Raw genomic sequence first — 72089 nt, 5'->3', positions numbered from 1 at the left:
AACATTTTGCAAAATCATCTGTCAAATGATTTCATGATAGAAGAAGAAATTATATCTGCATATATTTACAAAAAACTTTAGGGCAAGAGATTAGAACATTTGTTGTGTGATCCAACAAAAGTGATCAAGATTTATTTCAATCCTGCTTCTAACTTTAGCAAAATGGGGTTTAGTATTAATATCAGATTGTAACACTTTGCACTGAATGTTTTTATCCAGCACTTTTTTTTTTTCTCTAAAACTACCTTTTCTTTTCTTTCTTATCGCCTTGATTTTTAGTATTTACTTATCTTTTCCATTTAAATGCAAGCACTTGTGTATATACTGCCTTTAGGCACTAAACAAAAAAACTTCAAGACAATCTTGCTGATTTTTGGCAGAAAAAAATCTCAAATTATATGAAACTGACATATAAGTTTCATGGAACAAATCACAGTAAGACTGCTGTGATGCAGTCAGATTTGGTCCACATTTGTTAATACCCAGTTTTCAGGAGAAAATTTGTAATGATTTTTTTAATATGATGATGCTGTAGTTTGACACTGGCCCAACACCAGGTATCCACGAGAGTCGCTCGCTCACCTTCTCTTGCCACAGCTGGGCAGAGGAGAGAAAAAGAAGTTAACGAAGGGTTTATGAGTTGAGATAAGGACTGGGAGAAACACTTCAAGGGTGAAACAGGCTTAACTTAAAGTTACAAAGTGAATTTATTACTAACAGAATCAGAGGAAGATAATGAGAAGTAAAAGAAGCCCTTAGAACACCTTCCACCCCCAGCCCCTCCCTCCTTCCCACTGACAGCACAGGGAGACAGGGCATGGGGGTTTGATCAGCCCATCACCAAGATTTCCTTCTGCTGCTCCAGGAGAGGAGTCTTCCCCTGTGAGACCGTGGGGTCCCTCCCATGGAAGACAGTTCTCCGTGAACTTCCCCAGTGTGGGTCCACTCTCAGGAGCAGCAGCCACACCACACCTGCTGCAGCGTGAGCCCCTCCCATGGGCACACAGTCCTCCCAAAACTGCTGTGCCATGGGTCTCTTTCCACGGGGTGCAGCCCTCCAAGGACAGGCTGCTCCAGACTGGAAGCAAGACCCTCTGTCTCCACCAGGTTCCGCTGGAACACAGCCTCCTCCAGGCACCCACCCACTCCAGCATGAGCACCTCCCCCATGGGCTGTGAGTGGATCTCTGCATCCCCCATGGACCCATGGGCTGCAGGGGGAGAACCTGCTGCACCATGGTCTTCACCACGGCCTGCAAAGGAACCTCAGCTCTGGTGGCTGGAGCACCTCCTGCCCCTCCTTCTTCACTGACCTTGGTGTCACCACGTTGTTTTCCCTCACACATTCTCACCTCCTGCTCTTCTCTGACTGGAATCCAAAATCTTGTGACTTTGTTTTGATTTTCTTCTTAAATATGTCATCACAGAGACTTTACCAGCCTCTCTCATTGGCCCAGTTTTGGCCAGCAGCATGTCCATCTTCAGAGCCATCAGAGGTTGGCTCTGCTGGACATGGTGGGAAGCTTCCAGTAGCTTTTCCCAGGAGCCACCTCAGTGGCCGGAGATGCTTACAGTTTTTTACTGGCTAGGCTTGTAGTTCAATGCCTTAGAAAGCCTCAGGCAGCCTAGAGAGGTAGCATGGGCAATCCAGCACTTCAGTAGCTCTAAAAGCGGCCAATATTAGCTGCAAAACTGATAGCACCAGCAGAAGCAAAGAGGGAGAAATAGCCTTTGGTTGCCAATTCCTGCAATTAGAAGCTTTCAAATAGAGACAGAGACAAGATGTTCACAGAAGGGATGCAAGCCAAAGAGGGCAGGCCCCCCCTTGGTCCCTTCTTTTATTCGGAGAAGGGGGAAGGGGAGGACTGGGGGCGGCCAATCAGACCCTGCTAAAGAGTTTGAGTTACATTTGGTTTTGCCCGCGCTTGGAACAAAGGGGTTCAGAGCACATGGCAGGGACAAGTGTCTTGGGAACAGGGAGGGGAAGCTTGGAACAGGAAGCAACAGCCCCCCACTACCAAAATCCAGGCTGCGCAAAACCAATACAGATGACTGTATTTATATATATTATGTTGGTACACATAAACTACATTGGATGTCAAAATACTTGAATATTTCAACATGTTTAGAGAGGTTATAGGCTTTCTCTATTTTTAAATTACTCTCTTTAAATTTACAAATGATTAATCTATTGTATCAATTACTATGTCTCCCTTGGTTTGTCTCCATTTAAATTAAAAATACATGAAAATACATATATTTAGACAATGCTTAATACTTTTTTAACATCTGTACATATGAATTTAAATTATATTCATATTAATTAAAACTCATATCTATACATATACATACATATGGTCATACATGTAAACAACAAAGAAACACACACAGACAGTGAACTACATTTACTATAAAGTCAAAAACTTCCTAGGCTGGAAAAGGTCCACTATTTAGAGACAGGTTCTTCATAGAAGAAAATTATGTGAATTTTCTTGTCTGGCATGATGATGGCCTTCACATGTTTGTAGATAAGCTGCACTTAATGTGGGCAGAACGATCTGACTCTCCAAACTGTGCCTAAAATGCTGATAGCTCTGCCCCCTGAATGCAAGAAAATGGCACAAATATTTCCAAACAGTGTCAAGAGTTAATAAAAAATCTTTTTCATTACAATTTAGCTCAACTATAAGCCGAGGTTTCCAGACATGTGCTACCTAGCCAGTTTAGTACAGCATGCCCATGGTGTTCTTTACTTAAGATAAATAAAACTAAAGCTTCTCAATTAATTCCAAGTTTTCATGATTTCACTGTCAGACAAATTGATTCGGTGTTACACTCAATTTGATTTAGTGCTGGACAGCAAATGACTTGCTTAGAAAATAAAGAAATGTGGTTGGAACAGGGCTTTAATTAATTCTGTTGAAAAATACCTCAAATGCAATATACCCTGAAGAAATACTCCTCCAACTATATTCAATAAAGGTTGTTTATCAAAGTAATTATTTCCTTTAGGGAATTTCTTAGAATTTTCTCTTTAAATATATGAAGGCTCAAAAAAAGCAAGCTTTTATTTCTGTGACCTTGAAGAAACACCTTAGTACATACAATTTGCTTCAGCAGGAAAACAAAGTGTTTTATTTTTAAAAATATTTCATTGCCTCTGTTGCTAACCTTATAACAAATTAAGCCTTGGATCTCTGCTAAAAAGCTTCCTGTTTTTATCCACAGCACACCTTTCCAGTTATGGGAATACACTAAAAAGAATAGAGAATGCAATATGTAATATAGAGAGTATAATAACTTATATGATATTTATATGTAATGAGAACAATGTTCTTTTAATATAATAGTTGTTTACCTAAAACCTACTGTACCTACACTTCCATGTAATTTTTAAAAATCATTAAATAGTCTTTTAACATAAAGTACTTTTGATTTGTAGCATTGATAATGGCAGTGATGTTGACTAACTTGTGTTTAATGGTTTGCTAGACTCAGAGTCATAAATCAGAAATCCATTGGAGTTTTCAGATAGGAATCCACTGGAGTTTTCAGACAAATTAATCTTAGTATCTAACTGGATGCACTGCAAAGGGTTTAAGTTGATGGTTCCCTTTAATAACTGCTTAAGTAATTCTAAATCAAAGAGGAAAGATTTTCCATGAAAAGCTAAATTCAAAGCTAAAAAAAAGAGAAAAAAATCAACACAAAAAACCAGTTAATTTTATACATCCAGAAAAAAAATTGAATATGACTGAATACCTCCCAAAGATGGTTCTATATAAATACATATATGCATAAATACCCTCGGTGTGTAGACATACATGTTCCATTTTGTGGATGAAGGTGACACAGCTGGGAAATCACAATCCTTTTATTCACTTGTAATACTTCCATTTCATGGTGAAAATTTCCTCCTATCTTATTGAGAAGACTTCTGAGCAAACTGCTTTCCAAGTTATTTCATGCAAATTACTGTACGTTAGAAAGGGAGACTAAACTTCAGCATGTATAATTTACATATTGCCTTAATGGCAACAGAGAAAGTTTCAGGCTTCCTGTAACTGCTGAGTAGTTTAAATGCAAACATTTTAATAACGTTGACGGACTCTGTTTTTTTACCTTTCCTTCTTTTAGTGATTTTTAGCAGAGAGTGTAAAAGCATAAAGAAAAAATCTGTTATACTTAATAGGTCTGAATTCTTTTACAGTACAGTTTTTCCTCTTTTCATATTCCACTAAGATTTTTTCAGACTCAGCTTCACACATCTTTCTGTGGAAATGAAATTCCTTGTATGTACTAACTCATACTTCTGAGGCTTTCTATCTACTTCTCCCTGATGCACTTAAAAAAAATAGGACAAGAAATTCCCCAGCAAGAGCCACACCTTCTTCTCCAGCTTAGAGTGATATTTTCAATACTGTCTTGTGATTGGTGAGAGGACATTTAACATGTTGGTTGTTTGGTTTTTTTTTTTACCTCAGGCAAGCAGTAATCCCTGCTTGTTACCCTCAGGTTATATATTTAACTTAAAATGAAGAAGAATTACTATATTCTTTTTGCCCCTGGGGTTTTCCAGCAGCATAAAATGTTAGCTTCTGGCTTCCATGTTAATGTGCAAACACTGTATCTCATGGGCTTTTCATCAGAAATGTCTCATCTTTTTTAGAAGTGATTTTCATTTTGCTGTTGATGTTAGTAAGTATCATCATCTCTAGTACTTTTCAAAATATAGAGGAAAACATACTGATTGTGAATATTTTTTTGGAAAACCCAAATTAATTACTTTAATGTTGATATATTTTATTTTCATGACTGCATTTTGAGGAAATAACTCATTGAGACAGCCTTGATGCTTCAGGCACTGCTCAACAATAACCAGTTATCCTGCTTCTCAGGGTCCTTATTTCTCAGGATTTGAGAAATAAGTTGTATGGGAAGACACAGTGTGTTTTTTTAATTTTAATGTAGCTAGGTTATCCAAGTAACCCACTTACACTGATGAATTGATTAACACAGCTGAAAACTGACAAATTTCTCCAAGTTGTAGTTTATTATTTCATTTCAACTTTGGACTTGGGAACTCACAGATATGCAAACCAAAAACGTAAATAATCTTCTAATTACAATGTAATCTCTATACCTACACACTTTGACTCTCCCCAATTAACATTATATTTTATTTCAAGTGCTCCTAGATTTTTCCTTTCCCTTTTGTTCCAGACTTAATTTCTTAAAAACAATCTTTAAATGACTGTGATTCTTCACTGACTTGTTTTTGTTTTTACATAATAGTTTCTTAGATGACTGAGAAACCTCTCATTAAATCTTCTCAGCCATATTTTAATTCTTACATTATTTTACTTCCTCCTTTCATAGCTCAAAACAATTACAGTGTCTCAAACTTTAATTACAATTATTTGCTTATTCTCTGCAATCAAGGCTTGTTTGTTATGCATCTCAAATTTTACTTTTGGAGAAATCCATGGGAACTCAATTTCTGATACTTGTGGCTTCAAGATATACCTTTAATTACCTCCAAGCTTGCATTCTTGAAATATGCTTATCTATTATATGTATTTCTGGTATGAATGAAAAATCAAATAAACACAATTATAGTTTATAAGCAAAAAACTATCCTTGAGCTATGCCTCTAAATGTTTAACATGTAAGGATTGCCTTTCACATAGCATTTTTCAGAAGGAATTCGGAAGGAAGGAATTTGGAAGGAAGGAATTCGGAAGAAAGGAAGGAAGGAATTTGGAAGGAATTCGGAAGGAAGGAAGGAATTCGGAAGGAAGGAATTCGGAATTCGGAATTCGGAAGGAAGGAAGGAAGGAAGGAAGGAAGGAAGGAAGGAAGGAAGGAAGGAAGGAAGGAAGGAAGGAAGGAAGGAAGGAGGGAAGGAAGGGGCTGATCTGAGCTGATCTTCAATGAGTAAAGGCTGGTGGTTGCTACAACAGGAGGCATTTTCTCACAAAACAACACTTCCTACCTGTGATGAAAATGTAGCTCAACCCATGTAAGGGGGTGTTGTGCATGTTACATCTGTCTGGGAGGCTGGCTACTAGGTCACACTGATACAGTTCTGATAAAAGCACTGATAAAGCAAATAAACCCAAACAAAAACGAAGGTGCATCCACGTTAACCTTGGTTCTGCTAAATAAAGCATATCAAGAAGGTGACTTTCAAGTAATTCTAAACTTAGAGAACTGCTATGCTGCTTAATCTGAGAAAATCCAGTTATTTAAGGGATAATTCATTCATTAGTTTGCTTGCCTTGCTCTTTGCTAAGAAAATAGCTGAGCTATATTGAGCATGGCCTGAATTAGTTCTAGATTTTCATTGTTACTGTTATTTTTTACAAGCATATTAATAAAATAAATATTTACATTTAATTGGAAATAAAAATTATAATCAATTTAATTTTTCATGTCTAGGATGGAGTTCCTAATGGAAAGTATTCTGAAAGACTATTTGAGTTATTTGATTAAAGCTATTAACTGGAATTATTTTAAATCAATTATGTCATTCTGATTTTGGATGAGCACAGTAGTTGATTCTACCTAACTAAGTGATATCATTCAACATTAGTTTGATCAAATAACAGGTTACTTTCTCAGCTTTACCTGTTACAAGACAATTGATTATTAAAATATGCATTAGTAAGACCATTGGGCAAGTTCATTCATGGGCAATAAATCCAGTGGTGGTGATGAAGTTCCGTGAGGGATGAATTCTGCCTTGAGAATATGTCTAGTCTGAGCGATGAGATATATTTTAGGTTTAACATAAGCGCTATAATCCTAGAACTTGCCCTAACACTGATAAATTGGGTATGTGCTCAAGACTGGTTATGAGTGATGGAATACATTTTAGCCTAATACAAATACTCTCAACTAGGAATTCACCCTAGCACTGACAAATTGGATATATTCTCAAGACCTGATTTGTCCCTGATGTGACTTCATTGACTCCAGTGTGGTAAGTAGATATCACAAAAACTTGACACAAAGTAATTGTTTGTGTACACTTTTGACAAAGATTGTGTAATGTGATCTTGAATTTGCAGAAAATGTTGTGTGAGGAATTACATTAATCCTTAAAATGACTTGATTCTCAGTCACTTGTGGGGATTCTTTATTAGCACTTGGAAATTTACTTTACTTGAAACATTCTGCCGCTCAGTAGACTTCAACCTTATTCCGCTTATCTTTGTAGAGATATTAATTTTAACAATTAATGTTAACTTGAACAATTCTTTCGGCATTTTAGTTGTTCTTTGTCAATCTCTTTGTGTTTCTTTCAACTAAACAGGTACTCTCTCAAAAAAAAAAAAAAAAAAAAAAAAAGTAATCAGTCATTTATAGTTTATACCAGGAGATAATTAAATCAGTTCCTCTGATTTTTGCATGATCACTAGGAGAAAAAAATTTACATGTGATATCAAAGAAAGGAATTTACATGGCTAGAGCAAAACTTACAGATTGGATATTGAATGTTTCCAGGTCAAGATCTGTTAAATAATGTTGCATGTCTCCCTCTGTACTGGGTTTCAGGCAGTAACACTTCTTTAAAAATGTCATGGGGACCTTCTTTCTCTTGCTGTGTTGAATCATTGCATCTTCTTCTACATATATACCTCTGGGTTTCAAGAAACTAGTCTGACACTGATAAATCTGGAATTGACTTCCCCTCATCTCAAGACATGCCATACTGCCACTGACAGATTGAATGTTCAGAGCTGTTTGCTTTGATCTACAGGTATTAAGGACTTTTTTACCTCTGGACAAAGATATTGATGAAGAAGGCGGCTTTGGAGTGATTGTTTCCCAGGTAGCTTGCTCATCACCATGGTTTAAAATAGATTTTCTTTGTGAACACATTCATATCCTCTTTCTGTGTGGGGCATAACGTGCTGAAATGCACAGCTCACCAGAGTGCTTCTGTCTGTTGAATGAATGCAGACTGCAGCACCTTTGAGGTCCTCAAAGCACACCCTTCAAAGCAGTTTTGAAAACTGATAGACTTCCTCAGTTTTCAGATGCAGGGCTGTCTGTTAGGAAATTCAATCTCAGAAGAACAGCTTTTGGTTAAAGTAAAACATGAGATCATTTGAACATAAGGAGTCAGAATAACAAGGTCAGCACCACTGTCACTCATTAAGTGTTGTCTTCCAGAATAGCAGCTTTTCTTTCTACTACAGTTTCAACAGGAGACAGTGAGGTTAAGAAATAAAGCAAAAAATGTTCTAACATTCTTTTTGAATATTACAGCTTTTCACTAAATGTCTGTGTTATGTTTTTTACTTAGTGAGGCTGTGAATTTGCAAGTCCCGGACATTGTGCTGTTCTAAAAGTAGCTGTATAAAATCACACCACCTTGTATGAAATTTAGCAGTGTAGTTTCACCTGCATTTCATCTTTATGCCAAAGAACGATGTTTTAGTGATTAAATACACATAGATTTTACAAGGGCAAGTTGTTTCTTCAGTATAAATCATTTGACAAGATTGCGTTGTGGCTCATGCCAGACTCTAGAAAATACTCCTAATACTTATTTTAAAAATAATGGTTTTCCTTGTGTGTGATTTCTTATATGTTAGTATAACATTAAAATGATTCAATCTTTTTTTTTAAAGATTTGTTCAATGAAAATTCATACATCTGAAGCTAAAAGTTCCTTTGGCATATGGTACAATTGAACTACTGATTTACACTTTCTGAAAATACACAAAGACCTTCCAGCATTATATCCAAAACATACATACCTGTGAGAACATGATCATTGAAATTCAAGTTTTCTTCTAATCAGAAAACATCAACAAAGTTTTGAAACTGTTTGTGTTGATATTTGCTTGATTTAAAGATTTATTGCACAACTATTGAAATTCAGCACCTGCTAAATGTAATACTCCATATTATCATATTTTTTTAATTTTTAAAAATTTAAAACTATTGGCTTTTTTTTTCTGTTTTCACTTTTCCCTAGGGTGCATTCTTCTTTTCTGATTTAGCTCTTCTGTTTCTTCATTTGAATTTTTCATAAGTTTTTGCTTACTTTTTTGGTGTTTTGTTTTTTCCTATTTTTATCTATTTTACTTATAGTTTCTTCATTTTGTCATTGATTTTTTTGATCATTTTTCTTTTTATCATCCTGTATAAATAATCATCTATTCTATCTTCCTTTTTAAAAATACACTAGAAAAAAAGTCACGTCTTATCCTTTGCATGCCATTGGTTATTATTTTTCTGTATCTATAATGTGTGCATCCATGGTTTTCCTTAAATTCTTTTAAGAGAAAAAATTCTGCCAAGAATGCAATGAAGCTGTTGTCAGCAACTACAACGAAGCTGGTGCCCTTTGGAGGGAATATTTTTTGTCATTACATTATTAACTTTATTTAATATTGGCTATGAGAGTTGGGGGTTTTTTTAATCTGAAATTAAATAGAATTTAATAGGTCCAATCATGCTAATATAGTAAAATCTCATTCTATGAGAAAACTTAGACTTTTCCTACTGATTAGCTACCTTTTTTTAGAGTAATCAAATCATGGATTTATCTTTAAAGTTCTTCTATATTTATTCATAATTAAAAAAAACCCCAAAACACGAGCAAAGTAGGGGTTTTTTCACTAGGAATGGGCAGTCTACTTTGCAAAAGCCTGTCAAGTTGGCCTACTAATAATTTTTAAATATGAAGCAGGAATGTTCTTTTTTTTTTCTTTTCTTTATACCAAAACAGGATAGCAATTAGCTTTTACTGCTCACCAGTGCAACGTTGGTAGGAGAAGTCAAGTTTCATAAAACACATACAAAGCTCAAGACCAAAATATCATATGGGCAGAACAATACTGTAGTAAACCAGAATAGTCCATTCTGGGTTAAGTGGGAACCAACTCTGCGTGGAAACATAGCTTATTCTGTGGTAAGATGAAAAGCAATTACATACACATAAAGAAGGAGAAACAGCATAACACAGAAAGCCCAGTGAACACTTAATGATGTTTGATCTGTCTAAATTCACTGTTTAATGAAGATGAAAAGTTTAGCTTCTTTTTCAATTAAATATTCACATTTCAGTTTTTGTCTGTGACCTTTTAGAATTAGCTGTATTGTTAGTATTTTGAATATTTTGTAATAACAGACTGTAAAACTCTTACTTATGTTTGCAATCTCTTCATGCTTCCTTGTCAACAATAATGTAAAAGCTATTTTCCACAAAAAAGTATTAAAAATTAAAAAGGCATTAACAATCTAAAGCAGCAAGAATTAATTTGTTGTTGCAGTTATATTTAACTTTTCAAGTCCCTTTATAGTCACAGACTAATGAATATTTGTCCCAATTATCAAATTATTGCTAATATGACATAATTTTTTAACCCTGGTTCTGTATTTTATTGCTTTGTTTGGACAATTCTCTCACATGTTGAGGATTATTCTCTGCAAATTTGCTATATTTGTTCTCATTAACTATGACATTTTGAAATACATGGAATAAATGTGTCAAAAAATACAAACTATTTTTTTAAATCACTTTTACCAATGGATTTACAAAATAAAAGTTTGAGATTTTTTTAAAGCTGTATAGCCTCTGGATAATTGTTGTGCCTAACTTTTTAAAACCCAGTTTGAATTTTTCAGTTAGGTTGCACAACTTTCCTAAGACATTTTAATTAAAATTAGTTAAAACCATGGTTCAGACAGAGATAGATTTGTTCTAAATTAGCATTTTCTAATATGAGCAATGGATATATCAGTTTTTATACTTTTAGAAATATTTCGGTAAGACGAACTACAAGAAATATTTCGGTAAGACGAACTACATGTCATGTCTGATATAGAATATTCATCATTAAATGCCTCCTTGTCATCCATAGTGATGCTTTCACTATTAGTCTTCGTCTGAAAATTCAAGCTAGGTAATATGACAGGAGCTCATGTTAAGAAGAATCACATTTTAGAAATGATGTGGCAAGGACAGGTTAAGGCATAATAGGGTTCAAATCATTGATTTTATCTCAACATGCTCTACAACTTTGCTTATAACAGGCAACCTCTGGCTTCTGCTGTTTTGATGGGTGTTTGATATTCCTAAACCAGAGTGAGGTTAATGTGAAGTTTGACTCTACTGATTCCTCAGCTGAGCTATTCTATGAATTAACAGGGTGATCCATCACATATGCATTATCACTCAGAGGTGTACAGTGTGTCCTACTTTAAAGAGCACATCAATTTATGAGTCATGGAAAAATGTCCAATGCCACTAGTCACTGGCAGGAAAGAAATACTAAAACTGACTTGGTCCCATTTGTGATAGTCATGAATGTCGTTTGAAAACAGACAACCATCATGGCAGAAGCCTTCTCAGTAGCTCCTCAACTCCTTGAAGGGTTTTTCTATTCCTCTAGGAAAAGCTGGGTTTGCACTTCCTGTATCCAATGGTACAGCCAAAACATATCCAAAACTTTTAAGTCCTATGTTAAATGTCCAGCTGCCTGCTCAGCAGGAATTCTGTCGGTGCTGTCTTTATTAATGGCTTCAGGAACAGTGTGGAGATAAATACAGAGCAAGGGCATGACCTAGCTTTTTTCAAGCTGTGCTGCCACATTTTTTATGTATGTCATTTTCAAATGGAAGAAAAATCTTTCCAGCTCTCCAAAAAGTACGTCAGACAGCACCTGCAGTTTCTCAAAACCCTTGCTGTGTATTGCATGAAGCTGTTCTACCAATGTGAGCCACTGAAATACCATACTTTCTTGTGGGGTGCAGCTATCATTATTGATGAAAGATAAACATGGATTGCACTTTCCAGAGTCTAAACCTATGTTAGCAGCAGCATTACGAGATGATGAGCAATTATAAGGACAATAATACAAATATAATGTACTTCTTTATGGACATATCCCTTTCTTCAGGGTTTGTTTTACTTTTAAAAATATGCGTCCAAACAAACCACTTCAAGAAACAAGTAACATTGTAAAGCCAGCAAATCAGCCTTGAAATCAGCAAGGCTTTTTATTCAAATATCACTGACTTCTGCAGAACAAGCTTTACGAAAATGTATCGATGGGCTGGACTGTAAGGATTCTTAAGAATAATCAGAGAAACTGTTTGTTACTTTGTTCACAGATATATTCTGAAAAGTGAGGAGGAATGTCCATCATTTATAATTAGCATTTCTCTCTGAAGGAATAATCAAGACCTCCAACAAGATAAAGATGCATGGAATGTAATTACGATGAACAACCTTTCCTACTCACATTACTTCAGTTAGCACACAAATAAACAGTGAAAACCTATTAAAGCCTCAAATGAATTACAGAAAAGAAAAAGTTGTAGCAAAAAAAAAAATATGCTTTTTATTCAAACCATGCAAGTGTTTGAAATGTAGCTAGGGAAAATACTAATAATTAGCACGTAAAAAAATCACATGGATTGTGTATACAAAATCAATTGTCAAAATCTCTTTACCTAGAAAGCCAAATGCAAAGCTGTCGTAAGATAAAGGAGGAATATTTGAAAACTTTTAATTAAGAGATATTAAGAAATTATTCTGAGAATAGTTTTTTGGAAGAAAGTGATAAATTGCAAATGCATATGATGTATAATAAGACATTAACTTTTTTGTGGCAAGTCATAATTATGACATTAAAATAAGTTAGAAAAAGAAAAATATAAGTTATTTATATTTATGCTTATCCAGGAGAAACTTGGAAGTAGGTGAGGACTGTGGACAATTTCTTTGTCAATGTTCACCACCATATCCTTTCCTATGACTCAATGGAACCTGCCCTGAGCCATTTCCTTACTCAGAATTCTTCCATTATAACACTCACTTCTCTTCACGTAGCATTATCTGGTTTCTTGCCAAATACACTGCTTCTCTTTCCTCGAAGAAGCCTTTATCACTCGTATCTGCCTATCTTATACCCTACCATCTGCATTTAATTCCCTACTTTCTCCTTTGTTTCTTTGCAAAATTTCTAAATAATATGTATAAATGTATTTACACACATATCAACTACTGTAGCCTTTCTTCTCTTCCACCTCCCTTGCTTTTGCAAAGAGTCTTTCCTTTTTCTCTCTAAACAATAAAGATTTTGTAATTACTTTTCAGAAAAGATCAACTGTAGACACAAGAAAGTAGGCACCCAGATAGCTGTCAAGGGTAACAAAATGTTTCAAGTGGCACCTCGTTTACTCCAGAGCACAGCAATGTTCATTTTTTCCTAAAATAGATCCCGAGGAAAAGGTTAGAGACTGTGAATAATGGCCAGTGCTGTTACAGGAGAGCTCTCACTTTTTGCAACAGGTTCTGTAAGAATGACAAGCCCAGAAACTCCCCCTTGTTTGGCTTCATATCTCCAATGTACCTTTCACATCCCAAGGTGAATGCAGAGGGTCTGGGAAAAAACACATCTTGAAAAAAACCTTCACTTTGTCCAGACTTCACCTAAAGGTATGAGACCACTGGTGTGAGAAAAGAGACAACTCTTAATTAAATAAAAAATTAAAATAATTTATTGAAAACAGAGGAATTGAAAAATTACAGAAATCAAAAAACATATAAAAATTTGGGATCCTATGGCTCGGTAGATGGTATGCCCCAGGAGTGCAGGGATCTGAGATCTTCTGGCTGGGTCAGCACTGGACCTCAGGTAGAGAAAAAGGACTTGCAGTGATGAGCTGGCTTCTGGCTGGTCCAAAAGTCGGGGGAAAGAAAATTATTAAAGGCTCCTTAATAGGAGTAAGGCTTTTAATGCCCAGCACTGACATCCACTACAGCTAGCGTGCAGAGAACTCCCCCTCCTTGAGGCCTGTCTCATTGTTTTATAGTGCCTTTGCTCCGCCCCAGTCCGCCCACAGCCTGCCCACAGCCCGCCCCTTCAGTTTAAAGTGATTGGTGCTTTCCCTTTGAAAGATCACCTCAGTCCACCAATGGCTCATCATTGTCAGAGGGGTGATATCAGTTGAGATAAGGGTGGTAACATGCCCTCATTAAAATTCAGGTTGCCATGGAGCTTGCCTGCAGGGTAAGGGCTAAGGGGCTAAAAATAGCTGCTGGCTGTTAGAAACTGGGGTTTGGAGTTAGCCTTTGAGTTAGGGTGCAAAGTAATAACACTTAAAAAAATAATAAAATACATCCAACACATCTTAAAACACCTGTAAAAGTCTACAGTAAACACAGGAACGATAACTCTTACGGTGTACAGGTGGTTTGAAGTTTGAAAAGGGATCATAAGTTGGGGATTTTTAACTCGGGAATTTTTAACTGGGAATGGTGCAACTCTCTTAATAAACTGCTTTGAATAATTGAAAACACTGATAATGGAACTTGATTTTTGTACCTGGGCTGATGGGTTAATTTTAACATTCAATTTAAAAATATTTAACTCAGAATTAATTAATTAAAGCACTTAATATGCAAAGACCAAGCACAATTAGGGATTTAATGTATGACAACTGGCATTCGAATAACCTGCTTTTATTCACATTGATGTAAAAAAGGGTATTCACATCATTTAGGCAGATTTGAACGTCTCACAGTAGGATTGCTGCTTTCACCTTTGGCACTCAAAGAAAGCTGGAAAATACCAGACGTTTGTAAGGCACCCACACGCATAATAATGAAAAGTAAGACAAAGTTAATGTTCTACTTGATTGATCTCTTTGCGCTGTTGATCCCTGTAGTAAACACTTCTTTTTAAAATGTTTTCATAGTTTTCCAACATTGCTCCAACATTTTAATTTACACAGCAATTTCAAATTTTTATCCTATTATATATGATGCTGTGAGATTTCAATGGATGTTTCTTTAAGCGAACTCAAGGGTCTGCAGAATGACATCTTTCATTAGTGGAAGTTTATGCCAACATATCTTTTCATCTTTAGTAACATTTCTTAAACCAGAAAGATTTCAGTCAAGGACTTTTGTGAAGATAATGAGCAATAGAATTATTAAAAGATATTAAAGTAATGTCAAAATATAACTGCTCGTGAGTTACTGTGATACTATTTCCTGAATCAGATGGAATACTGCTATTGATAGGACCCGTCACTCAATCAAATCTTAAAGGGAATTCATTTTTGGGGTTCTGATAGCATAAATGTCCAAAACCATGTGAAACAAACCTGCATAAAGATTGAACTACTGGGTGTATTCTGACTGCTAGAAGGGAACAAGTACCTTTCCACACTTCACTAAAGTGTCTTCCAAATTTTTCAAGAATAAAAGGCTGAAAATTCAAAAAACAGTCCAACCTTAACTAGTCTTTCAAAGACTGCCAGGGTAGTTTAACAATTAGTGACTTCTGATGAAGAAATAATTATTTTCAGTTACAGTACTTGATTCCAGAGCATTGAGTGATCACAGACTTTTATACCTGCAAGTCTGAGTGCCCAAGAACATAAATGATACACAAATTGAGCAGTGTAGAGAGATCAATCTTCACAACAATCGCACTCTCGTTTCAAGAATTACAAAAGGTTGATTAAACATGAAATATTTTATTCCCAGATACACGCATTAATACCCTTCATAATTCCTCTCTTCAAGGATTCATTCAAGGTGGTTCATGGATTTGTTATGAAGATAGTAAACAAGTTCGTTGAGGATCTCAGGATTAATCACATAGTATAAATTAAGATGGTAAGATTATTGTGGGTTTTTAAGGGGTGAAAATAAATCTAATTTTCCATAATAGCCAGTAGATCAAACCAGATTAAGGGTGACTCATCTGATCTGTCCTAAACAATGTTTTTTTGGAATAAGATGAGCTATCTCCTGGAAATTCTCCTCTGAGTAAACTAGTAGAGCAATAAAGATGTCTTGTCCTGCCTTTTAGACATCTAATACTGAAACTCTTGAGTCTGAGCAGGTAAAATCTGTTTTGTGTTTCTGATGCAGGTTTCAAAGCTTCTTTCAAGCAATACTTCCCATAATGCAATTATCCCATTCATGAAGAAATTTGTTGAGCTACCTACCTACTCGGAAGCCCCACAGCAGTGATCCCATGTTTACAGCTTTTTTTTCCTCAGAGTTTCTTGTTTTGGCAGTCACTGAGAAAGGCTTTAAAAATATGACCCTATTACATCCAAAGACTTGCAATAGAGAATTGAAAATTAAAATTATGGGTTTTTTCTTAAACATTCTATTTTTTTTTAAGTTAGTCTCTGATACTGGGGACTCCACTAATCATCCCTTTAATGTAAACAAAACTCTTCAGACTTGTTTATAATCCATGAAGAAACATAAACCAAGACAAATTTCTTTTTCCCTGGAAATAATCCTTAAAATGTAGCTATGGGAGACTTTTCTGTCTGAAGTATTTCAGAACTGAAACAATTTATCTCCACAGATACCAAGTCTCATGGCTTCATGACTTTAAAGAAGAAAAAGCAGTAAATGCTGTGCTTTTACCTCAGGTGATACGATACATCACCCGCTGTAGTACTTGAAGTTAGCCTCAAAGCAAAACTATCTTACTTTATCTTCACTGTATTTTTACCTTTGGAAGGCTAATACATTTAGCTGGGCTAAGATAAAACAGATAAAAAATAAACAGCTTTTAGAGCACCAAAATCCCATTGTCACAGAGGAGCCTGATCTGGTTTAACTTTGTGGCAGAAGAATGGTGGTGACCATGTCAGAAGCATCCACCCTGTGGATATAAATCAAACCTTCTTCTTTAGGAAGCTACACAGTGAAACTAGGCCATTTTCCTCTGTAATGCATTGGATTCTACCAAAACTTCATTTTCCAAAATTCTAATAGTTTAAATGTCTGCAATGGGGCTACTAATAGTCATTTGGTTTTTTCACTAACCTTCTAAATTTTAACTTCCATCCATTGATGCATCTAGAAGAAAAAATTAGTATTCAGTTGCTGAAATTGTTATATTTTCCTTCTTGAAGGATGGAGTTAAAGTATCTCAACTCACTCAGTTCAAGAATCAACATACCCAGAGATCTAAAGCACAGAGTCTAACATAATGGATCCAAGTTTGTTAGGAGGGCACTAAAATATATAAAGTGATCCCTAACCAGGGAATAGAGTGTAACAGGAGAAACACAGCCTTTCTAGTCAGACATACTATTTCCATAAAATTACATTTACCCATGCATGCACAGGTAAATTAAATCAAAGCATAATTTGTTATGGGGGACTTGGTGAATTCTGTAGCCTGAAACTATTCAAAAATAAAGTACATCAGCTTTTCAGAAGTTTTTGATAAACAGAATTTTCTGTAAACATCAGCCATGAAATCACACAGCTGCAGTTGGTCATAAATGAATAATATTGCAAAAAACCACCAAACACACGGAGGGAATTGTAAAGATTCCACCAACAAAGTCATTGAATACTGTGCGTGACTAAACCCCTACTAAATAAGGCAAGTCATATCGCCAGAAACAGAAACTCTAACCTCATTAAGCAAGTATAAAACTGTCTGAAGTGATGGAAAACCACTTTGTATTCCACCTAATAACACAACTGGAATCCACTTTGAAGGAAAATTGAGGCAAAAACTCCTGTACAAATCAGGGAGACTGGAAACAAACAAAGCATTAAAGTAAAATTGCCCAAAAGAAGACAACAATAAGAATCTGTAATACCCTGAATAGAACACAAGAAGGCACTTAAAGAAGCATTCAGAACTAATGGTGACATTAACTCGATAAAGGCATATGCACCCAAAGAGTCCCTGAAGCAATCTATACCCAGTGACTACGGCATCAGAGAAGCTGCATTTGAAAAATTAACACCCCATTACCATGGAATAACAACAATGTTCACAGGCTGTGTAAAAGCAAGGCACAAAACTTGGCAGTTGAACTGCAATGAGAACCCGAATGATAAAAGTTGAGAGGGAGAATGACAACTAAGAACACATTGAAATAGTTTTTCCTTGGCATTGCCTGTTGGAAAAATAGCTAGGGAAGAAAGTATCTACTCAAATTCATTCTGTGTAGGTTTTGATGTTTGTATAATTTGTTCTCAATATGTGAGCATCAAGACAGATGGAACTCTTTAAGCACTCATTTCTATCATTGTTTGCAAGTGATTCAGGAACCTTCATGTGTTTGCAGCAGCAAGTGTGTTAAAGATAGGAAATGTTTAGCTTGGTGAAGAGAAGGCTCAGGGGTGACCTTACAACTCCCTACAACTGCCTGAAAGGAGGTGGCAGCCAGGTGGAGGTTGGTCTCTTCTCCAGGTAACTAGGGGTAGGACAAGAAGACATAGCCTTGAGATGCACCAGGGCAGGTTGAGGTTGGATATTAGAAATTATTTCTCCACAGAAAAGGTGATTACATATTGTAATGGACCACCCAGGGAGGTGGTGGAGTCATGACCCCGGAGGTGTTTAAGGAAAGATGGGGTGTGGCACTTGAACCAAATTGATTCTGTGATTCTATATTTGATTCTATATTTTAATAAAATGCAGTGGATGCTATCTTTTTTGACACTTAAAATACATATTAGTATTGAATATCCCCTTTATATGTGAGATAATTTCTTCTTTATTGAGAATATATCTCACCTGCTCTGACTACAGATCAATATTTACTACTTCCAGTTCAGTAACTGAGGACAAGAGAAGACTGACTAGCAGATTACTCATAATGTGTTGCTTGCTAAATGTCTGTTGTCCAAACTTTTTGTCCAGACTGAGAAGTGTGTCAGGCCTTTGAGTAATTATTACTTAGAGTTCCTGTCTGTCCCAATAGGTTTCACTAGTGTTTCTTCTCTAAATGTCAGCAATTCCTAGCCTTATTCATACTAGAAAAGCTTTGCTGAATATGTAACAACATGCCAGATATTAGTGTTATGCTCTTGGTATACAGCTTGGGTTAAAAAAATAACCTTCAAAAGAAAACATAAAACAGTAAGGTTCTGGTTTTAGTTCCTCATAAAGCTCAAGAATGATGGTATTTGATTAGAATTTTAGTTTTATTATATTATTGCCCTCTTCCCTGTATAATGAAAGAGAATTCTTGCACAAGACAGATATACACATGAAAATCATTATTTTGAAAAAGACTCTCACTAGGTCAAAATCATGTTTGAAAAGAGGACTTTCCTGTCTTCTTCTTTCTTAGTTCATGAAGTTTCATAGGTAGTCTAACAGTTTTAGGGCTTGACAGGACATATTTTTTTTCCATATAGATCTGTTCTTTCACAAATATCTTTTATTTGACCGTTTGTTTCTGCCAACATATGCATATGGTCAGGGGGACACTTCAGCTTTTGAAAAAAAGTCCACTGAGTTAGAGAAATACCAAAACTGAATCTAAAGTGGAAACAGAATGTTGTTGGAAGGTCATTAAACTGAACAACTGAAGATGCTTGCACTGGTTAGAGTCAGGTAAATATCTAATGGGGTCTCTAGAAGCAGCCACCATATGCAGACAGCAGCCTTGGAGAAGCATTTCTTCTGTAGCCATGCAGGAGGGATACTGAGAGCTCTATATTTTAATAAATATGCTGGAATAGAGTTTGAATACATTTATCAGTTATAACTAGGAATGTGTGATATTTCTGTAATGTGTCTTTCCAACTAGCATAGACTGTTGGCTATATGCCTTGATTGGGATTTCATCAGGCTAGCTGCGAATATTTTTTACCCATATATTTAATGTTCTTTTGACATATATTTATCTTTTTCTCAGGTCTTAGGTTTATCTTTTCAAGGTACACATGGGGTTCTAGTGCTTCAGAGAAAGCACTAGATTGGGGTTAAAATATACGGATGTTTTCCTCATAAAAGCAAAGCAGACCTCTGTGACTGGTGGATGGGGGAAGGGAGTGGGAAAAGAGACATTAGCAAGGAAATCTCAATTGCAGTTCAAGGAGGGCACTCTCTGAAAAACTTCTCAGTTAAAATTCAAGTTCTTAGCGAAATTGATACATGGAAAACATAAGTGTTCAGTGTTGTTTTAACTTGAAGTACAGCATTCATTTTAAATTATGTGCCTACTTCAGTGTTGATAAGATTCAACAAGTGACCAAAAGTATGTATGAAAAAAATCAAACCAAAACAAAAATTCTCATTGCTTACATTCATCTTTCCTGTTTTCTGATTGTTTTTCAGTGTAAAACCCATTATTTGAAGATGACGTAAGGGTGACCCAGAACATTTGTTCTGTCCATCTGGATATAGTAAAGATGTAAGTTAAGAGTTGAGGGTGGTTTTCTTTGTTCCCCTTTAGAATGGCTATACTTAGAATTGGAAGCTTCTCTATTCATTTCTCTAAATGCTGATTTATCTTCCAGACAATGACCTTAGTTGTCTTCCCACCTTAATTCTTATTTCTATAGCTGAGGCTGGCACATTTTAAGAGGGCAAGTGGTAAGGTAAGGGGACACAATATGGCAAGTGAGTTAAAACTTTATTATATATGGACCCTTATCTGATTCAACAGAAATGCTAGTGATAACAATGTCTCCTTCATGGAAGAGAATGATATAAAGAAAATTTCTTGTTATGAAAAGGAATGCAGCATGGGGAATAATGTGAAACCAAATTCATGGAGTGAAAGCCCTGGCCTCATTCTGATTCAGTTGTTGAGGGAAAAAGAAAGCCTACAAATTTAAAAATAAGATCAAGAACTCTGCAAATACTTTCTAAGAAGCAATCTTTATATTATTTGTGTGGGAAAGCAAGAATATCAGACAGTAATATTGCTGAGGACATTGTACGAATTTTCCCCCTTTATGCCAAAAATAGTGAGTTAGGGGCTAGCCAAAAATACTGATTTTTGCAGGTTCTTCTGGAATTCATGACAGTAAGGTCGGGTGACCTTGAAAAGTATAGCTGCTAAAGGAGGAATAAAAGAAGCAAGAGTAGCTTTCTTGCTTTACCTTGCTTTGGCAAACATGCTTCCTTCTGGTCCTATACTTTGGTTTTTACCTTTGTGCTGTGGTGGAGCCTACTCCTGTTTTTTTACCAGATTTATCCCTCTTTTCCTTCTCCTATCTCTTGTTTTCACACTCTCTATCCTAAAACTATTCTCAGCACAGTCTCCAGAACTCATCATAATTTTTCAAGCATCTTTACATATCATTTCGGGATGGAAACTTTGTCAGTTGAGCCTAGTAATGTATACAGGAATGTGTATATTGCATATATAACAATATAATGTTATGTATGATCTTGGCTGATTGCAAGATGCCCACCCAGTCAATCTCTAACTCCTTTTCCTCAATAGGACAGAGGTAAAAAATGAGAAAGCTTCTGAGTTGAGATAAAGGAGGTCAGTTGTTAATTAGTGTCACATGCATCTGCGCCCTTACACTGTGCTGCATGGTGCAAAGGGGACAGGAAATGGGGGATTACAGTCCAGAATAGCTTCTCTCAGTCAGTGAAGACAGCAAAGAAAGGAGTGATGGGTGCAGGGGGGTTGTGTTTTGATTTGGGGTTTTTCCTGTTTATATATTTTAACCAGGAGTCACTTATTTTGTTTTAGTTAATAACAGGGCAGGAGTACTAGCATTTACTCACCCAGGATGATGGATTTTCAGCAAGTTGACAGATGAAGATGACTTTGTTGTAGTCAACACAGAATATATACCACCAACAATAAATTCAGCCTGTTCCATTTCAATAATGTAAACACTAATTATCAGGCTCTCAGAAGAGCTAAATTGTATTTTACTTATGACCTTGTTCCTGTTTATAGACTCAGTGGCCTGAAGGCAGAAACTGTGAGAGGAGGAAAGCTGTGAGAAAGGTGGACGGAATGATAAAACAAACAAGAAGCATGACTTCCCCTGAGCTAGATGAATCTATTAACATTTGTTTCATTTCCATATGTCTTCTAAAAAGTTTACTATAATTTCCCATAACAGCACTCTCTGCAATACTTGACATTTCAGTTGTGAGGCTCAGCTCTTGGCAGTGAATTATTGTAACCCACATCTACCCTGGTCAAGCCCTCTTCCTGTCACTGTGACTATCCATATTTTTCAGCAGTTGGCTTATTTTGGATGCTGTCCAATCTTTTCTACTAGCAGACTTTTCACCATAGGGACACTTCCAAGGGTCTACATCTGGTAGATTTCTGATATCTGTCTTTATCTTTTTTCTTGAGAAGCAATTCTTCAGAATACTTCAAACTCTCTGAAAAATAACGTACTGTCTTGGGGCAGGCAGAGAAAGAAATAATAGGAGTATTTTCATTGGCTTGGTCCTCTGGAGTTGGGATTCCAGGGAAAGGAAAAGGTCAACAGCTACTTACTGTCAGGTCCACTAATTCTTCATCCTTGTATAATGAAGCTGAAAATGAGGAAAGTAAGTTCTGGCAGTTTAACACTACAGAGGTAGGTAAACACCAAAGTGAAAAAGGCAACTTGGTCTGTCTTCTAATAGCTTTGTGCAAGCAAACAATTAACTTGTTTCACAACTCAACCCAACCCAGGAACAGGTCAACTTGGAACTGATTCTTACTAATTGATGGCTGTAGATTGTAGATAATTTGTTGAGCACTTCCTTTCCTTAATTTATTTATTTTTTTAATTCTGATGTATGAAGATGTCCAATTTTGGCCCCCTCACTTCAAGAAACACGTTGAGGTGCTAGAATGAGTCCAGAGAAGGACAGTGAAGCTGGCAAAGACTCTAGAGAGAAAGTCCATATGGAGAGCAGATGAGGGAGCTGAGGGTATTTAGCCTCGCGAAGAGGTGGCTCAGGGGTGAGCTTATAACTCTAAAACTGCCTGAAAGGAGGTTGTAGCAAGGTGGGGGTCCATCTCGTCTCCCACACAGTTAGTGACAGGACAAGAGGCAATGGCCTCAAGATGCGCCAGGGAAGGTTCAGGCTGGACATCAGGAGAAATTTCTTCATAGAAAGGGTTGTTCAACATTGCAATGGAATGCTCAGGGAGGTGGTAGAGCCATCATCCCTGGAGGTGTTTAAGAAACAACTGGATGTAGCACTTAATGCCATGGTCTGGTTGACAAGGTGGTGATCAGTTAAAGGCCGGACTCAATGATCTCTGAGATCTTTTCCAACTTAAATGATTCTGTGATTCTGCAAAATAAGCAACACCAAATCTGGATCCATTTTTCAGTTCTTAACTGAGGTAAACTTCTTTGGAAAACCCTTTCAGCTTCTAATTTGTTATAACATTATAAAATGTGGGTGAAATTTTTTTATCATTATCTTTCATTGCTTATTACAAAATAATAACAACAAATTTATTCTGTTCACAGGAATTATTAAATTACACTTTCCTCTAGGCTAGCTACGAGAAGAATAGACCACAATGTAGATGTTCTCTCCTTTTTTGTGTCAATAGTCAGTCAAATTTTTTTTTTAATATTTATTGAAATAAGGACTGGGCCAGGGAGCAGGAGGATGGGGGGGTGGGGGGGGGTACAATAAGAACACCACAAAAAATAACCTCTTAGTAGAAACTAGGTTTTATAAAATTTAGAATGACAGAAAAGTGATGGACAGATGATTTTTGAAATTTATTTGTAGACTTAATTCATCTACTTCTTTTAGCTTCTGCTTTGCTGTTCCATCTCAACTAACAATCAAAACCTCCTGTGGTTAAATAGCATTTGTCTGCTCCTGCTATCAATCTAATACAACGAGCTGCACACAGTTCTCTATCTGCAGCAAAACTCCCACTGATACCAATAGCCCAGAATCTGTAAATACAGTATCAAGGAGAAATTCAGCATGTAAATTTAGTTTCATCACACATTTTGTTATAGCTATTAAAATGTTGTATTTCCACCTTATGTTTTTTCTGTCTTTTTCTATTTCAAACTAGAAATGAATAAAGCACTAACACAGAAATATTTTTGACACAGAGAAATCATTCTGGGACCCCCTGACATAAATTTGCTAGTGCTTTAATTCTTTATTTGGATAATTGCTTTCTTGATTGTCACTCCTTATATCTGTTTGACAGTAATATTTAGGATGTCATTCTATTCCTATTTTCGCTTTTTAAGAACAATTGCAGGGAATATGTAGGCATATAGGTAAATTATAGTATTTACAGGGTGCTAGGATTTCATCTGCCATCCATTTACCTGATCTAAACAGCCATCTCTGTTTTATTGATTCATTTATGACAGGTAAATACAAATCTGTAATCTTCATTTTCTAGCACAACACTTTCTAGGAATTTATTCAGGATTACTATTGCCAGAATTTCTCAAATAGGCAACACATATTGTTCATAAAATAATAAAGATGAAGTTTATTCTTACGAATGTATGTTGGCATTGTTTTCCAAAGCACCTCTGAGAAAAGATGATCAAGCCTCATTGATAGGAAAACCTATATAAAAAGTGTCCAGTGCTTCCTGCTCTTAGTAAGAACTGAAATGAAATCTGATCATTGCTGCATTTTCCACACTGCTTCACTTTAGTAATGCTTTCATTAAGGTATTTTAACTACTAGGTGGAAGAGTTTGTTTGAGTATTTATTTATTTCAGACAAATACTATTTCTGATTGCTACCTTGGATGCAGTAGAAAAATTCCATGGACAAAACGGATGTATTTTGATTTGCAGAGGTTATGTATCTGATATTTTCTTTGTCGTTCAGACTTTTTACAGAGGACTAGTTCAGCCAAATACTTCAATTTCCACATTTCTGAGCAGCAAATCTCCCAGATCTATACATATCTATATCTACATCTACTAAAAGTAAATTTTAAGAGCACTGATTAAAATAGATATTAAAAAGCATCTAGTGAGGTTTTTTTCTCAAAAACATTTATCTATCTAGATAAATCAACATAATTTCTAGAATTTCCTAGGCTGGATCAGTCATTATTAGTTTAGCTCAGCTTTTCCTCTTTTAGGGTTTATGACCTCATGCAATAGCTTTCCCCCTATTTTTAAATACTTTGTCTTTTGGGGGATTTTTTGAATAGAAGAAAAACACCTGGACTTTTTTTTTATTCTGAAAATGTCAAATGTTAGAATATTTAAAATTTATTAAAAATATAAATATTAGATTTCTTGTTCATGTTATCCACTTCTCTGAAGCATCTTTTTGACATATGACTGATTAATTCCACTATAATGTACGACAGAAGGTGGACAAGAGAAAGAGATTGGGTGGAGGCTGAAGAGGGCTGAGGGAGGGAAAGAGAGAGTGAAGGGATCCACTTGTTCCTGGTCAAGATATTAAATTAATTTAATTTAATTTCTTTGGATGAGTTCAGGAATTAGTGGAAATCAAGAACTATGTAAAGATGTTCAAGCATAGGAATGGAAGCAGCTATAGACAGTATTAAAGCTTTTCCTGGAAGCAGCTATAGACAGGATTAAAGCTTTGACCAGAACTTTAAGTAGTGTTGAACTGGAAAGTAATTGCCCTTTGGCTGAAGCTGTACCAGAAATCTTCCCATCCAATGCAAGAAGGAATAGGTCTATAATAAAATGAGGATAAGGAATATTTTTCCCGGTTGGCACACCTTTACTGGACAAGATTGCAATATGGTGCCTTCAACAATAGTTAAGTCCCTATTGGAAGAACTAAAAGAGCATGCAAAAGTTATTCCCCTCACTGAACAGATGTAGCATATGCCTGAGGATAAAAAAGTCCTCATGGTGCTTCCAACCTGCTTCCCAGACCTGCAGGCTTGATTCAAGGCAGGATGAGAGGATAATTCTTCCTCTAAGTTCTTTCATTTCCTAGCATCTCTGCAGGGACTTTCAATAAACGAGTCAAATTATTGTAGTGTTTTCTGTGAAGTGGAGACTTGTCTTGTGCCTACCTACTAGGAGACACAGCAATCAATTCAGCTCAAAAGAGGAGAGAGCTGCAGAGCAGCTATCCAACAGCAACCAATTAACTCAGAGAAGAGGCAGCTCCCACAGCTCAATACTATTTCTTGAGTGTTTTGTCTCCTTAGAAATATAGAGGAAGGTAACAAATTTAAGTAAAACAAAACAAAAAAAGCTCTGAAAGCTGAAATCTCTAAGTAATGGGCTGTGACTCCTGATCTTCTATTCTTTTTACCAAAAATTTCACTACAATTGCAAACAGTGCATACCGATATCTATAGCATATAGTATATCCATAGCAATAGCATTTTTGTGTAATCAATTGGTCCCAAATGTAAGCAGTGGCTGCCCACTATTGGCAAGTGACATCTGCAGGGGATGGAAACACAACTGATTTGTTGTCTTGGCATATTTGTTGCTTGCTAACAGCGGGTCTAGAATGTTGCAGAGAAACTGCTGAGGATCATTCAGTCTGCAAGCCATTATCCTTTGCTGCTCATCCATACAGAGACAAATTTTGCTACTGGGGAGACCTTTAGCGTATCACGAATTATATCAAGGCCCTTGGGGTGATAATGAAGGGCATGAGAATGCAAGCAGCCCTCTTGATCTTGCTGCTGAAGGGGAAAACCTTAGTTAAATGCGCACTGCACGAAAACCCTGGTTGCATGGCTGGTGCTGAAGAAGGATTTCGTATTTTAGGAGTGTGGAATCATTTCTGAAAAGTAAGGACTTCTAGGGAGAAAAAGGCATGAGGAAGATGCAAAGTGTGTCAGTCTGTTATTTTTTCTTCTTTTTTTTTTTTGCTCACAGACTTGCTAACCTAGTGAGGAGGGCTTTAAATTAGATTCATTTGGGGGTGGTAATGCTAACCCAAGAGACATGGAGAAAAAAGAAGGTACTCCCCAGGGCTCAGCATAAATCAGAAAGTTCTCCTGCTCCTGCTGTGAAAGCTTCATGCCTAAGGGACTCTCACATATGACTGTATGCGAAGTCATGAAGCTTGGGAAAAAACAAGAACTTAGAAGCCTGTGCACAGTTGCAGAGCTGTTATCTTACTGAGATTAAAAAGAGATGATGGAGCAGCACCATCCCCTGGACTCAAGCTGCACAAGGATTGGATTTGGGGGAAAAAAAAATCTTCATAGAAAGGCTTATCAAGCAATGAAAGAGGCTACCCAGGGAAGTGGTTGGGCTATCATTCCTAGACCTATGTAACAGAAGTGTAAATGTGGCACTTTGGGACATGGTTTAGTGGTGGACGTGACAGTGCTGGGTTAGCAGTTGGACTTGATCTTAAAGGTCTTTTCCAAACTAAATGATTCTGTAATTCTGTGCTTGGATATTTCTGTAGTTTGATTCAGGCTCTTAGGAAAGATAGAGAAGATAGGATGGAAAGGTTACACTCTAGGCAAAGGATGGGTTTGAATGTGTGCAAACAAGTGAAGAGTCAGCTGAGATCTTATGGCTAAGGATCAAAAAGCAGATGAAAACAGTAGACATCATTGCAGGTGTTATGGATCGAGAAGGAAGTGGACAAACCTCATTACAACTGGAGGAAGCCTCATTATTACAGGCACTGCTACTGGTGGGGGAATTTAACTACACTGCTAATGTTTGAAAGGGCAACATGGTAATGTGATTCAGATTTCTGGAGTATGTTGAGGACACAGGGATCAATGAGCCAACTGTTCCCTGCTGGTTACTATGAAATAGAAAGAACAGTCAGAGCTGTGAAAGCTGAATTCAGCACTGGCAGAAGAAACTTCAAGACTCTTAAATTTAAAACCATGAGAGAAGTGATCAAGACTAATAGTGGAATTATATCCCTGGAACTGAGGAGAACAGATATTAGCTTGTTAAAAATATGCTTGGCAGGATCCTGTAGAAGACTGCCCTGAAAGGCAAAGAGGCCCAGGAGAGCTACTTGTTATTCAAACTGACCTCCTGACACACGAGAACAGTCTGTTTCAACTTGCAAGGAGTTACAGTCATGGCAGAAGGCCAGCACTGATGAACAAAGATCTCCTGACAGAGCTCAAATACAAAAGAAAGTATGTAGAAGGTAGAAGGAGGGCTGAGCTACCAAGGAGTAATACAGAGAGAGTGCTTGAGCATATTGGATTGGAGAGAGGAAAGACAAATCTCAGAGTTTTAGCTCACACAGAATGTGAAGGACAGTGAGGGGTTTCTATAATACACTGTAAGCAAAGGGAAAGATAAGGAAAATGTAGTCCCACTGCTCATTGGAGTCAGACACACAGTGACAAAATATAAGAAAAGCCTGATGCATGGAGTTTTTCCTTCATTTTTACTGGTAAGTTTGGGCCTAGGGTCCTTAGGACTAGAGGTAGAATCTGTGAGAGCAAAGAATTTACCCACAGTGGAGAAAAAAAAAGTTAGAAAGTATTTGAAGAAATTTCACATAAAAAAGTGGATTGGATCAGATGGGATATACTTGAGGGTGTTGAGGAAGCTGATCAATGTCAATTGCAAGACCACTCTCAATTAACTTTGAAAGGTCATGGCAATCAGAGGAGGTTCCTGATGACTGCCTGTAAATCTCGTGTCTGTCTTCAACAAAGGCAAAAAAGAGGATCCAGGGAACTGCAGACTGGACAGCTTCAGTCCCATTCCTGGAAAGACTGTGAAATAAATCCTTTATGAAGCCAGAGGTATATAAATGATAAGGTACATGACAAGCCACAATCTAGTACATGAAAAACTGTGGACAATGAACATGATTTAACAAGGACAACTTGTGTCTGAACAGCTTTTGACTCAGCTAGTTGGTGAATAGAAGAAAAACAGTGCATGTGGATAACTGAAGCCAGTTACTAGCAGCAGTCTTCCTTGGTTGGTAACAGAGTCAACACTGTCAGTGTCTTTATTCAATTTAAATTTAAAATTTGAAGTATTTTATAAATTTGAATAAAAACATGAAAAAAATAAATAAATATGTATACATTAAATATATATAGCACTTGGTAAAAACTTAAATGTTACTAGAATGTTGTGCTGCTCATACAATGCCACTTTTACTTGGAGCTCCATAATATGTGGCAACTGAATGGGCTTTGGAAGCAAGAAAAGTCTTTCATCCTATGTTAGCTGTTAGTTGAATTTTATTTAGCCACTACAGTATCAGTTATAGAGGCTTTCCTTATTCCAGTTCCTAAAAATGTGAGTTGAATGAACATAAATTTAGAGCAAACCATTTTATAATATGATATTTTAACCCCTCCAATTTACAAAGATGTCCCCAAATGGGAAATTTAACAACAACAGCAGAACCAAGATTTTTCCACCATCTGAAGAGACTGAAGAGTCAGGATTCCATCTCTCCCCTTGCCTTTGCTAAGACTCTGTTATTAATGCTGCCTATATTCTCTAATTAGATCTGTTCTCACCCTTGCATGGAGTGCTCAGCAACCTGATCTAGTAAAATGCATCCCTGCCTATGGCAAGAGGGTTGTAATTAGATGACCTTTAACGCCCCTTCCAACCAAGCCATTCTGTGATTCTATGATTCTATGATTTCTATTGGCTATTGATAATAAAAGTTACAATTAATTATTCTGAAATGTAGCTTCTCTATATAAATATTTACATACACCTATCATTTATTAAAAACTTATGGTAGGTGTGACAGAATACTGTGGAAGAAACACATGAATAATGTTTCTTAAACAAGTCTACAAAAGTATGATATTCAAGTATAAAAGAAATACCCAATGAAGTAAAAATTCAGGAATAAGTATATTAACTAAAATGCTAATCATTTTTGAATGCACTGAGTCATTATTACCTAACCATGTGAAACAGTGCAGAAGTTTAATGGAGAAGAGAAACTCACCAGTCAGTTTTATGAAGTTCACTTGTAGCTTCATTCAGAAGTCATTGATTGCTTCCCATTTTAAAATGTCATTCCTTTTGAAATCAAGGCTGCCCAATCTTTTATCCAATCTTTCATTTCTATAATGAAAAGTCAGGGACAACTGTCAAACTACTTTTAGAGTAACTAAAATGGTAGTGATCTTATGCCTGTTTATATATCTACAGGTGATTAATTGCTCTTCTGAACTTTTAAATCTTTCTGTGTTACTCATTAACAGGCCCTCAGATACTACAGCTAGGAGAAAACATCAGGTAATTTAATTTGCCTCTTGCATAGTATGAACTATATTATGTGACTGATTTATTTTTGTCAATGAATCCTATAATATATGTTTGGATAAAACACTTCTTTCTGAAAGGAACCAAACTGAATTGAAAGCACCAAAAATCCTCCACTTTCTCTCATAATTTGCTACAAAGACCAGTCCCCCACCCTGCTAAAAAAAATGCTCTCTACCTCACAACGAATTTGAGCATCGTAAAAATGTTATCTTTTCCTCTTCATGCATTTGACCTTCTCTTACTCTCCCTGGAAAAAGCTTAATTAATATTGCAAAGATGTGAAGGTCAAACTTTCATTTATAAATTATATGTAAAAGTCAGTGTAATTGGCAGCATCTTGCAGAGTGCCAGGTGGACCTCCTTTTGCGTTATCTAGAGAAAAATTTTTATCCCACATATTTCTATCACTGAAATAAGGGTTTTTCTATATTATTTTTAGTTCTGTAGCCTACTTTAGATCTTCAAGGCTGAAAAATACCATGCAAAGAATAGATTTTTCTGGTTTACTTGCTAAACTTTCAGTACACTGCACATCCCTATCTGTAAGAGAAAAAGTCTGATTAGAAGATGAAAACTCATTTCAATGATGATATTAAAAGAATTCTAGTTTGAGAATTTTGGCACTATGTAATGCAGTTTCACCCTGAAAGGAAGCTTCCACTTCTTTTTTAATTGACGTGTCCCCTTGGGTAAAACAATATCACTTCAGATCTATTAAGCAGCCAGGGACAGAGTTCTGACAGGCATTTTCTTCTGCACCTGCAGAGAAGTCAGCCAGCAGAATGGCTAGGGTAAGATTAATTACTTTTCATTAGCTGCATTTTACATTGCTTTATAGGCAGTTCTCTTCTCACTCAATGATATGTGTTTGTTTTTAAATTTGCTTTGAAAGACAAAGACACATGGGTTTTTGTTGAGTTAATCAATTAGGAAATTACATTTTAGGGCTTAACTTTGAACCTGTAACATTGTACATAATGTAGAAAAGCAAGTGCAAATTGACATCTATATGCTTTTATTGTCTTCATCTGCAATATCAATAATTTCATATTTTCCAAAAAGTCATTTTTGTGTATTATTCCTAACAACATCATTCTCTTGAGTCATGGGCTCCCAAATAAATGTCACCTGTTTTTGAAACACCTGCTACTGAGAACGTGTTGAAGCTGTTATGCTGCCTCTAATCTGCAAAGATGTTTATTGTAACTGACCCTGGTTTGTCTTCCTCTTTAGGAATTACAACTTTCCTTCTTCACAGAACTTTTCACTGACATTCTTTTAAAAAAAATCACATTTGTTTTAGATGCCTGCAACTAGGTCTAGATCACTAGATTTATCAATGAATTTAATGGATCAAATTAAATGCCAAAATAGATACAGAAAAACTACTTTCTCCTTTTTGTCATAGGTAAGATGATAATATACTGGTGAGGGGGGAGGTAGACTTTAAGTAAAATACTGCAATGTTTCACACAAATCTAATGTTTCAAACAAAGTAAAAGTAAATACTTCATCATAAACTCTCTGGATTAGCTTGGATCAAATGGTGTGTTTGGATCCTGAGACAGACAACATTAACAAATTATTTTCTTGTCTTGTTTGCTTTGAAAAGAAAATCACTGTAAAAGAAGCGTGACAAAATAAAACCTGAACAAAGACCTAGATAAAAAGTGAAAATGGACACACAGGGAGTTCTACATCCACCTGAAGCTATTCCATCATGTAAAAGACTGGACCTTCACAAGTATGTTAACATCTGAAAATTCTTCACTCAACTTTAGGAAAAAATGCATGCTTAGAAAAGTTTTTTAAGTTCTCTCCTTTAACAGTAAATGTTACCAGTAAAACAGTAAGTAAATTACCAGCTATCTGACAGGTAATTACAAATCAGCACAATGATATGCATATGAGGTTACTAAACCATAAACGTGCCTTTGCATATTGCCTATTTCCTTTCCCCCCCTCCTTCATTCCCTCTGTTCCTTTTTCCTGCCTTCATTCATATTTTCTCCTCCATTTAAATGAAAGGTTTCTGAGTTTTAAGGAATATTAATACACTTAATGGCTTCAGTAAATCAGAATTTTTGCAAACCCATATGTTTCTACCACAAATGCTAACACGTCTAATGTCAGCTTTTGATAGATGTTGACAAAGAGTACAGGATAGTAGGTGTGCCCTTGGCAGGGGTTGAGATAGCAGAATCAGTAGTAAAGATATTTTTAAGTTGCAGAGATTTTGAATGATTACTGTCATCCTCCCACTCCCCTTCCAAAAATTACAACAAGCAAAAAGCTGCTCACAATACTGTATGTGGACAGAATGCCAAAGGGATAGAAATCTAACCAAGACATTTGATTTATTACTTGTAAAGTTTTAGGCTATTTGTTTGGGGCTTTTTTTGTATCCACTTTCCATCTATATTGCATGAGAAAATTATGAAAATACAGAGAATTTTACTAAAGCCCACCAAAAAAACCCAGGTTTTGGAAGAGGATTTTGCTTTGTCTTATCCAGTTACACTTAGCACCTGCTCAGTGTTTTTAAGATTCTGGGCACACTCATCTTCTCCTGAAACTAGCTCATTTATTAGCTCACTGGCTTCAGTTCCAGATGCTAGATGGATTTAGAGTATCTACTCAGTTCTGTTCCATGATTCATCTTTTCATCATTACAGTAGTTGGAAATGAGGTTTGGGAGGTGAATAAGTATTTTGCTTATACAAATTATGACTATTTTGTATATAGTTCTGCCTAATATATAATGTAGCAAATTTTTATAAATCTTTCCCTTTTAAAGAGTACATTTGTATATTTTTAGGCAAAATACACAGATATTCAGCTATGCCTGTGAGGCTTCTGCATTTTCAATAACTTGCTTCCAAAAGCTGCTACAATGACCACAAAAAGCTAATGTTTTTGTTCGAGAAAATTTAATAATAATGTTTTGTACATCTTATATGTGACATACGCAGCTGTGTGTGCGTGTGTACGGATACACAGCAAATCACAAGAATAATAATTTGGGAAATGAGTTACTGAAATTTGCTGACACACTGTTTTCTGTGGTTAGGATTATCTGATTTAGGTTAGTGAGAAATGTTAAGAAGTGAAAATTCACAGAATTCCAATGAAATACATTGCTTTGCCTCAGAGATGGCATGGTTCAGCTTCATCCAATTATACAGGGGGTTCTACTGATAATCTTTCTGTCTTTGGACTTTGGTGATGAATGCATTTTGGTACTTCAGTGCATAAACAAAACAAAAAAAAATTTAAAACCCCAAACAAATAAAATAGCTGAATATAATTGAATACTTGTCCTACTTATGCAGAGTGAGGGTCCAAGTGACTTATTTGAAAATTATATCAGAGATGGCACTCTGAAAAGAATCCATCCTTTCTCTGGCTGCTCGTTCACAACCAAATTTCTCCTGAATTTTCTTTCTTTCAAATATTTGTGCTTTTTTAAAGCACAAATTAACTAGCACATTCAAAAAATTTTTATGGTATTAAATCCTACAAAAAGTGGGTAACTTTCCTTAAAAAAATCAGAATGCTCTAAGCAGTTATACCAGTTAGCCAAAGTCACCTCAAAACACCTATTTTCATTTAAAAAAATATTCCATGAGTTTTCTTCTTCATCCAGGTATTGTGCAGTGTTGTACCAGAATAGCACAGTATGTGCCAATAGCAGGAGTTTGTGCTAAGTGCTACCTTTCTTAGTATTTTTAGCAGCCTTAAACAAGATTCTCCAAGTAATGTCTGTGTAACTAAAATCAAAAAGAAAACTCAATAAATTTAAGGATACTAAATCGGGCAAATACATTTACAAAAAACTGAAGCCAGTGGGTTGGCTCTTTTTGTGTGAGATGTCTGAATTATGTTGACAATCTAATAATGTGCCTGAGTAGCTAAAGGCTGATACAGGCCTGCAGGAGCCAGTAATGTGGCTGTAACATCTTATAACATTAAGGACATCATGGAGATAAATGAGACTAATGTAGTCTGACAATGAACATCTCCCTTGGTTTGAAAAATAAGTTAACTATAAAAATAAATATTGTGCATTTACCATATATATTTAGAATCCTGCATGCAATTTATACATATTGCTGTATGTAAGTTATTGAGCTTAATATTACAGCAAGATATTCATGGTGTCTTTACAAACCAAAAAATATAATTAGCAGAGGTGGAAAGCACCATTTTCTCATGTTATCCAACCATAGCTATTACTTCAAGCAAAATCATAAAAGTGACATTATACAGCAGAAGTAATGAAGTGTGGGTGGAAAATCAGCTGAGTTGACATGCAAAATGAGACACTTCAGGACTGCCTGTGCTTGTAAATGAAATGCAGTCAAAATATTGCTCTATGTGGAATCTCATAAAGAAAGTGAAAAACTTAATTTTATCCAATTTGGGGCTGTAACATTTATTAAACTAGAACAATTATTAAGTATTGTCATTTTTTTGCCTTTCTCTCATCAGTAGAGGGGTTTAATTCCCACAAAATATTTGCTACAAATAACTCACAGACTTCTTTATGATATGACAATTTTTTTATTATGATTTCCACCAACAACTCATATAACTTACATTTTGTCAGGATTTTGGATGAATGCTAGAAACTAGCTAGTAAGTTAGAGATTATTTACATTGTGTCATTTATCCCTTTAAATATAATACCACATGTCATATGATTAATATTGCTTTTCAGAACATCATGCCAGCTACTGTGCTAATATGCCTCATTAGCAAAAGTAACAGGAAGGAGACATTAATTAAAGAAGTGAAAAATACAAAAGCAGAGCTTGACAGTTTTCACCTGTTTAGGAGAAACAATCCTGAACACACACACACCATTCCAGAAGCGTAGAAGTGCTGAGGCTAGAAAGCACCTTCAGGGATCATCTAGTCCAACCCACCTGTTCAGAATAAGGTCAGTCATCCACAGGAGCCTGCTCAGAGTCCATGCCCAGCTGGGCTGTGAATATATCTTAGGATGGAGACTCCACAACCTCTCGAGTTGCTCCAGTGTTTGACCACCATCACAGTAAAAAAGGTTGGGTTTGGGTTTTTTTTCTTCTTATGTTTAAACAAAATTTCCTGTATTTAAGAACCTGTCTGTTGCCCCTCATCCTGTAAATGGATACCACTAGAAGAGCCTGGCCCATTTTCTTTAGTCCCTGTAAGCTCCAGTGATAACATGGTTGTTTCCATACTTACATGCTTCATATTTCAGCAGCAACCAAGCTGGGGCACAAAGATGGATCAGGAAAAACGGGGGGGGGGGGGGGGGGGGGGGGGGGAATAGCAGCTTAATTATTCAGATTAAAAATAAAGAATAGTGAGAGTCAAATACTGCCTGAAGTTAAACAGCCCCTTGTTTTCTTATTAGCATTTTTACCCTGAATCATCTTTAGAAATGTGACAGCCTAAGGAAGAAAAAACTTATGTTTCCTTTTCCATTAGTTACAGTTGCATATTGTATAGTTTTAATAGCTGTCCCAATGAAGGCAGCGAGTACCAGGCCTTGATCAACCCATGTGGAAAATCAGCCTCCTAGTACCTAACACTACACTCTAAATGATTTCCATTGGGTGCGCTAATACACAGATTTTAAAAGCGCATGCGTGCGTGTGTGCGCATACTAACACATGAAGTAGTAGAGTCAGTATGGCACTCAGGAGGTGCTTATATTTGCTCTTCTTGTAAAAAATATAAGATCATTGGGCCAAAATGAATGCTAAGAAAAGAAATAATGAGATAGGTAGCACTGGGAAGATTGTTATTTCTGCTGAAGGTTGTAGTTGTCTTACAGATCATGTTTTATTGCTATAGAATAAAAGAGAGAAAGAAAACAATAAAGAAGGCATAACACCATAGAAAGAGCCAGCAACAAAGAACAAGACTGGCAAAACTCTATGAACCCTATTAGTGTGATGAGGAAGTACAAGCAGGACAGAGTCCTGACTACTCAGCTAAGGAAAAGGGAATTACGTACTGGTATACCAACATGTTCCTTTCCCAGCAGCCTGAGAAGAAAAGCGATGAATGAAGAATATTTCATTGTGTTTAAAAGAAAGTAGCAGAATTTCTAGTAAAAGAAATGCAGTTTGCTTGCCTGAAAAGAAGATTTTTTTTAAAAAAAGTTATCATATGCTCCTTCCATAATCGAGTCAGATTGTATTTCTTGTTCCAGTACTGAACTGTACAACGTAAAGACACTTGTTAATCTCTTCTGTGATGAAGCAATGTACCCAAATTTAGGCGTTTCTAGGATATAAACTCCTAGTAGAAGTTTATGTTACTGTTTAAAATACATGACCCTGAATTTTGTACTACTGAACTTTCACTCCATCTTTTTTATATTTTAAATAATTTCTGTTTCATCAATTATCACAAAATATGTATCTCCAATTACATTGTTAGCACACTGTTAGCACACAAGTATTTTAGGCATCTATCTCACTGATATTTAAAATCTTGAAAATTTTCTTGTTAAACACAGATTGCTTTGAAACTGCATGTAATCTTTCTGCCTCTTGGTTATTTTCTTTTCTAGCACATCCCAGAAACACTAACTTTTTTTCTAAAACCAGTTCCCCATCCTTTCTCTAATGCTTTCACTAAATCAGAGCTTCTACAGTTTCCCTTGTGACACCCTCTTCTTTGAATCTATGAAAATTTGGAGAGAAAATTCCCCTCCAATCACATTCAGCACTTTTTTTACTACTAAAATTTCTGCTGGAATATGTATCTGTAGAAGATGAAATCTACCATAATAGGAGAGCTTTCAGGGCTATTAGTATTTCTCATAATATTTCAGTTTTCTGTCACAAAGAGGAGTTTATAGAATATTTTTTCAACTATATTTCTTTACTATTCTTCCCTAAAGAGATTTAAAACTGCCTTTTGTTTTATTCATGCTAAGTTCTTGGGTTTTATTAATGTCTAAATGTCAGAGAATCCTAGTTCTTTTACCTTCACTTCTGTCTTCTCTGAAAGGATATATATGTCTACTCTATTTCATTCCTGTTTTTGTTGGGTTTTGGGTTTTTTTGGGGGTTTTGGTTTGGTTGGGTTTTTTTTTGTATTTTTTTTTCTTCTATTTATATGTTACCCCCTTAAATATCTGATGTGACATTTACAGCTTGTAATTCAGATTTCAACATTTTGTAGTCTTGGGACACAGACAGAAGAGAAAATTTAGATGTTGTTCCCTTTTCCCAAGTGACTGAGATCTTAAGCCACTAAAGTCTTAAATTCCCTGCCCAAACCTCCCTCTTTAGCTATGCTTTGTTTAAAGTCTGATTAGTTGATAGCTTTGAATGGATCTTGCACGTTTGTAAGGCACAGTGTTCTGGTAAATATATCAGGGCAATTGTTTTACAGGATTAAAGGTCAGTGCCCTGAAAGGTGAGGAATATATTTGCTGATTCTTCCCAAAGTTTATTAATAAATGAGAACATGACCACAGATAGAGGATAACCTACCTTTCAATCCTCTTTATTGTTTTTTAGATAGACTTCAAATTTTATTGGGGTGCAGTGGACTTGCATACCTTGACAAAGATCATGCATTAAGAGCTCTTACCAAAACCTATATCCTAAACAAATTTGAGCTGTTATGCAATATCTCTAAGCCGTACAGTTTTCAAACACATAGTGTAAGGAAAATGGCAATTTTAGTTGCAGTATTACATTAGTTTCAAATGTACGTAATGGCAGTATCTTGCCTTTCTACAAGCAGTTAGTTCCTTCTGTGTACACAAAATAACATTTAAGTAGCTTTGATAGAGGGTTCCCTATTTTTTCCTTTCCCACCCCACACCTCATGCTGGAATTACACCTTCAGAAGAATCCAGTCTTGAGAAGATGGGATTTACTTGGACGTCAGAACCTTGAAAACAAAAACATGGTAGACTTTCAGTTGTTTCTCTGTGAAGTAGATAAAACTGGTTGCAAACAATAAAATGCTTTAATGAAGCAACAGCTCACATAAGCAAACTTTATTCTATTATTTAAAAAAGGCAAATTTCTTATTTTTCAATATGCTGTGAAAATATTTTCTCTGAAACCTGTGCATGAGAGGCAATATCACTTGCGATGATGGATTACTTTATTCAGAGGGTGGTAAACACTGGAACAGGTTGCCCAGAGAAGCTGTGGATGCCCCATCCCAGGAAGTTTTCCTGGCCAGGATTAATGGGGCCCTGAGGAACCTGACCTAGTGGGTGACACTACCCATGACAGAGGGATAACTGGATGATCTTTAAGGTGCTTTCTAACCTAAACAATTCTATGATTCTATGATTTAATGAAATCAAAAGAATATGGGGCAGAAAAAAATTCACATTCACTCCACTCTCTTCTAGGCTGGTATCTCCTAATTTGTTGTCTTTCAGTCCTATGGCAGCTACTTACTTAATCATTATTTATTCTTTCTATTGTGTGTCATGAGAGTTCTAATTTTGTTTTGTAACTAGTCAATCATAGGGACATAAATGTTAATAATTCTTAAGAAATTAAGACTGAAAGTATGAGCAAAAGCAATTCAGGACAGCATTGTTACCACAGTTTCAAAGGGATCTCAGGGTTAAGTTAAAAAATAAAAAACAATAAAACATATGAGGATAGCTGACTGTGTTTTGCAGACCAGTGAAATTATTAATGCAACATGTTGATGCATGAGAAAACAAAAAAGTATGACAGATAATTCAGTAACAAACTATCTGTTAATATATACCACTGTATTCATAAATTTTAATAGAGCTATTTATCACAGCAAGAACTGTTAAGGAATTCTGCAGGCTTTCTGCCACTATGGTAAGATGAATGATGAATCTGATGCAATGCAGGGTTTTTTAATAATTTATTGGATCATGAGTTATGGTTTTATTCAATTGAGTATTATTAGATGGGTTTGCCCCAGGCAGTGAGCATGGTATATGAAAAAGAAAAATAGATTAAGCAAACACTTGATGAGTTTAATCATTTCAAACAGGGCAGAGGATAAAGGCACTGACAGATTTGTCATTAATTCAGCAGATGTTTTTACCTCCACACAACATAATCACAAGATGGGAGTTGTCAGTGAAGCCCTGAAAGTGTGATGATAATAATGAATAGTCTGCATAATCTATTATTTTCACGCAATTGATTTATTTTCTCCATGAAAGACAACAAGGGATGGAACAGAGGGTAGGTCTTTTCAAGAATGGGAGCATAAGAATATTTTTCTTCATCCCAAATCCTTATATCTATTTTTGATTAAATAGTGCCATTCTGCATAATGATAGCTGGTGGTGATTTTTCCTGATAGAAAATGGAATGAATCACCATTGCTGCACTTTGTCCACATTCAAATGATGCCTTCACCCCAGAGACTATCCATCAAATTTTTATCAGGAACCATTATCACTGACTTCCCACTCAAAGCCTTACCTGTAAGATGCAACCAAGTCCATTTATCTGTAACAAATATTAAGCTTCTTTGAGAACAGACCAGGGACCTGAACTGTAGTAGAATAAGATGTATGCCTTCTGTGCTGTTCAAATAAGTGTAGGCAGAGGTCAAGGTGGTGAAAGACTGATCTTGAAACCTGAGAACAGTAGATTTGTTAATCACTTTATTATTATGTGTATGACACTTGACTTATCATAGAACTGCTTTTTCAACGTCAAGTGAAAGAGCCATAAGTGTCTCCATTACCTAATTTTCTGTTTTTCTTGATCATGGCCCCAGTCATAGAAATGCTGAGCATTTTCATCAATTTCATTTGTAGCTATAATTACTCAACACTTAATATTTTTTTAAAATATGTATCTGAAACTGCTTTTCTAGAAAGAAACAAACATGCTGTTCATGAAACAACACTTTGCCTTTCACAGTTACTCTGTGAAAGGGCTACATAGGAAGTATTTGATGAAGCCCAAGTTAATATTAAATTCTCCTAGGCAATGCCTTGATACCAAAACTGCAAATTACCCTACCTTTTTTTCTTAGTTTCCTGTGGGAACTTCCAACAGCAGTGTTAATGCATCTGACATTTCCTAAATAGTGATTTATTCCACGGCTTTCAACAAGGCGTCCAGACCCCCTGAGTAGATCACAGAAATAGAAATTCTGTGGACCAGGATGTAGGAACTGAGTCATATTTAAAACAGGGTGAAAAAAGTCAGATCTTTTCTATGGCCAAAAAAATATACTTCTTTTTCTTTTAAGGACTTTCACTGATGAAACTCCAATACTGATTAAGTGCTTTGTTCTTAAGCAAAGAGGAGCAGGAGGCTTTTATTAGGCCACCCAGGGTTAACCTTTCTGTATGTTTGATATTCTGCAGGTAAACAGCAGATATGACCATTCCAAAAGATAGTTTTTCTATGAGTGATGTTTGTAGCCTATGAGGTAGGAATATTTTTGCTTTCAAATTTTTCTTTATTGAATGTTTTCGTTTGTCTCTCTTTTCAGAATGGTCAAAGAAATATAAAAATACTAACTAATTTCATCTCCCTCTCTCATCAGAGTAGGTGAGAGCTTGGATATATCCGTGATGTAGCGTTTAAGTCTCTGAGTCGCTAAACTACAGTCTGCCTTTCTTTCTCAAGTGCTGTAATAAAAATGGCAAGGAATTTGCAGACAGAAGATAAGTGAGTCACAGCAAAAGACAACATCACTGTGTTATCCAGTCAGAATGGATGTAAGGTTTCCATACTCTTAACCTCAGAATTGTTAATGAACATTTCAAGAGCAGGTTAGCTACTTAATGACTCTATAGATCACATCAGTCATTCCACATCAATGGCAGCTGCTGCAAGACTGCCTATTAAGAAAGGAAACATACCTGCCATAATAAGAAAAAGGTCAGTATTTGCCTGGAATAAAGTAGCTCTGGGGATAGATGTATACTTTTAACCTGATGGAGAATAAATCTTAATAACTATGATAACAGTAACAACAACAATGGTATTAATAGCCATGAATACATATAAATGTTTTATTCAGAAATTAAAACTTTTCTTATATTCTCTCCTTATGTTTCCATTTCTGCTTTTATTTTCCTTTAAGAGTGTTTCCAGAATAACTCTTTCATATCAGTTTAAATATCTGCTAATTTTTTTAAACATTTGATGATATTTTAATTTCGTAAGACACTATGTAAGCATTAATCTTTAATCTGTTACCTTTTCCTGTGAATATGTTATTTTAAATATTTTTTTTTTTTTGGCTAAAGGAGGAGGGAGGGGAAAAGTACAAAAATGCCTGGAGCTAGTAAATGGGAGAGTTAGGATAGAATGCAGTGTGGCAGCTTAAGTTTGCTGCTACTGTGCATACAATGTAAAATGGTCATTAATGTTATTCAGTAAGGAGACTTGCATAAAACAATTAAATGAACCCTAAGGATACCTGTCAAACTGTCATATACTCACAAGCAAGGAAGTCACCAAGTAAAGCTGTCAGTCAGAGTCTGACATTCTGAAATCCTTCAAAAAGTGTTAAGCATTCAAAACTCTGCTAGTAATAAATCTGGCAACAGTAAGATAAGCTGGCCTGCCACAGCCTCAGGGTTCTTTTGCAAATGACACTGCGATATGACTCAGTACCCTTACGTTTGAAAGAATGTAGTTCATTTTTTTTGTTTGTTCAAGGAAGAATCAAAGACATGCTTTACTCTTCCCTGCAGCAAGCATGCTTATTTTCCAATTTGTAAATAAAGTGAATATTGGCTTTTGGTGAACTGCAGTGCATATTGACCAGTCTGTGTAAATCAACTTAGGGGACACGTAAGATGTGGTAATTTACATCAGATAAAGATTTATCTGACACTTTTCTTTTTTTCTCTTTTCTGAACAAATAAATGTAAAAACACTAACAGCTATATGAGACAGTTTAGCCATTGATGCTGGAAGCTTAATTTCAATAAACCAAGTCCTCACTGGAATTAAGGTCACTTGTAGTAATTACTTTAAACAGAGAGCTCGTAATAATCAGAAAATGGTCATTGCCTAATCTAGCATATTATCACTGTCATTTCCAAAGTGCCTATTAACAGTAGTATCTTTGTGCCAACTGTGCAAATTAGAATCATTAAATGCACACAAAACACTTCTTGCTCTGTATTGTTCCACTAAGTAGAGTTTAAATTTTTCTATTTCCACCTTTGCGTTCATATCTTTCTTCTTTCTTATTCCTTCCTTTTTTCTTTTCACTTTCTCTTTTTTCCTTGTCTTCTTTTTTCTTTTTTCCTTTTTCCTTCCTTCTTTCCTTTTCTCCTTTTTTTTTCATTCTTTCTTTCTTTGGTTCTCTTCCTATCCATTTGGCTTTTTTGTTTGTTCTTTATCCTTCTCCATTTTTCTCTCCTTTAATTTTGCCCTTTCTACTTCCTTGTTGTCTTCATCCCAGCTCTTCTTTTGTCATATACTAGATTTGTTAATTTTGAAATGCTCTTAAAAGAAATGTGTTGCAAACTATGCCTTGGTGAAGAAGCTTGTAGGAGACAAAAGTCCAGGGTTAACCCATGTCAAGACACTTGGTCTCATCTGACTTTGTAAATCTAATATACCCAATCTGAAGTTGGGTAATTTTAAACGCACCTTTTGTAACTCCTTTGTGTTCAATGGGTTGGGAAATGAATTAAATCCTTGTTCCTTTCCCATCTTTAGGCTGATATTTTTTCACTCTGTTTATGTCTAAATGTGCTGAAGTGATTTTCTCTTGTCTTAGCTTCTTATAATTTGGGATGCCTTTAACTTTGAGATATCCTTTATTAAAGAAACTATATAATTTAACTAGTCATTGGCATTTAATGAATAAAGATGTATAGACCTTAACAATGCCTGATTAGTGATTTTTTCTTTCCTGCAGATAAGTGTTTACATTGTAATTCGAGCATAAGGAACATTTAGAAAATACTGATAATCACAATTTTAATAAATACTTTGCGGTAATATTTGTAGTCTAAACTTTCTTGTGCCCTTCTTCAAGAAATTCATGATGAGGGACCCAATTATTAAAGGTTGATTTGGAAAATTTGAACCCCAGTGATTGCCCAGGATGATAGTAGAACTGTGTCAAAACAAAAATTAGAGTTCAGATCTCTCAGCTACCAGGAAACAGGAATATTGATATGCAGATAGCATAATGTAAAGTGTATTTGGTTTCACATCTTGATAAGTGAACCACCTTAGAGGTGAATGACTTTTCTATGATATTTACATAAATATTTCATTCTAAATCCACATATATCAGAGTGAAGGGTGGAAACCTCTATAAAGCATTTCTATTAAAATATCATTTCTGTGTCAGGTAAATAGATGCATTTAATTCTTGTCTTTTACTACGTAATTCCACATTTTGGGTCACGAAGGGATGAAAGTTAACTAGTACTAGTAATCAGTGTTCCCATCCGTGATGTAGTGTTTACTAATGAATTAGAAGATTGATTAAAATTGATCCTCTTATTTTTTGAAAATGTACTGGGCTTCTAACATCAATGCTTAACATGGCACCACTTGAAAATAGTAATACATTCTTTTCTGTAACTCTACATCTCATCTCCAATGAAATTTGACTAGTTTAATATCAGCAATTTTTCTAGGTAAGCTGCTTGCATTCCTTTGCAATTAAAATGTGGGGTTTACTTCATAGTGATCTCCCTAAGGGGTTTTAATGTCTATCATCACTATAAATTCATGTTTCCTAGCCAGTAAACAAGAATTGCATTGTTTTCTGCTGAAATAATCACTTTTGGAGAATGAGATTTCAGTTTGTTTTAATCCTTTTAGCCTGCAGCTGTTCTCCCTCAGTCATTATAACTCTAACTTAAGTTTATTTTGAGTAGCACATGTATCTTTCTAGTCCAATCCATTTACACACCATTTTTCACCGGCAGTCAAGCTTAGCTAGTAGAAAACAAAGAAAAAGATGTTGTTTTAAGCACTGGTGAATTTTCTATTACATCCCTCATTAAAATAGAATTAAAAATAAATAACATTATACGTATGTGTGCTGGTATGTACAAAGCCCTACAAATACAATTTCCAAACACTTGAACTAGCAGTTCTTGATTTTCTAAGCTGCCATTGGTTGTCTGTTTTCAGGAAATGATTAAGTGCTTGATCTCTGCAGTGATATAATAGTGCTTGTTCTCTTTTTATTTTTGTAATTGAATTTGAACTTTAAAGTGCAAGATCTTGGTAAAATCAAAGTATAAACTGGCTCCACAGAATGGCCAGGAAGAAGCAAAAGTCTGCCTGAAGAGATGCTGTGCTCTTCTATGACATGATTATCTGCTTGATAAGTTGTCTTCATGTTTATAATCTGGCTTTTGGTCAAGTGCCAAAAAAGTTGTAACACTGAAATAAAAAGCCAACTCAAATTCTTTTTAAGCTTGTGTAGTGGTTTGGTCCAAAATACTCATTACTGTTTACCCTCTGTGAGATAATAATTAGGAGAAAAGCAAAGCAGGCACCAAACTTGAAAGAATATAAAGAAGTTTATTAACAGACCTAAAAGAAGGAAAAAGAAGAAAATAAAATCATACCACACCTTCAGAACACTTCTCCTCCCCTCCACCTTTCTCCCTTCTCCCACTGACAATGTAAAAAGACAACCCTTGAGATGTTCAGTCTGTTTACCACTTCCATAATAACCTTGTTCAGTCCATTTAGGAAGAGGAGTCTCTCTTGACCATGCTGTGAAAACATTATCACAAGGAGCCAGCTGCCCAGGTTGGTTCTCTGCTCGCATATGAGTCTCTTCCCACGACTTGCAGCTTTTCCCACAACTGCTTTCGAGGGTCCAATCTTGAGCTACTGGGGTGCAATTTTAAGGTTGAGCCGTTCAGAAACAAAAGTTCTCTTCACCCATCTCATCTCTGGGAGCATTTCATCTCTAAGAACAGAGGCCCTCCTCCTTCCCTGGGAGCAAAGGGTCCTCCTCATCTTCATCTTTAGGACTATCTCTGGGAGCATCTCTAGGAACTGAGGTCTTCTCCTTTTCCATTTGGAGCAAAAGTCCTCATCGCTTCCATCTCTCCCTGTTCAGACTTCTCATGAAATTACAGCTGTGTCAGCATCTGCCTATCTCAGTGCAGGTGCTTTTGCTCACAAGTACAAGTTGAACACTCCACCCCCCATGCCTTCATGAAATTACAGCGGGATACTCTGATATATCATAGCTTCACAACAGAATTTCAGCTTTAAGCATTTCCTCTTTCACTTCCCTCGGGTTTTCAGCTCTTCGGAGCACTAAAAGGGTTAATCTCACCTCGGCCTTGCAGCTGGAATTTTGCTTATTGCTCTTGGTCACATGATTTTTTGCCAGACAGCGGGGCAGCTTCACCTGAATCTTTGGCCGCACTGGAGGGGGGGGGAGCTGGGCCGCTCTGTCTGCACATAGCAGGGCTGTGGGGGGGTTCCGTGGGTAGAACAGGGCCCATTGGCTCCAGGATGGCTGTGGCCCAGCCTGGCCTGGCCCAAGCAGGGCCTGGGCCAAGTCTGCCAGCCCCCGCACAGGTCCCGCAGCTACCTGTCCCAGCGCCAGAAATGAGAGAGAGCTCTTCTCAGGGTTTGCCTGTTTTTAAGCATGCATCACAGAGGCAGTCAAAATTTTAAGTGGCTTTAAAAATTGTCCATATTCAAACTGGCCAGCTGATAGGTTCTATCAGGTCACAGAGGAAACTGTAAGCACTCCTTTGCAAGAACATCACCTCCAAAACTATGCTTTGCTAACCCATGACAGCTTGGATAATGAATTGTCACTTAGCCCCAAAATTCTGTAACATACGTTCATTTTCTTTGTTTAGTTTATGTGTGGTTGTGGCACTAAACATTAGTCTAAAATCTATGTCTGTGTTGTACTCTAAGCAGGAGTAAGTGTACCTGGGAGGGAGTGGTATGTTATCCCACAGACACCAAAGGAAGCAATCTCAACAGCTACAAGACTGGGCTTTAAGCTCTAAAGATGGAGCACCATTATAAACACCAGAAAATGTGTATAAAACAATAATGTTTATAAATCTTTAGCCTTATTGAGCAAAGTCTACATGAAACAAAAAGGTTTTTGGATCAGGCAAAGGCACTCAGAGCAGTGCTGCCACAGTATGGGATTCAGAGTCTGCTTCAGGGATTTCCTTAAATACTAAAGTTAATGTAAATTCACAGGCTTTATGAGCAATTACTTTTTCTTTTCTTTTCTTTTCTTTTCTTTTCTTTTCTTTTCTTTTCTTTTCTTTTCTTTTCTTTTCTTTTCTTTTCTTTTCTTTTCTTTTCTTTTCTTTTCTTTTCTTTTCTTTTCTTTTCTTTTCTTTTTTTTTTGCCAATGGCAATTCAATTTTTTTGTGAGCATGTTTATTTTTCACAGGTAAAGACAGCACATTAAGTATTTAGATCAAAATAATTGCTTAGTCCCTACTCATTCAGACCAAAGCTAGCAGTAATAAAAGACATTAAGAGAGAATATGCTTTGGGTTTCTTTCATTAAAATTTCCATTAAAATCTGCTTCTGTCTTCTTTCTCCCTTTTATCACAATTCCTTGTCTATGTATTTATCTTTGCTTCACTTTGCATTTTTTGTATGTTTCTTCCAGCAGACTCCCTCTACATGCCCTCACCCCTCTCTACCTCCTCTTTCTTTCTCTCTCACCTTCTCTCTTTTTGGAACTTTTTCTGCATATAGAAAAATGAGTTCATTTTCTCCTAGTCTGAACTCAGCTAAAACCTTTGCATGTCACAGAGTAGAATGCAGCCTACTGCACTGAGAAAACAATGAACTAAAATCTTTGAAGGTAGGAGAGCAAAAGAGGCTTTTATATCATTATTTAGGAAGCTACATAAGTGACTCCATTTCAGAAGATTCTGCATGACCACAACAGGCTTTCAGCTCTGTGCCTGCATGCTGAGTTTGCTAGAAAATTAAGGCACTCTTTTTGAAGGCATTTTTTTTATTTATTTATTTTTATGTCAGGTTTGGTTATGACATATAAAATATTATAATCATTCTTCATTTTCTCTTTTCTGGAAATCTAATTGCTGCTTTGACAAAAAAAAAAAAGAAGTACTTTGAACTTATATGTTTCTTTCAAGTTCTAAACTCAAAGTTGTTTCAGGCTGATTTATTGTTTTAGCAATGTTCATTCTTGAAGGATTCAAAGAATTGTACAGAGATATAAGCTTCACCATTCTTTCAAGTAAAAAACTTGGAGTTTAATAAGATCTGGAATTAAAGTGATGACTCTTTCAACCCTCTCTTATAATAACTACTCCTTTGAAATTTATACCACTGTAGACACTTAGGATTTCTGAGAACTTTTCCTTAGAGGTCATAAAAATAACAGAGCTGCTATTTAGATGAGATAATTCTATAAGAGGTCCATGGGAAGACAGAAAGAGGTGGAGGACTTCCATCCCCCCATGTACGTATTAGACAGCAGACGTGATGTCCATGGCAGGAAAATAAAACTGTACCCTTTCAAAAATAGATGTCCTTTGAAAGAACTAGAGAAATGTGTTTTTTTCCATTGATGACAAACCGATGAGGGACCTGTGACAGAAATGTAAAAATACTGAATCAAACTTTTGAACAAACAGCAGAAACTCTTCATAAAGGACTGGGTCTGTCATTCAGAGGCAAGATTTTGATATCCCAAGAACCATCCCTTGCAGTCAGTCTATCCACCATTCCATACATAAACCCCCGTTATTTTTATGTGCATGATAAAAATCCCCTCTGCCAAGGCAGAAATTTAGTCAAATCAAAGCTAATGAGATAAATAATAATTCTTTACTTTCCCAGAAGCTTCCAAAGATTACCTTTTGGGCTGTGTGTAATAAATGCCTGAGAGAAGCAGAAGCTGACAGTTACAAAGGGCCTTTAATTTAATCTCTTCTGCTCATATGTACAAGTAAATTGTAATGCCTGTATATGTAAAAAATACCTCTTCGTTTTGGGGCTATTTGCACTTTCCATACAGTAAACAAGAAAAAATTGCATAACACATTTAATAAATAAATAAATAAACATAACAAATAAAATCAATCACTTTAACAAGCAAAAAATAATGATTTGAAAGTAATTTGGTCATAAGAATTAATGAAGTAGTTTAAGTAATGAAAAGATCAAGAAAGGAAGACTGAAGTAAAACAAACCAGCAAACTGTGATGCAAAACATGGAAAATTTACCTATAGCTTTTTAGTAGCCCATGGTTATACAGCATTCAAAGAGCAAACAATCTTTCTGCAATAAAAATAAATAGGGAGGGCAAGAGGAGAAGGCTATTTGGGAGATTTTTTGTTTTGCCTGGTTTTGTTTCTTTTCACATTAGTCTGAGATCTCTTATGGTCTGTAAAATCTTCCAAATATCATTTAATTTCCTGTGAAGGGAATAATTTTTCTCTCCATTTGCTATGAAAGTGTATTTACAGAGGGGACATATTTTAAATGAGTGGTAAAGATGGAAGGAGAAAATATACTTCTCAAGATATTTAGTTTAAAACTGGTTAAATTGGTCTTTGATTTGGAGAAAACTGAACAGATATTACTGATTTTAGCAGTATTGTACAGAATCAAGATTAAGGGGGAAAAAAACAAAAAAGAAAGAAAAACAACTAAAATCCCCAAATCATCATTTTCCCTGCCATAAATGTCCCTAGAGAGTCTGAACTGCAATTTCTGGAAACCTGAAAAAGGACCTATGTTTACTGTAAAACTTTCATTGCAGATAGTAACCTTTACATCTTTGAGGATGTCTGTCTTGAGACACCTTAAGTTTATACATAGCCTAGTAAGTATTTAAAGACATTTGGACAGGAAATAATGACTTTTACCAACTTTGGAGAAGTAAAAATAGTCTGAAAATCCAAATTTACACAGTGGGCTAAAGTAGTCCTGATTGTGAAATTTATTGCTACTGAACTGCAACAAACATGTTCTGAAGAAAGGTAATTCTTGGTACAAAGGGCTTTCTGAAAACAGAAAAAGAACAGAAAAGCTAATTTTAACTCAGATGGTATCTACTCAATGGAAAAACAATTCTGGAACAACATTACTAATGGTATATACTGGGAAATAAACATGGAAATTGGTAATAATTTTAATTCATACCAGAAGAGTTAAATAGAAATTCTAACAGAGCTCTTTTTTTTTTTTTTAATACACTTTTTATGCATGTCTCAAAGACAAAAAAATGCCCAATATATTCCTCTGATGAACTGAAAAGGAAACATAAAAATAATATTGGAAGCAGCTTTTTGTTCAAGGCAATCAATGGATAAAAACTAGAGAAGTCAAGAACATTAGGAGGACATTTCTCTTACATAACTTTAATTTGGAGATAAACACAAGTTTTTACCACAAAAGAGTTTCTCATTTAAATCAGTCAAATGAACAAAGTCTTCAAAAGGCAAAATGTCCCTCTGCTGAAAGGTATCAAACCTAAAAGTATTCAAAAGTTAAATCGTATAAAATTGAGGAAAGCATAAAAAAATGCTTACCTAAACAATAAAATCTTAAATTTTGTTTACATACATTTAAAGATCCAGTGGACTTATATAGAGTTTTTATGTTACTCTCAAAAAGATAGGATAACAGATAGATAAGATAGGAGAGCTAATAAAAAGAGTCAGAAATACTCAGTTAGTATTTCACTGTCATCTCCCTTTATACCATATATGGGAGAATTAGGCACCTTAATTAAGATCAAATCCTAAACCCAGTGAATTCAATATAATCAGTGCTCATCTGATGATCTCTAAGACTGACCTTTAAAGTTACCTGTCTCTCCAAGAGACTTGTTTCCTCCTGTCGAGATTTAAAGCCTTTCCATTATTTACCTATGATTGGGTGTCTGCTCTAAAATTTCAGACCAGACTGATCCTGTCTTTTCCAGTGGATAGTCTGCCCAGCTACCTCTGAGGCTGCTCAAGCTTAGCAGGTAGGTTTCAGCATTACTTCACAAAATACCTCATGGTCCAAAGTAGGAAAGAATATGCTTTGTTCTTTTTCTGCCACAAAGTCTGAACTGAACAAGTGAATCAGTTCATACTGAAATAGAATGAACTCTGAAGATGTAGGAATATGGTATTTTTCTGGGATGGGTGACATTCCAACTGAAATTGCAAATTTTTTTGTACTCTAACTGATACATTTGTTTTAAAGCAGGCATTATAATTAAATTATTTATTCTTAGTTCTTCAGCTTGAAGTCAAAGCAGAGATGAAGAACTGTTCCAGTTTCATCAGATAAGAATTGGCAGTTCTTTCTCAGAGCTATGTAAAACTTTTAGGTCCTTGTATACAATCTAACTAATTAGTATTTTAAAAATGGAATGTTCCTAATCCATTCATTAGTCCTGCAGTGAGGAAAAAACATATTAATAGAACATTTTGTATAACCTACTAAAGCATTCGGTTCTTTTGAATTCAAGTGTGATTTCCACAAAACTCAGAAGAAAGCAAAGAACCATTTTGATCCCAAAACTTACACTTTTATTGTTCTAGAGACAACAGGATGTCAACCAAACAATGGGGAACACAAAACCACTTCAACACCATAGTATGATACAGCTCAATAAAAGTGCTGAATTTTAAAACCAGCTTTCATGGAGTATTTGCTTATTTAATTAACGTACTACTGCACAGGCTTGCATTCTCTAGAAGCTTAATCTACATGCTCAAGAAACTGACTGTTACTACCTGCCATCTCTTCTATAAAAACAATTGAACATATGTGCACTATTCTAAAATATCTGCTAGCAGAATGCTAAAGACATTTGACTCAACTTGAAACTTCCAGCAGAAGAAAAATAATTACTTCTATTTAAACAATAAACACATTTGCAAGAATAACAGGAAAGTTTCACACGTTTCTGGTTACAGATGGGTTGGATCACAAGTACCTTCTGCTTTTTCATATCTATAGGGAACAAAAGGCTATGTACTTTCTCCGATTCTCTATAGTTATTGCAAACTAAGTTGAGAGACGAAAGTGTCAGCCACTTAGAGAAAAAGAAGCTGGGGAAGGAGCAAGTAGCTCCATGAACCATGAACTATAATAAATATGTTAGCATTAGGGATTACTTATAAATTCTGGAATCTGGATAAAATTCTGTTTTGAGCAGCAATTCTTTACAAAAATAGATCATAGAAACACAGATTCATAGATGGTTTGGGTTGGAAGGTATCTTGAAGATCATCTATTTCCAACCCCTGTGCTGCAGACAGGGACATCTTCAACTAGACCAGGTGATATCAGGGTGGTTGAAGTTCCCCAAGAGGACCAGGTTTTGTAAATGCAGCTGCTATCTCTCTGTAGAAGGTCTCACGAGCTTGGTCTTCCTGGTCTGGTGGCATGTAGCAGACCTCCACTATAGTGTCACCTGTCCCTGCCCTCCCTTTAACCCTGACCCATAATTCCTTGATCAGCTCCTCATGCATCTCCAGGTGAAGTTCCATGCACTCCAGCTGGTCATTGACATAGAGGGCAACACTGCCTCCTCATTTTCCCTGCCTGTCCTTCCTAAAGAGTCTGTATTCTTCCATGCCAACACTGCAATCACAGGAGCCAGCCCACCAGGTCTTCATGATACCAATAAGATTGTAGCCCTGCAGGTGTGCATACATCTCTAATTCTTCTAGTTTATTGCCCATGCTGGGTGCCTTTGCATAGACACATTTTATTTGGGTTCCTAATGAAACTGAATTGCTGGCTTGAGTGGATGTAATTCCTTTGCACTTCTCTTCAAGTGCTCCTGCTGACCTGGCATCCATCTCCAGGCTCTGCACTTCTCTCACTGGCATTGGCACCCAAGAGGATTGACTTCTAGGAGCATGTAGGACTGAGGTTCCCCTCCCCTGACAAGTTTAGTTTAAAGCTCTCTTCATCAGTTTGGCAAGCCCATGACTGGAGATGCTTTTGCCATTCTTGGACAGACAGACCCCATCTGACCCCACCAGAGGTTTCTCAAAGTGAGTCCCATGGTCTAAGAAGCCAAAACTTGTCTGTGGCACCGTCCTGTAACCACTTATTGATTCGCCAGATTCAACTGGCCCTTTCAAACCCTTTCCCTTTGACCAGGAGTATTGATAAAAATCTACCTGCACTCCAGAGTCCCTTATGTTCTCAGATGTGAATTCCATATTTTTACCTTTGGTATCAAAACTAGCCCAACTGACATGAATTCCATCTGATTTTTAATAGGAAAAGCACTGAGATTCCTCCAGTGTGAGGTGAGAATGGAATGACAGGAAACAGTTCTATGAAACACCCTCATCCTTGTCTGGTTAGCCTGTCAAAGGTATGACAATCAGAATGCACTACACTTAAATTGGCAGAGCTATGAAGAGGCGTATTATCTGATTGAATATGGCCTTATCAAGCAATGAATCAAACGTAATGTCTGTTAAATCTGTGTCTCAGTAGGTTTTAAACTTCATTCAGCAACACAGTAATGAGCAAAACACAAGCACTCTTATGGAGTAAAAAGCTTGCAAATTGAGAAGAAATCTCGGTCTTTAATCTCCTGTGTACTAACTCTGGTTTATAGATTCTCTCTCAAGCATTTAATGAAAGATACATACTAAGCTTAATTTAAGTAACCATTGTAACTGACAGTTGATATTTATACCATATTTAAAGCAAATAGCTTTCTTCTCACTGAATACATTCATCATCTTCTTCAGAATACATTTTTATTAATCATAATTAAAAATTTCTAATAAAGAAAGATAAGCAATAGGAGCCAGACATCTGACAGTCCAGTATTTCTGAAAAGAAACAAAATCAAATTAAGACAAAAAGGAACAGACAGCTGATTTCAATACTTTCTAAGTTTTTTAGATTTCTTTCCTTTAACACTTTGATCAGAGATAAATCTTATAGAAAATAACTGCTTATATAACAACAATATATATGTATGGAAACAATGTTTGTAGAAGCCAAGTCTTGTCTACATTTTCAATTTAAATGTCTAAATTATATACCAAAGATAGACAATAAGTCCTTTTATAAAAACTATAACTTTAGAAAGAAAGTTAAGTGCATTCAGCCTACTTAGACACTTAAATGTGCCAGACAGATATATTTGTCAATTTCTTTCTGTACTTTTTATTTTCTTATCAAGAAGTTTTAAGTAAATTCAGGAGAAATGTTCTACTTTTCTTACAGTTCAGAGGCAGAGGCTTTGGTGCTGGCTTTTGGTGGGTTTGTTGAAAGGGGTTGGCTTTCTGCAGTGATTACACTTCTTTGTAGGTAAGCTTTGTTTAAAAATGCTGTAGATTTTCTATATATATTTTTTAAATACCAAAAGAGAAGAAGAAAGAAGGAGAGCTGGATGGTGGAACATGCACTTATGTGTTTTACTGTCACAGAAACTTTTATGGCTCAGGTCCTTAAACTCAGTCTTTCAAACCAAATGTAAATGAACATTGATATGCTTATGATTTTCAAATAGACAAGGTTATGTTAGTGGTTCATTAATTTTTGTTCTTGCTGCTGTTATGCTTGTTTGTCTTTCACCATTTTTAGTAATGAGAGTATTAAAAACTCTATAGCTCTGACAGAATCATTCTATTATAAGTTCCATTATGAGATAGATGAAATTGTCATTCTTATATTCTGCAGGGTATATTAAGTGTTACAGGGACTTTTCAAGAACATGTAGAATTAATATAGATGTCACTTTGTATCACTTTATTAATTACTCCATAACTGTAACCTGTGTTTTAAGTGGGTTTTGGTTTTTGTTTTAATAAAAACCAGATTAACTAGAAGGTTGATAGGTAAGATTTGCAGCTTCCACAAATCTCACCTCTTAACTTGAATTAGGAATTTAGAGAGTTTTCTCGCAGTCTACATTGACAAAACCCATAGTTCAGTGCAGAAAACACTGAAAAAAACAGTGCAAAACAGTTAAAAGGAGAGGTTAATGGACTGCTCATTTTTTTTTCCTCTTCAGTATCCAAGGATGTTAATGAGAGAAAAAGGCTTGGTGTTTTAAAAGATAAAGTATAACTACATTGGAATTATTCAAATTCTCAACATTTGCTCCCTGGATCCTGCCTAAGGGGTCAATAACAACTCCTTACCCATCCAGGATATTCTGACATCACCTTACTGAATGGCCAATGAGATCAATAGACTTAATTAGAAAATAGATTGATTGGATTTCTAACAAAAAAGACCAGACTGCATTAAAATAATAGCCTTCAAAAAGTAGAAGTCAATGTTTTCAATGTTTATAAAATCTGTTTCTTTTCAAATTAAGCTTTTTCTTTTTTTGCCAGTGATTCAGTACTAGAAAAGACACAATAAAAATGCAAATTCAACCAAAACCACACTTTATGTAGATTATATATTTTAAAATTATAAACAGAACACATATGGTAGCTGCAAACTCCACAATTTTTATTTTTCTTCTTTCACAGTTCTTTTCATTTTAAAAACTCAGCTAGGCAGCAAGAAAATTGGTCTTTAAGTTGTGAAGTTAAAAAGTCCAATCAAAATCCAAAGCAGACAGAAAGTTTTTTATTACCAGAAGAGTTATTGAACATAAAAAGTTCACTGCATGTATCTTTACTTTGCCTTTAAAGTCCTCCTAATAAAGGTAAATGGATGAGGGACTGCACACAGCACTAGAAATGCCATGATAAAGAACTTGCAAGAAATTTTCCATTGAATGACCTGCACTGAAACAAGGAGAAGTGAAATTACCCCCAAAACACAACACTTAAAACCACAAGCTGATTAACTCTTCTAAGCTTTCAGTTGCAGTGAGGAAGCAGTGGAGTTTGAAGTTGAAGAAAGATTTCTCTGAAGAGGAGTGACATGCTGTGGGGCAGGAAGAGGATTGAAGATACAGTATTTAAAAATAGCAGACTGCCTAACATATTGAGTAGGCAGCTTGCTGCGCCACAGAGAGTATGACCACATATGAAACTCATTTATTTAGATCTTCATTCAATTTCTAGTGAATTATAACAACAAATTATCCTAAAATTAAGTTAAACTTTCCATAACTTTTATGTTTTTGCTTGTACTTTGCAAAACATCTTGTATCTGGTCCTGCTAATTGTCACACAGAGTTATAGATTACCTTCCATGGCCTGCATTCTATCATTATGTGTCCAGAGTTTCTGAGGCAGGACTGATCAAAACAGAGTAGCAAAGGTATATAGTACACACTCAGGACCTTTGAGACAGAAGTGGTAGCTGTTAAACCTTGGTAATCATATATCTGTAACAATCCAGAGCTGTTTAATAAGTGAGCAATGGAACAGAAGCTGTTCAGAGGAAACACACATATCCCAACATAAGTAAGAGACAGAGCAAAATAGATAATGTTGTTCCTGTGCATTTTGTATTGAAGAAGCAAAGGGACCACTGTTCTGATATCAGCTTCTATGAATATCCAGGAAGATTACACCTACCTGTTTTCTGGCTAGACCACAAAGCAATCATGGATTTTACAAAGATCAATTGAGATCAACAACAGGCAGCTTAGAATTTACTATGTAAAGTCCAGGATTTCACTGTGATTTTTGCCCTGGCTGCTGGAAGTCATTTCAGTTTATCTAGTGCTTATGAAATAGTGCTTTGTGTCTAGTGCTCCTTTTAAAGCTAGAATCTGAAAGTGATATGATGGCAGAGGGAGATACAAAGTGGGAGATGTACTAAAGGAACACATTTTCAGGAACTCGATGAATTCAAAAGGGATTCATGTTATATTCAGATGCCAAACAAAAGTGCCAAAATGCTGAGCATTTTGCACAATTCCTGGAGAGAAAGATTAGATAGGAGTCCAAGCTAGAAACACTACTTAATCTGAGTACAATTACTTAACATAGATACAAAACCAGTTTTCCTAGATTAACCCTCTCCTCTGAATCATTGGAACCAAGTCATGAAAATAGACTGTTTTTCTTACTGCTCTGATATGAGGAGGGTTTTTTTGGGGTGGTTCTTTTTTTCATGTGCAATTATGGAAAAAACAGGTGTAATTCATTGTGGAGGCTTAGAAAACCAAAGTTCTTGCTTCACAGAGTAGGGTAGTCAGACTGTACGTTAATATGTCTAATTGTCTTTTCTATGTTGATTTCTTCTCTTTCCAGTCTTCATTAAGACTGGGCTAACTAATATTGGTAAGGGTACCACAAAGTACAGATTGGTAAAAACATACTTTTGTATGAGTTAGTCAAGTACTAGATGACTAGTTTTTCAGTTAGGGAAGAATGCTTTCAGTCTTGGGGAAAAAAAACAACAAAAAAGGTGTTTCTATATAAAGCTAGAGAATTTATGGTATGCATATCAATAAATACAATTTTTATGGAAATTGACATAACAGTAATGGGACTCAACAGATGGAAAAAAATTTTCTTGGGCTGTGTGTGATATCCACTATAGCATCTAAATAAAACACCACATTTTGTTTAAAGTAATTAAGTCTGTTTAAAATTATTATAGAGGACCACTTTTTCCTGTGCCTACATCAATCACATTCAGAAACATTGTCAAAATAAATCACTTTATCCATTATTAACAAGTCAAAGGATTTACCTGCAGATTTCTCATAAAGCCTTGTTATAAGAAACAGCGTTACAAGAAGCAACAGGAATCCTGACAAATTTCAGCTGATTTGCTGACAGTGTATATTCTGTTGTTTTTGTAATGTAGTGTGTTGTCAATGGTGTGAATCAATACCTGAAAGTGGCTGAACCTCTCAGTGTGTTCTATGTAGCAGCTGGCTGAATGCTTACTGCAGAAGTTTGTAGTGATGCGGCATTAGAGGGTATTTTCATTACTTGAAGCTGGAAAGAAAAAAACTAATTAATTAAAATTTTGTTGAGTACCTTCTGCAAATGAATTTAAAACAAGCAAACAAACAAAAAAAAGAAACCCCAAAGCTCTCATATGGGTGAACTGATTGTAACAAGCAGCTGAGACTACCCAACTGCTGGGTCATTCCCTCTTCAGTGGGGTGAGAGAGAGCGTCAGAAGAGCAAAAACCAAAAACTAGTGGGTTGATATAAAGGCAGTTTAATAGGTAAAGCAAAAACTTCACAAACAAGAAAAACGAAGCAAGGAATGAATTCATTGTTTCTTATTGGCAGGCAGATATCGGCGCTTCCAGGAAAGCAGGGCTGCATTATGCTTCATGATTACTTGAGAAGACAAACACTACAGCCATGAACATCCCTCATTTCTGCTCCTTTTCTGCAACTTTTACTGTTGAGCACATCATGGAGTAAGGCATATCCTGTTGGTCATCCAGCTGTCTTGGCCAGGTCCCCTCCCAGATGCTTGTGCACCTGAAGCCTGCTCACTGGGGTGATTAAGTAAGATATTGGGACACTCATATAATTGTACAATGGTTTGGGTTGGAAGGGACCTTGAATGTTATCTCATTTAAACACCCCTGCTGTGTGCACGGACACGTTCTGTTAGACCAGGTCACTCAAAACCCCATCCAGCCTGGTCTTAAAAACTTTCAGGGATGAGTATCCACAGTTTCCCTGGGCAACCCATTCCAGGGCCTCACCACCCTCATAATAAAGACTTTTTCCCTAATATGTAATCTAAACCTAATCTCTTTCAACTTAAACCCATTACCCCCTTGTCCTGTCACTACATGCCATTGGAAATAGTCTTGTGTGAATACAATATTGCTGCTATCAAGAATTTTTCTTGCTTCTTTCCAGTCCCACGAGATACTTTTCTCTCTCATGGAAGATATTAGCAGAGCTCTAAAAGCTATGAACACCTGCAACCTTGCAGAGCTTTGTTTATGGTACAGTAGAAAAATATTTTGACAATGGATGTTTTAGGATTTTAGCCAATTACCCCCAAGGAGTGGCTGATCCTTTGACCAATCAGACTATGAAGAAAAAAAGTCTATAAAAGAGTTTGTAAAATAATTAAATAAATCAATCTTGCTGCACAATTCCTGCCTGTTGGATCTCTCCTCTCCTCCCTATGACTGCGGGATACCGCAATAGTCTTACCGTATCTTTCCTGTAAATTCCCTACAGGTATTGGAAGGATAACCAAGTGGAGGGGAAAACAAATTGCCTCTAAAGCAAGGAACCGCAAACTTGAGCTCAGTAGGGGTGGTAAAATAACAGTCACATTCCCTTTGTGATTTTCATCACAATTGTCATGGGTTAGCAAGCATAGTCCCGGAAGTGATGTTCTTACAAAGAGGTACTTACAGCTTCCTCTATGACCTAACAGAACCTATCAACTGGCTAGTTTGAATACAGACAATTTTTTAAGCCACTTAGAATTTTCACCACCTCTGTGGTCCACATTTAAGAATGGGCAAACCCCAGGAAGCTGGCTCTCTTGCTTCCGGCTGGGAAACAGGTAACTGGGCTGGGCCCGTATAGGGCCCAGCAGGCCTGCCGGGCCCTGTCGGACCTGCTTGGGCCAGGCCCAGACCAGGCCACAGCCATCCTAGGCCCTGTTCCACCCGCGCCCCCCCCAGCACTGTTACATGCAGGCGGCGCAGCCCAGCTCCCCCCTCTCCAGTGCGGCCGAAGATTCAGCTGAATCTGCCCTGCTGTCCGGCAAAGGTCATGTGACCAACAGCAATAAGCGAAATTCCAGCTGTGGGGCCGGGTGAGATTAACCCTTTTAGTGCTGTGAAGAGCTGAAAACTTGAGGGAGGAGAAAGAGGAGATGCTTAAAGCTGAAATTCTGTTGTAAAGCTATGGTAGTGATGGTCTCTACCATACTCTGATGATATCAGAGTACCAGTTGTAATTTCATGAAGGCATGGGGGGTGGAGTGTTCAACTTGTACTTGTGAGCAAAAGCACCTGTGCTGGAATAAGCAAATGCTGAAGCAGCTGTAATCTGGGGAGAAATTTGAACAGGGAAGAGATGGAAGCGATGAGGACTCTTGCTCCAATTGGAAGGAGAAGAGCCCTGCTCCTAGACATACTCCCAGAGATAGTCTTAGAGATGAAGATGATGAGGACCCTTGTCTCCCAGGAAAAGGGAAGGGCCTCTATTCTTAGAGATGAAATGCTCCCAGAGATGAGATGGGTGAAGAGAACTTTTGCTTCTGAACAGCTCATCCTTAAAATGGTGCCCCAGTAGCTCAAGATTGGACCCTCGAAAGCAGTTGTGAGAAAAGCTGCAAGTCGGAGGAAGGGACTCTCACATGATGTGAGCAGAGAACCAACCCAGGCAGCTGTCTCGTGATACTGAAGCCATGAGAGAACCTCTTGTGGAGATGTCTCCATAGCATGAGCAAGAGAGACTCCTCTCCCTAAGTGAACTGAACAAGGTTATTATGGAAGAGGTAAACAGACTGAACATCTCAAGGGTTGCCTTTTTACAGTGGGAGAAGGGGAAAGGTGGGGGAGGAAAAGTGTTCGGAAGGTGTGGTATGATTTTATTTTTTTTCTTTTGTCCCTTCTTTTAGGTCTGTTAATAAACTTCTTTATATTCTTTTAAGTTTTGTGCCTGCTTTCCTGCTTTGCTTTCTCCTAATTCTTATTTCACAGAGGGTAAATAGTAATGAGTATTTTGGATCAAACCACTACAACAATGGATATAACTGAGTGCTGCCAACACTAGCCACAATGCCACCGGTGCTTCATGATATTGTGACACTCTTTCAGCAGACTCTTCTACAGAAAGATCCCACAGAGCATCTTTGAACCATGTCTATTTGATGCATGCTGAAATAATCAAGTTCCCCCGTTTGGGAGTTGTTTAAAGGTTGTCTATCCACCAATTGCAAATCCGCCATATAAAATGAAAAAGGCTGTTAAAAAATCTGTCTGGAACTGGGTAACAGACCTAAACCAGAAGAAACTTGGGTTTTTTAAAGATTAATAGTATATTACAAAATTAAAATATGTTTCCACCTATGATAAAGTGGGAAGCGGGAAGGGATATGATTTACTGCATACTTCAAAAATTTCCTCTGTGAAAATCCTTGCATACAGTACAGCAAGAACTTGTGTTGTTATGAGCATAGGTAGAACAGGCAGAGAGAACAATATATTAATGAGTAACAGCTCCAATTCTTGAGTCAGATCTTTGGCTGTGTGTTTGGTGATGTTCAGAGAGCAGCAACAGTTATATTTGGCGTTCTCAATCTAAGTCCTTTATGAATTCTAAGACTTGCTGTAAATCCCATCTAATATGTACAACATTACAGACCAGAGATATAAATTACGACACTCTTTTGTCTTAAAATTGTAAGATTTACATATATACAAGGAATATAAATTTTATTAGGTGCATTTCCTAAATCCTTTTCTGAAGAAGGGAATTCCTTCATGGATCAGACCTTAAGTACCACAACAGAACCTTCACTAAAGGCTTGGTTCATTAGAATTCATAAATCATCAGTGGCTTCAATGTGTCTGACTAGTGCAATGGTGTAATGGAGCTTTGCTAATTTAACTGAAGTATCTGACCTATATCTATTCCAGAGCCTTCTGTATAAGAGACTACCCAAACTGCTTTAAGATGTGGTGTGTGTTTTAGTCCAAAGAAATTAATGGGATCACTTGGAGATGAAGTATCTGAAAGGCAATAAAACTGTATTTTTCAAGTCCTTATCTCAAATGATAGGTTTATGATTTCACTATCCTGTAGAGGCATCAGGGGCAGCAAAGACAGACCTATCTGACTGAATATATAAGCTGATCTGACTTTCCAGTGACTGATTGTGCGCACAGACAAAGCAGTGATGACACAGAGCCAATCCCATTGTAGCTGCCGAGCATTGTGCAAATATTTAGGAAAAAAATGACAAAATCATATTAAGGATAACAAATATGCTTTCATTCCACTTCACAGTTGATAAATTATTAACAGCTTAACTTTTCCAGGTGATGTGCCTATGCAAGGAAGCTTCACTAATTTTCAGACTCTCTAGACTCACTACCTGGCAGCGGTCTCCACTTGCTTTCTCCTGGTACCTGAGAACCATAACTCAACAGGATAACTGTCATGGCAGAGGACTAAAGGACACTTTAAAATGTCATTAATTAATGAGTCCATGCGTGGCACAGTAAAAGCACTCTGTACAGTGACTGGAGAAAGAATTTATCTTTTTATTGATGGAGCTTTTGCTCAGTGAAGTTACAAGGGAATTAAATATTCAGGACAACCATACTCCTGCATAGACCCTAAAGAGTATTATCGATGTCAAATATATAACTTAGTAGGTCAGAGCAAATGGTTTACTCATGTGACTGGAATATTCTGCTAATATTTTCAATAGCAATTGTCTATTTGAAACAGAGAATGTTTTTATTAGCCAGCAAAATATTAATCATAGTAGATGTCCACAAAGCAAAAAAAATGCTGGAGGTTAGGTATAAAGTATTTCTACATCCATTTTATTTAGATACAAAATTCTTCATTAAGATTATCAAATAACACTGCTGTTGATGAATGCAACTATATGATTTTACGTGCAATATTTCAAATTCTACTCGGCCTTTGGAAGAGGTTGATTTCATATTCAAAATCAAGCTGTTGGGTCAGATTGTGTTGAGAAAGATAGCTGGGTGCCTACAAGGTGCAAAATACTCTACAGTCAAGTATCCTAATTGATCTTCTTCAGCAGCCCACCTTTTAAATAGGGCAATAGACTAGACAGAGACATAAAGAATATTGACAGATAGCAGCTTTGGAGAAAAAAGCTAAATGCTTGCAATTAATTCTTTGCTACCACCTGAGAATATAGCTGCCCAAAACCAAGTTTAGTAACACCCTATGTGGGAAAAAAATAATCTACCTCATGATAGATAAATGAGGTAAGCATGTGTTGCAGTGACCGCTGCTGCCCACTGCCCAGGCTAGCTCCAGCGGTGTGTGACAGGAGTGGGGAGCAGCCGGAGGCACGGAGCTTCAAGGCTGCTTCTCTGAAGCCTCTGCTCTACCCAGGGGAGTGAAGGCTCCAGGCACTGTAGCAGTCAGCAGCCCTCCACGAAGGGAAAGATAAAAAGTAGCAGGGAGGCTTGCCACGGGAGGTAATCCAAGTTTACTGAAGGATATCCGCGGAGGACAAGCAACAGTTGGAGGGCAACCATACTTTATAAAGGGGGTTTCAACAAGTGGAGTAACCCAACTAGGGATCAATAGGCGGATCAGGAGGGAGGGACGCTGGAGGGAAGGACTCACATCTGGTCCAATGGTCTTGGTGGGTGGAGGGAGAGGGGTCACATGCCCCAGTGGGGGCCTAGAGGTTTAGGAGATTTCCAAGAGGGGAGGTATTTGAGGGGACAGGATCTCGGGGGACTGACGGGGACCATATGAGGGTAATTAGGGAGGGCTTGGGTGACAGGCACAGAACAATCCAGAACTCCGGGCAGGGTTTGGGTGATTGATAGGGAAGGTGCCAGAACAAGGGGAGGAGATAACCATTTTTGGGAGCACCGGGGGAGTGGCTTGGATCTGGGACAGACCAACTGGGCACAGAAGTGGGGAAGGTAGGGACGAACCATTAGGGTACAAAGAAGATACAAAACACAATAAAAACATTGCATCACCACAAGCATGATTTCTAGTCAACAAGGGGGGTACTCCTCAAGAAAACAAGCATTTGCCAATGCAATCGGTGCAGGCAGCATGTCATGTCTATCAATACTTAGAACTAACATTACAAAAACATGAAATTAAGATGTAAAATTTTGAGAGATGGAAAGGAAATTACTGGCAGTGCAGCCTTAATCAAAAAGGATTGTATGTATCACAGAGAAAGACTTTCTGTTAGATGTGTTTAACTTCTGTGTTCCACACTTCTTTCTCGTCCTATCACTTCTGCCTGTAAAGACAAGACAATCTCATGTTCTATAAGTGCATTTATTGATGTACTTTATTGGTTTATGGAAATATGAATATGAAGATGTTAGAAAGAAAAATGTGGCAAAGTATGTAAATTTGTTGTTCTAAATTGCATGGAAATCATTAAACACTAAGTATTTCTCACAAATGTCATTAATAAGTTATTCTTTTTCTGCACCTTTTTCATAATCTATACTTGCAAAACAATGTTGGTTAGTTATATAATCTGAAAAGAGTGATAGAAGTTAAAAATCTTTAATCAAGAAAGAAAAGGAAAAAATAAAATGACCAAAATACTTTGTGGTTTGACCAGCATCAGATCTTAAAGGTTCTTTTTTCTATGGAGATGAAAAATAAAAAATAAGTCTAAACTTTACCAATTACAGCTCCTATTTGAATAAAGAATGCATTAAAACCCAAATATGTTTATTTGATTTCTTTTCTGAAATTACTTTGCTTGCTTTTGTAATATCATGTCTACCTCTTCAGATAACCAATTCTATGTGTTTTGAAGAAGTTATTTCTCTAGTTAATCAAAACCAATGACTTCATTAAAAGCATACTACTAGGATGTGAGAATATTTTTCTGTTAAATTGCTGTTACCAGCAAAAAAAAAGTTGTGTTTAACCTTGATTTTTTGACAATTGGATAACTCATTATAAAGCAGACATCAAATCAGTAGAAAGACTGATATTCCCTGCCACTGACACTTCCCCTAATTAAGGTAATGATAATTTATTTTTTTACTAAAATACATTTACATCAGTGACATGAAACCATCAATGAATAGCTAAATGTAGACTTAAAATACTAGTGAACATTACCAAAAATATGAAAAGCTATTCAGAGTAGTTTAAAATTCTGTATTTTCTAATACAAACACATACGCAAAAAACCCAGATATGAATAAGACGATGAACATGATTATAACTACCTTCTATGACTATAATTACAACATGAATACAACATAAAATTTTAAGCATATGCCAAAACACTTGTTAATCTAATAGATAACAATTGAAATTGTAAACACAGATGTATTGTTGACTTGTATTTCCATGCATCCTTCTAGGCTATGGAGCATAATAACACTTGTTGAAAAAGAGACACTACAAGAAAACACCTCCTTATCCATCCATGATGGAACTTACATCATTTCAGCACAGAAAAAATTGGAAAGAGATTTTGGTACAGTATCAGTCAAAATAGCTGGAGAAAAGAACTTGTAAATATTTTAATCATTGAAGAAATGCCTTGTAACAGTAGAATGCAGAACTAGGTTGATTATTCTCTCCTTTTCCCTTCCTATGACACATTAGAATTGAAGCTTTGGGGGTTTATTAAAAATTTCATGTTCATTATGGGTTACCAGGAAACATTTTGCAGTCTGCATTATGCAATATAGACGTTCTGTAGATTTTTTGAAAGCACATGTATACAGCAAATTTTCTGCCTATTGAAAGGAGCTGAGCTATTCCTTTTCCCTTCTACATTTCTAAATAGACAAGCCTGCATACAAAAGTTAGAAATCTCATATCCAACTATGCTAGGATTCTCTTTCATAGAAATATTTCAGCTGTCTCATCTCTACATCCTTCACTTGCTTATCCAGTCATGAACAAAAAGTATATATTTTTTTAAATGGTCAAAGACATAAAAGAGACTGTAGTTTGATTAATTAAGTGAAAAATACTAGTGCCAAGTAGCAGAAAGATGGTTGGGCGTAAAACTAGAGGAAACTGAGAAGTTATATTCACATCCTAACAGAAGTTTTAATGGTATGGAAAGTTTAGGGTAAAACACAGCTGATACTGGATGGGATGTAGCTGGCATGTTCAAAACCCATTCCACAATGGTTTCCCATACACACGATCTACTGATGCCTTTTCCTGGTCTTAAAATCAAGAGTCACACATGGTTAGAAGGGGAAAAGGGATTTTACCTTGGTATTTATTTTAAGGATCCTTAGGTGTACACGTCCCGGTCATATGCATTGAGATGTACCCCACCAAGTCTATCTCTCCCTTTGTCTTCTGTCTCCACCCCCCCCCCCCCCCCCTTCCCCAACATTGGGTATATCATTATAGGTTTTACTAATTAGCATATCTATCAAAGATTCCCCAATGAGAGGCTCAAGTGAGCCCCCCCTCCCCAACGAACCTTCCCCTGGATGGTTCTATCTTGGTTTACAGAATGTGTTCTGGAGAGGACCTTGGGGTCTGGGGCACACTGATCTCTGGCTACGAAGCTTCTAAAATGTTTAGTCTCCTAGCTGAACAAACAAGTCCAAGAATGTAGGCAAAAGCACTAGGAATACAGAAGTTGCAAAAAGGTACAACAGGGGTATAAAAGAAAAGGAAAAAATCTTCATGGCATCACTACAACCACAGCACCTGCACTCAAGCTCCACCCAAACAAAATGAAATAGTATTAAAGGAAGTTGAGGATGCGGAAAAATTAGGGAAGACTCCATCCTGGCTACTGGGATCAGTAGATGGGCTGAACCTCTCTCTCCCCCATAGGGACACCTATTGGGTAAGAATCACACCCTCTGTGCACTGAATACTTTTATTATGGATTAGAGCTTGTCTGTGCATTCCTTTGAATATATTTTTTGCAGTCAGATGTTAACGCTGACAGTCCTTGAATCTTAACCTCTCACAATTTTATATTAATAAAGAGTTTTATTCTGTAAACTGCTTGTGTGAGTCCTTCATGGGCGCTGGCAGTCTCTGGAAATGGGTGACATACTGGAACAAAGTGTAAGACACATTGAGAGGTCATAAGGTGGGAAGACCTGCTGAGGGGTCTCCCTTAGATGTGTGTCCCTGAATACACAGCCCTCTGATCCAGCAGGACTGGTCACTGAAGGGTCCCCATAGCGGGACACTGACAGACTGGTCAGCCACAAAGGTTTCAGCTTTCCTGGGGTGCTGACAGTCAAATCAAATATGAAGGGTCAAGAAAATCTCCCCTTTCACAAAACACATACATTTTCATTTTGGTGTAAACCACAACAAGAATAAAAAGTGCTTAAAATAGTTTTCATTTTGCCTGTGAAAGACCCAAACCAGTACAGTCTTATGTTTAGACTTTAATTTCTTGGTTAAACGTACTAAACATTGTTTAGTATGGCCACTAGGGGAAAAGAAGCTGGAAAGAAAAGGCCAGAAAACAGAGAATTTTTGTGTCAACAAACATTCCTTATGCCTGCCATAGAATAAATCCTGTACACAGAAATTTAATATTCTAAAGGAGATGTTGCAATTTTAAAGGGAGGGAGTGTGACTGAACAAAGAATCAAATTAGCACCTAGAGACCTGCTGATGGTTTCTAATGAGGTTACGTCTATCACAGATTGCAGTCAGGGGATGGCAGGTTTGGAGATAAGTTTACAGTATGTGCATGACAGTTATCTATTTTCTTTAGTTGCTTTAATTCTAGTGGTAAAATAAACATTACTTGTGTCTGTTTTGTTAGTTGCACCCATAAGTGCTCACCAGCTTTTTGAGGGAAGTAATGCAGGTATTTGATCTAGCCAATATCTACTAAAAAGCTCTGATTACAGAAGGAGTTGACACAAAAAATCAGAGAACTGGAAAATACAAATTCTATTTGATAAGTGAATGAGAAGGAGCGACCTGAGAGAGAGCAGCGATGACCCAGAAAGAGCAGTGCCTCCTTTCTGGTCAGGTATGAATCTTTACTTCTGAGGTACTGGGCCTACTGCAGTTGAAGATAATCCAAAGATTTCTACCTTTCAGAGGATATCTCTGATTAAACTACAGACTAATTACACATATTCTAAGATATATCTCAGGTATTGAAATAGCTCCTGCTTTCAGCAGCTGAACTCATATGAGGGTCAGTGACCAAAGGCTCCAGACTGCAAGAAATATCAATGAACTTCCAGTAGTTATAGTGGTGGATGAGCAGAGTTAAAATACACATACAAACAAAACCCACTATTCCATCACAAACAAAGGAAGTAAAATAGGGAGTTGCAATTTTACTGTTCATTTGTCTGATGCCATCAGATGCAGAACATAAGTAAAGTTTGGCAGAAGTTCAAGGGCACTGGATTTGTAAAGGTTCTGTAAATTTCTTTGAATACACTACAAAGAACGGTTACACATAACTCAAAATTGTAATTGAGGGGATAATTGGATCTTTTCACCTACAGGATGTTCTTCCGCTGTGCACAGGCTGCATGCATGTTCCAGTGTAGTGAATTATTTTAATTGCTTTTGACAAATTAAGATGCATTCTTTCATTGAGTCAGTCAGCTACAGCAGATTGGCTGAAAATGACAGACGACATGATAATGATAGCTAAGAAATTAGGCATATGAGAAAGGTTCTTTAAAACATACCCTGTAACTACTTTGTGTCACCGCAGCCTTTCTTGTTAACGTGAGCTTTATTAATCAACACAGACACAGGGAAACATCCTTAATAAATGAAAGGTGTGGAAGCTACCTGTTCCTTCGGAGCTCTATAGGACTGTTAAGAGGCAAAGAAGAATCAAACCTATATTTTCCATTTTAAATGAGAGCAGATGTACTGTTTTCAACAGTTAAGTATGGTTAGGAGTCAACTGAAAGCTCAACAGATTCTTTGCTTACTGCTTTTTCCTTGTTCTACCTAAAATTTGTCTGGAAATGCTAACTGAAATCTAGAGGCATTCTGAAATTCTTGCATGTTGAAGTATTCTCTGTTCTTTTTATGAGATGACAAGAGGAATTTCAGATGCATTGATCCACGGGGCTCTTTCAGACAAGATGGAGTAAGGTCATAAAAGGAGAGGAAAGAACACAGATCCTGTGCAAGCTGCTTAACATTACAAGAGTGAACAGAAAGAATAGGGCTAGTTATTTGACCTTCCACTGCTCTTTGTCTCCTCATCTCTGGTGATACATATTAAAATAATTTTTACGTATGTAATATGTTGTGGTAGTTTAACCCCAGCCAAGAGCCAAGCCCCACGCAGCTACTTGCTCACTCCCTCACCAGTGGGATCAGGGAGAGAAGAGGAAAAGTAAAAGCTGAAAAACTCATGGGTTCAGATAATGAAAGTTTAATAGAGGGGGAAAAGTCCATGTATGCAAGCAAAGCAAAACAAGGGATTAACTCACTGCTTCCCATGGTCAGGCAGATGTCCAGCCACCTCCAGGAGAGCAGGGCCCCATCATGCTCAATAGCTCAATAGCTTGAGAAAGACAAGTATCATCACTAGAAACATCCTTCCCTTCCCCCTTCTTCCCTCACTTTATATCCTGAGCATGATGTCATATGGGATGGAATATCCCTGTGGTCAGTTGGGGTCACCTGTCCCACCTGTGTCCCTCCCTCCCTCAGTCTCCTTAACAGCCAGGCCATACAAAAAGCAGAAAAGGCCTCGGCTTTGTGTAATCCCTGCTCAGCAATAACAAAAACATCTCTGTGCTGTCAACCCTGTATTCAGCACAGATCTCAACACTGGACAGCATGAAGAAAACCAGCTCCACCCCAGCTGAAACCACCACATATATACACATATATTTTCTTTCTAGCATCAAGAAGTTATTAGGGGATGAATATTTATTTATTTAAGACTTTCAAGAAGCTCAAGTGAATTGGTTTTTTTGAACAGAATGCTGAATGAATCAAACATTCTCTAGTTGTGTATGTAGGAAAATGTAAGTTTAATCTAACAGACAAAATAATTTCTAGGGTAAATATGTAAAAGCTGATGCTGGAACAATTATATCACTTTTTGTTAATCGGAAACTTAACCACAGAAAGAGCATACCAATGGCAGTGAATTTCCCTTCAGGTGGGTTTGGAGCGAAGACTGTGTGAGAAAGAGGTAAAATGTTAAATCTTGCAGCTTGCTTGACTGCAACAAAACCAGAAAGCAGAGCATAATCATTTAATCATTTAGCAGGTCAAATTACAAGCAGGCCTGATTGGTTATGGACCAGACAGAGGAGTCTTGTTAAATCTTTCCAGGGTAGTGAGGTAGGTGACACAGCACTCATGGACTGCTTAACCACAACAAAACCTCTTAGTATTAAAGCATTGAATCACTTGTGGTGTGTTTCATGGGAGGGCTGAGAATTGTCCTGCTGCTCAGTGATTTGGAATGCTAATGGATTCCTGGAAACTGATTTCCAGTGCAGGCCTGCTACAAGCCTGATGAAAAGTTGCTCTGAAATTTAGTTGCTGCACAGCTGTGGAAGGATGAATATACTGGGCTGTATGTGTAATACTTATCACATAACAAACTGACGTGCTGAGTCACAGAAGCCTGTTAAAAATCACGTTTATCAGGCACTTCTGCCCTGACTGCCTTTGCCCTGTAATTCCTCTCCACAATCTGTTCAATCATGGAATACCAGGTTGGAAGGGAACTCCAGAATCATCTGGTCTAACCTTTCTTAACAAAAAACATGGTCTAGAAAAGTTCACCCAGCACCTTGTTTAAGTTGCTTAAGCTCTTTTATAAATTTCAGTGAGTAAATCTTTTGCATAAATGGTTTACAAAGAAACAAGTTTTCTGCATTAATTGTGGGATATAGTGAATTGTGGAGTAAACAATGTGGATGTTTTGATGCAGATTTGAATGACTTAAAAAAAAATATCTGTGTCAAGGAAATAATCCAGCCATCCTTATAATATTCTAAAAAATCTGAGGGATAGTTTTTGTTAGTACCTTTACTCAAACCCACCGTATTTTCACTTTGTATTTCTGTCTTACATGTCAAGCAAAGTAACAGTCTCAGAGCCCAGTTGGTACCATCTACCAAATGGGAGAAAAGGACATGGACCATGACTTTCCCTGTACGGGGAGAGGAACAAAGAGCCAGCAACAATGTATTCAAGCTAGGAATAAATCCAGAACCTTTCTGCCTGGCCATGTGCCCACAGCTTCCACCCCAGCAAGGGGGTCAAGATTTCTCAAGAATCCAGTTGTGGGAAAAGTAGGAACATTTGCTGCTCTGGCTGCTAACAAAAATCTGGTGTCAATACCTTTCTTTGATCCTGCAGTTCATTACTAATAATTTTCTTCTGTAGAGAACAAAAAAAACCCCAAAACTGTGCAAACTAGATTTTTCTTTTTCGTATTCTGGATCATTTTGTTAAATCTTTACTAAAGAGTAATCAAAGACTATTTAGAAGGCTGTAGAAACCAGATTGCAGTTCTGGTGTGTTACACATTTTATTAATACTAGTGGTAAACAATTAACAACACAAGTGTTTTAATCAACAAAAAGAAAGCAGGTGCTACAGGAAAGATTGACTTCTCAGTGAGAAGTGACTTGCACAAAATCATTCAGTCAGTTTGCTGTTGCATCCAATCATAAACATAGGAATCATATAGGAAAACCACCAGGAGCAGAAGGCACCTACCTGAATTTCCAGTCAATTTATTATGCTAGTCTTTCTCTCAGCATCATAGTTTCTTATAAAAAGCAGGACAGTGTTTCTCAATTGAAATTTTATCTTGTCTTTTTTAAGTCAACAGCAAAATTTTCATTCACTTAAGCAATGCAAATATCAGGCTTGAATGTCCTAAGTAAATTAGCTTTAAGCACCAGAGTAGCACAATCTGACCTTCACATGTAAAGTGCATATATATGAACTTTCCACAGATAAATTAATTGGAAAAATGATTAAGAGGAAAAATGGACTTAGCATACTTACATCACCCCTGCATTATGCTAATACTTTTTGCGACAGTAACATCAATCTGATGAGTCTAACACACTCTATCTCTGAAGTGATGTACAGTAGCACTGATGATATGTTAGTTTAAATCATTGTCAAAATGATACTACTGTAATGCTGCTACACTCATGATTTGATCTAATGTATTGCTGGAGAAGCACCATGCTGATTACATGCCAGTGTAATACATTCTTTTCCTGTCACTGTGTGGATACTTGAGGATATTATGTAGAATAATCCATGGAAAAGGAAGGAAGGCAATCTGACTGAAAAAATCTCTTAGAGAAGAACTTCTTTAAGTATTCATTAAAATGGTGTCTTCTTATTTAGCCACAGAGCATTTAAGGAAAATAATTTTGCCATAAACAAGGATAGAGACATATAAGTTTTCTAAATTCTTTTTGCAAATAAGACAGTAAGAAATTAAAGAGTGATGCTGATTTATATTTTTATTTATCTACAAAGCAGACCAAAAGGAGAATTAAAAGCACATGAGCTAGATTAGTGGAAACTGAGGTAGTTAATGAGTGACCCCCAAAGACACCTTACACATTGGCTCTTTGGACAATACAAAGCACACGTCCTTGGCGTGCAGGTGGATAGTTAAGGGCTGTCAAGAGACATTTCTCCTTACCCTTAACCTGGTTAAACTCAAACAATTTCTCTCTTCCGGACTTCTCAATAAAGCAAAACAGCAATATGTTGAGGTGCTTCAGATTCATACGTAAGCATGTGGGAGGAGGATTAACAAAGGTCTCTGACTCTGTTTGGAGCAAGCTGTTTGGAGACACTTTGAATTCCTACAGGGGATGCTGACCCAAGAAAGCCCTAAAACTTCGGTATTTTCCTTTCCTCCCAGGAGACCAAAGTGCTTCATATTTTTTGACAAGGAAAGTCTAGAGACTTGAATGACCTTTCTTGAGAGGATATCCACACAAGTTTCTAATTCAGGCAAGAAAAACTCCCTGGAGCTCCAAACTTTGGGCATTCTGAAATTCCTGACTTCTCGCGTCTGTATTTTTATAAGCAATGATCTGTCATGAATCACTTTTTTAATACCTTTTCGCAATACTTTTGCCATCACTGTCTGTCAAAAAATGTTAAGAAAAAAAATCCTCTTTTTAGATGTCCCTTCCCCAGATGAGTTCCCTGTGCATGTTCAATGTGCAAAAATCATTAAAAAGTCTATGACTTACTGCTGACACAGTTTTCTCTAGTAGTCTCTGCCTTAAAATTCAATGTTCTCGCTTCTATCTTGTTGTAAGGGTCAATACCAAAATAATAATAAGAAAATCAAAAGTAGGTATGTTTGCATTTGCTGGTACAGCTCATCAGGATCTAGTCACAACCTCAAGAGCTGCTCAAGCTCTGGGAGGCCAGAAGGTCAGACTTCATGGCAAGCTGAACTATTCAAAGCTAGTGACTTATATTCCCCATTTTTATGCTAAAAAAAAAAAAAAAAAAAAAAAAAAAAAAAAAAAAAAAAAAATTAAATCCAAATATGAGTCATTCTGTAGAACAAAGTGTTTGAAAGAGAAGCTTCTTTCTCTTTCCAGGCCTATTCCTGCTTTAGTATGTTTGGGTTTCTGCTCCCTGCAACAGTTTTCAATAGTCTTATGCCTTTACTG

This window comes from Aphelocoma coerulescens, chromosome 2, assembly GCF_041296385.1.
Source record: "Aphelocoma coerulescens isolate FSJ_1873_10779 chromosome 2, UR_Acoe_1.0, whole genome shotgun sequence".
Classification (NCBI taxonomy): domain Eukaryota; kingdom Metazoa; phylum Chordata; class Aves; order Passeriformes; family Corvidae; genus Aphelocoma; species Aphelocoma coerulescens.
Note: the sequence above shows the minus strand (reverse complement) of the source record.